Raw genomic sequence first — 72,089 nt, forward strand, 5'->3', positions numbered from 1 at the left:
TAGGAAGGGTCTCAGGTTTGGTATAAGCATTGAGATATCACATCTCATGCTATAGGAAGGGTCTCAGGATTGGAATGGGAAGGATTTGGATATCACATCTCATGCTATAGGAAGGGTCTCAGGTTTGGTATAAGCACTGCGATATCACATCTCATGCTATAGGAAGGGTCTCAGGATTGGAATGGGAAGAAGTTGGATATCACATCTCATGCTATAGGAAGGGTCTCAGGTTTGGTATAAGCATTGAGATATCACATCTCATGCTATAGGAAGGGTCTCAGGGTTGGAATGGGAAGGAGTTGTATATGACATCTCATGCCATAGGAAGGGTCTCAGGTTTGGTATAAGCATTGAGATATCACATCACATGCTATAGGAAGGGTCTCACGATTGGAATGGGAAGGACTTGGATATCACATCTCATGCTATAGGCAGGGTCTCAGGTTTGGAAAGGGAAGGAGATGGATATCACATTTCATGTTAGAGGTAGGATCTCAGGTTTGGTTTTAGAGGCATTGAGATATCACATCTCATGCTATCAGAAGGGTCTCAGGATTGGAATGGGAAGGAGTTGGATATCACATTTCATGCTAAAGGGAGGGTCTCAGGTTTGGAAGGGGAAGGATTTGGAAATCACATCTCATATTATAGGAAGGATCTCAGGTTTGGTATTAGAAGCATTGAGATATCACATCTCATGCTATCGGAAGGATCTCAGGTTTGGTATAAGAGGCATTGAGATATCACATCTCATGCTATCATAAGGGTCTCAGGATTGGAATGGGAAGGAGTTGGATATCACATCTCATGTTATAGGAAGGATCTCAGGTTTGGTATTAGAAGCATTGAGACATCACATCTCATGCTATAGGAAGGGTCTCAGGATTGGAATGGGAAGGAGTTGGATATCACATCTCATGCTATAGGAAGGGTCTCAGGTTTGGTATAAGCATTGAGATATCACATCTCATGCTATAGGAAGGGTCTCAGGATTGGAAAGGGAAGGATTTGCATATCACATCTTATGCTATAGGAAGGGTCTCAGGTTTGGTATAAGCATGGAGATATCACTTCTCATGCTATAGGAAGGGTCTCAGGATTGGAATGGGAAGGAGTTGGATATCACATCTCATGCTATAGGAAGGGTCTCAGATTTGGTATAAGCATTGAGATATCACATCTCATGCTATAGGAAGGGTCTCAGGATTGGAATGGGAAGGAGTTGTATATGACATCTCAGGCCATAGGAAGGGTCTCAGATTTGGTATAAGCATTGAGATATCACATCTCATGATATCGGAAGGGTCTCAGGATTGGAATGGGAAGGAGTTGGATATCACATTTCATGATAAAGGAAGGGTCTAAGGTTTGGAAGGGGAAGGATTTGGATATCACATCTCATGTTATAGGACGGGTCTCAGGTTTGGTATTAGAAGCATTGAGATATCAAGTCTCATGGTATAAGAAGGGTCTCAGGATTGGAATGGGAAGGAGTTTGATATCACATCTTATGCCATAGTATGGGTCTCAGGTTTGGTAGAAGCATTGGGATATCACATCTCATGCTATCGGAAGGGTATCAGTATTGGATTTTGAAGGAGTTGGATATCCCATCTCATGCTATAGGAAGGGTCTCAGGTTGGAATGGGAAGGAGTTGGATATCACATTTCATGTTATAGGAAGGGTCTCAGGATTGGAATGGGAAGGACTTGGATATCATATCTCTTGCTATAGGAAGGCTCTCAGGTTTGGAAGGGGAAGGAGTTGGATATCACATTTCATGTTAGAGGAAGGATCTCAGGTTTGGTATTAGAGGCCTTGAGATATCACATCTCATGCTATAGGAAGGGTCTCAGGATTGGAATGGGAAGGAGTTGGATATCACATCTCAAGCTATAGGAAGGGTCTCAGGTTTGGTATAAGCATTGAGATATCACATCTCATGCTATAGGAAGGGTCTCCTGATTGGAATGGGAAGAAGTTGGATATCACATCTCATGCTATAGGAAGGGTCTCGGGTTTGGTATAAGCATTGAGATATCACATCTCATGCTATAGGAAGGGTCTCAGGATTGGAATGGGAAGGAGTTGTATATGCCATCTCATGCCATAGGAAGGGTCTCAGGTTTGGTATAAGCATTGAGATATCACATCACATGCTATAGGAAGGGACTCAGGATTGGAATGGGAAGGACTTGGATATCACATATCATGCTATAGGCAGGGTCTCAGGTTTGGAAAGGGAAGGAGATGGATATCACATTTCATGTTAGAGGTAGGATCTCAGGTTTGGTATTAGAGGCATTGAGAAATCACATCTCATGCTATCAGAAGGGTCTCAGGATTGGAATGGGAAGGAGTTGGATATCACATCTCATGCTAAAGGGAGGGTCTCAGGTTTGGAAGGGGAAGGATTTGGAAATCACATCTCATATTATAGGAAGGATCTCAGGTTTGGTATTAGAAGCATTGAGATATCACATCTCATGCTATCGGAAGGATCTCAGGTTTGGTATAAGAGGCATTGAGATATCACATCTCATGCTATCATAAGGGTCTCAGGATTGGAATGGGAAGGAGTTGGATATCACATCTCATGTTATAGGAAGGATCTCAGGTTTGGTATTGGAAGCATTGAGACATCACATCTCATGCTATAGGAATGGTCTCAGGATTGGAATGGGTAGGAGTTGGATATTACATTCTTGCTATAGGAAGGGTCTCATGTTTGGAATGGGAAGGAGTTGGATATCACATATGCTATAGGAAGTGTCTCAGGTTTGGAACGGGAAGGAGTTGGATATCACATCTCATGTTATAGGAAGGGTCTCAGGTTTGGTATAAGCATTGAGATATCACATCTCTGCTATCAGGAGTGGCTCAGGATTGGAATGGGAAGGAGTTGGATATCCCATCTCATGTTAAAGGACGGGTCTCTGGTTTGGTATTAGAATCATTGAGATATCACATCGCATGCTGTAGGAAGGGTCTAAGGATTGGAATGGGATGGACTTGGATATCACATCTCATGCTATAGGTAGGCTCTCAGGTTTGGTATAAGCATTGAGATATCACATCTCATGCTATAGGAAGGGTCTCAGGATTGGAATGGGAAGGATTTGGATATCACATCTCATGATATAGGAAGGGTCTCAGGTTTGGTATAAGCATGGAGATATCACTTCTCATGCTATAGGAAGGGTCTCAGGATTGGAATGGGAAGGTGTTGGATATCACATCTCATGCTATAGGAAGGGTCTCAGATTTGGTATAAGCATTGAGATATCACATCTCATGCTCTAGGAAGGGTCTCAGGATTGCAATGGGAAGGAGTTGTATATGACATCTCAGGCCTTAGGAAGGGTCTCAGGTTTGGTATAAGCATTGAGATATCACATCTCTGCTATCGGAAGGGTCTCAGGATTGGAATGGGAAGGAGTTGGATATCCCATCTCATGTTATAGGAAGGGTCTCAGGTTTGGTATTAGAAGCATTGAGATATCACATCTCATGCTATAGGAAGGGTCTCAGGATTGGAATGGGAAGGACTTGGATGTCACATCTCATGCTATAGGGAGGGTCTCAAGTTTGATATTAGAAGCATTGAGATAACAAATCTCATGATATCGGAAGGGTCTCAGGATTGGAATGGGAAGGAGTTGGATATCACATCTCATTAAAAAGGAAGGGTCTAAGGTTTGGAAGGGGATGGATTTGGATATCACATCTCATGTTATAGGACGGGTCTCAGGTTTGGTATTAGAAGCATTGAGATATCAAGTGTCATGGTATAAGAAGGGTCTCAGAATTGGAATGGGAAGGAGTTGGATATCACATCTCAAGCTATAGGAAGCGTCTCAGGATTGGAATGGGAAGGAGTTTGATATCACATCTCATGCCATAGTATGGGTCTCAGGTTTGGTAGAAGCATTGGGATATCACATCTCATGCTATCGGAAGGGTATCAGTATTGGATTTGGAAGGAGTTGGATATCCCATCTCATGCTATAGGAAGGGTCTCAGGTTAGAATGGGAAGGAGTTGGATATCACATTTCATGTTATAGGAAGGGTCTCAGGATTGGAATGGGAAGGACTTGGATATCATATCCCATGCTATAGGAAGGCTCTCAGGTTTGGAAGGGGAAGGAGTTGGATATCACATTTCATGTTAGAGGAAGGATCTCAGGTTTGGTATTAGAGGCCTTGAGATATCACATCTCATGCTATAGGAAGGGTCTCAGGATTGGAATGGGAAGGAGTTGGATATCACATCTCAAGCTATAGGAAGGGTCTCAGGTTTGGTATAAGCATTGAGATATCACATCTCATGCTATAGCAAGGGTCTCAGGATTGGAATGGGAAGAAGTTGGATATCACATCTCATGCTATAGGAAGGGTCTCAGGTTTGGTATAAGCATTGAGATATCACATCTCATGCTATAGGAAGGGTCTCAGGGTTGGAATGGGAAGGAGTTGTATATGACATCTCATGCCATAGGAAGGGTCTCAGGTTTGGTATAAGCATTGAGATATCACATCACATGCTATAGGAAGGGTCTCAGGATTGGAATGGGAAGGACTTGGATATCACATCTCATGCTATAGGCAGGGTCTCAGGTTTGGAAAGGGAAGGAGATGGATATCACATTTCATGTTAGAGGTAGGATCTCAGGTTTGGTATTAGAGGCATTGAGATATCACATCTCATGCTATCGGAAGGGTCTTAGGTGTGGTATAAGCATTGAGATATCACATCTCTGCTATCGGAAGGGTCTCAGGATTGGAATGGGAAGGATTTGGATATCACAATTCATGTTATAGGGAGGGTCTCAGTTTTCATATTAGAAGCATTGAGATATCACATATGCTATTGGAAGGGTCTCAGTATTGGAATGGGAAGGAGTTGGATATCACATCTCATGTTATAGGGAGGGTCTCAGTTTTGATATTAGAAGCATTGAGATATCACATATGCTATTGGAAGGGTCTCAGTATTGGAATTGGAAGGAGTTGGATATCACATATGCTAAAGGAAAGGTCTCAGGTTTGGAATGGGAAGGAGTTGGATATCACGTCTCATGTTATAGGAAGGGTCTCAGGTTTGGAATGGGAAGGAGTTGAATATCACATCTCATGCTAAAGGAAGGGTCATCAGGTTCGGTATAAGCATTGAGATATCACATCTCTGCTATCGGAAGGGTCTCAGGATAGGAATGGGAAGGACGTAGATTTCACATCTCATACTATAGGGAGGGTCTCAGTTTTGATATTAGAAGCATTGAGCTATCACATCTCATGCTATCGGAAGGGTCTCAGGATTGGAATGGGATGGAGTTGGATATCACATCTCAAGCTATCTCAGGATTGTAATGGGAAGGAGTTTGATATCACATATCAAGCTATTGGAAGGGTCTCAGGTTTGGAAGGGGAAGGATTTGGATCTCACATCTCAAGCTATCTCAGGATTGGAATGGGAAGGAGTTTGATATTTCATCTCAAGCTATAGGAAGGGTCTCAGGTTTGGAAAGGGAAGGATTTGGATTTCACATCTCATGTTATAGGATGGTTCTCATGTTTGGTTTTAGAAGCATTGAGATATCACATCTCATGCTATGGGAAGGGTCTCAGGTTTGGAATGGGAAGGAGTTGGTTATCACATCTCATGCTAAAGGAAAGGTCTCAGGTCTGGAAGGGGAAGGATTTGGATCTCACATCTCATGTTTTAGGACGGGTCTCAGGTTTGGTATTAGAAGCATTGAACTATCACATCTCATGGTATAGGAAGGGTCCCAGGATTGGAATGGGAAGGAGTTGGATATCACATTGAATGGGAAGGAGTTTGATATCACATCTCAAGCTATAGGAAGGGCCTCATGTTTGGAATGGGAATGATTTGGATTTCACATCTCATGTTATAGGATGGTTCTCATGTTTGGTTTTAGAAGCATTGAAATATCACATCTCATGCTATCTGAAGGGTCTCAGGTTTGGAATGGGAAGGAGTTTGATATCACATCTCATGTTAGAGGTAGGATCTCAGGTTTGGTATTAGAGGCCTTGAGATATCACATCTCATGCTATAGGAAGGGTCTCAGGATTGGAATGGGAAGGAGTTGGATATCACATCTCAAGCTATAGGAAGGGTCTCAGGTTTGGTATAAGCATTGAGATATCACATCTCATGCTATAGGAAGGGTCTCAGGATTGGAATGGGAAGAAGTTGGATATCACATCTCATGCTATAGGAAGGGTCTCAGGTTTGGTATAAGCATTGAGATATCACATCTCATGCTATAGGAAGGGTCTCAGGGTTGGAATGGGAAGGAGTTGTATATGACATCTCATGCCATAGGAAGGGTCTCAGGTTTGGTATAAGCATTGAGATATCACATCACATGCTATAGGAAGGGTCTCAGGATTGGAATGGGAAGGAGTTGGATATCAAATCTCATGCTAAAGGGATGGTCTAAGGTTTGGAAGGGGAGGGATTTGGACATCATATCTCATGTTATTGGAAGGATCTCAGGTTTGGTATTAGAAGAATTGAGAAATCACATCTCATGCTATCGGAAGGGTCTTAGGTGTGGTATAAGCATTGAGATATCACATCTCTGCTATCGGAAGGGTCTCAGGATTGGAATGGGAAGGATTTGGATATCACAATTCATGTTATAGGGAGGGTCTCAGTTTTCATATTAGAAGCATTGAGATATCACATATGCTATTGGAAGGGTCTCAGTATTGGAATGGGAAGGAGTTGGATATCACATCTCATGTTATAGGGAGGGTCTCAGTTTTGATATTAGAAGCATTGAGATATCACATATGCTATTGGAAGGGTCTCAGTATTGGAATTGGAAGGAGTTGGATATCACATATGGTAAAGGAAAGGTCTCAGGTTTGGAATGGGAAGGAGTTGGATATCACGTCTCATGTTATAGGAAGGGTCTCAGGTTTGGAATGGGAAGGAGTTGAATATCACATCTCATGCTAAAGGAAGGGTCATCAGGTTCGGTATAAGCATTGAGATATCACATCTCTGCTATCGGAAGGGTCTCAGGATAGGAATGGGAAGGACGTAGATTTCACATCTCATACTATAGGGAGGGTCTCAGTTATGATATTAGAAGCATTGAGCTATCACATCTCATGCTATCGGAAGGGTCTCAGGATTGGAATGGGATGGAGTTGGATATCACATCTCAAGCTATCTCAGGATTGTAATGGGAAGGAGTTTGATATCACATATCAAGCTATAGGAAGGGTCTCAGGTTTGGAAGGGGAAGGATTTGGATCTCACATCTCAAGCTATCTCAGGATTGGAATGGGAAGGAGTTTGATATTTCATCTCAAGCTATAGGAAGGGTCTCAGGTTTGGAAAGGGAAGGATTTGGATTTCACATCTCATGTTATAGGATGGTTCTCATGTTTGGTTTTAGAAGCATTGAGATATCACATCTCATGCTATGGGAAGGGTCTCAGGTTTGGAATGGGAAGGAGTTGGTTATCACATCTCATGCTAAAGGAAAGGTCTCAGGTCTGGAAGGGGAAGGATTTGGATCTCACATCTCATGTTTTAGGACGGGTCTCAGGTTTGGTATTAGAAGCATTGAACTATCACATCTCATGGTATAGGAAGGGTCACAGGATTGGAATGGGAAGGAGTTGGATATCACATTGAATGGGAAGGAGTTTGATATCACATCTCAAGCTATAGGAAGGGCCTCATGTTTGGAATGGGAATGATTTGGATTTCACATCTCATGTTATAGGATGGTTCTCATGTTTGGTTTTAGAAGCATTGAAATATCACATCTCATGCTATCTGAAGGGTCTCAGGTTTGGAATGGGAAGGAGTTTGATATCACATCTCATGTTAGAGGTAGGATCTCAGGTTTGGTATTAGAGGCATTGAGATATGACATCTCATGCCATCAGAAGGGTCTCAGGATTGGAATGGGAAGGAGTTGGATATCACATCTCATGCTAAAGGGAGGGTCTAAGGTTTGGAAGGGGAAGGATTTGGACATCACATCTCATGTTATTGGAAGGATCTGAGGTTTGGTATTAGAAGCATTGAGATATCACATCTCATGCTATCGGAAGGGTCTCAGGTTTGGTATAAGCATTGAGATATCACATCTCTGCTATCGGAAGGGTCTCAGGATTGGAATGGGAAGGATTTGGATATCACATCTCATGTTATAGGAAGGGTCTCAGGTTTGGTATTAGAAGCATTGAGATATCACATCTCATGCTATATTAAGGGTCTCAGGAATGGAATGGGAAGGACTTGGATATCACATCTCATGATAAAGGAAGGGTCTAAGGTTTGGAAGGGGAAGGATTTGGATATCACATCTCATGTTATTGGACCGGTCTCAGGTTTGGTATTAGAAGCATTGAGATATCAAGTCTCATGGTATAGGACGGGAGTTTGATATCACATCTCATGCCATGGTATGGGTCTCAGGTTTTGTAGAAGCATTGGGATATCACATCTCATGCTATTGGAAGGGTATCAGGATTGGATTTGGAAGGAGTTGGATATCACATCTCATGTTATAGGAAGGATCTCAGGTTTTGTATTAGAAGCATTGAGATATCACATCTCATGCTATAGGAAGGGTCTCAGGATTGGAATGTGAAGCATTTGGATATCACATCTCATGCTAAAGGAAGGGTCTCAGGTTTGGTACAAGCATTGAGATATCACATCTCTGCTATCGGAAGGGTCTAAGGATTGGATTGGGAAGGAATTGGATATCCCTTCTCATGCTATAGGAAGGGTCTCAGGTTGGAATGGGTAGGAGTTGGATATCACATCTCATGTTATAGGAAGGGTCTCAAGATTGAAATGGGAAGGATTTGGATATCACATCTCTTGCTATAGGAAGGGTCTCAGGTTTTCTATTAGAAACATTGAGATATGACATCTCATGTTATAGGAAGGGTTTCAGTATTCAACTCCTTCCCATTCCAAACCTGAGACCCTTCCTATAACATGAGACGTGATATCCAACTCCTTCCCATTCCAAACCTGAGACCTTTCCTTTACCATATGTGATATCCAACTCCTTCCAATTCCAATACTGAGACCCTTCCAATAGCATATGTGATATCTCAATGCTTCTAATATCAAAACTGAGACCCTCCCTATAACATGAATTGTGATATCCAAATCCTTCCCATTCCAATCCTGAGACCCTTCCGATAGCAGAGATGTGATATCTCAATGCTTATACCACACCTAAGACCCTTCCGATAGCATGAGATGTGATATCTCAATGCTTCTAATACCAAACCTGAGATCCTTCCAATAACATGAGATATGATGTCCAAATCCCTCCCCTTCCAAACCTTAGACCATCCCTTTAGCATGAGATTTGATATCCAACTCCTTCCCATTCCAATCCTGAGACCCTTCCTATAGCATGTGATGTGATATCTCAATGCTTATACCAAACCTGAGACCCTTCCTATAGCATGAGATGTGATATCCAACTTCTTCCCATTCCAATCCTGAGACCCTTCCTATAGCATGAGATGTGATATCTCAATGCTTATACCAAACCTGAGACCCTTCCTATAGCTTGAGATGTGATATCCAACTCCTTCCCATTCCAATCCTGAGACCCTTCCTATAGCATGAGATGTGATATCTCAAGGCCTCTAATACCAAACCTGAGATCCTACCTCTAACATGAGATGTGATATCAAACTCCTTCCCATTCCAAACCTGAGACCCTTCCCATAGCATGAGATGTGATATCTCAATGCTTCTAAAACCAAACATGAGAACCATCCTATAACATGAGATGTGAAATCCAAATCCTTCCCTTTCCAAACCTGAGACCCTTCCTATAGCTTGAGATGAAATATCAAACTCCTTCCCATTCCAATCCTGAGATAGCTTGAGATGTGAGATCCAAATCCTTCCCCTTCCAAACCTGAGACCCTTCCTATAGCTTGATATGTGATATCAAACTCCTTCCCATTACAATCCTGAGATAGCTTGAGATGTGATATCCAACTCCATCCCATTCCAATCCTGAGACCCTTCCGATAGCATGAGATGTGATAGCTCAATGCTTCTAATATCAAAACTGAGACCCTCCCTATAGTATGAGATGTGAAATCTACGTCCTTCCCATTCCTATCCTGAGACCCTTCCGATAGCAGAGATGTGATATCTCAATGCTTATACCGAACCTGATGACCCTTCCTTTAGCATGAGATGTGATATTCAACTCCTTCCCATTCCAAACCTGAGACCCTTCAGATAGCATGAGATGTGATATTTCAATGCTTCTAAAACCAAACATGAGAACCATCCTATAACATGAGATGTGAAATCCAAATCATTCCCATTCCAAACATGAGGCCCTTCCTATAGCTTGAGATGTGATATCAAACTCCTTCCCATTCAATGTGATATCCAACTCCTTCCCATTCCAATCCTGGGACCCTTCCTATACCATGAGATGTGATAGTTCAATGCTTCTAATACCAAACCTGAGACCCGTCCTAAAACATGAGATGTGAGATCCAAATCCTTCCCCTTCCAGACCTGAGACCTTTCCTTTAGCATGAGATGTGATAACCAACTCCTTCCCATTCCAAACCTGAGACCCTTCCCATAGCATGAGATGTGATATCTCAATGCTTCTAAAACCAAACATGAGAACCATCCTATAACATGAGATGTGAAATCCAAATCCTTCCCTTTCCAAACCTGAGACCCTTCCTATAGCTTGAGATGAAATATCAAACTCCTTCCCATTCCAATCCTGAGATAGCTTGAGATGTGAGATCCAAATCCTTCCCCTTCCAAACCTGAGACCCTTCCTATAGCTTGATATGTGATATCAAACTCCTTCCCATTACAATCCTGAGATAGCTTGAGATGTGATATCCAACTCCATCCCATTCCAATCCTGAGACCCTTCCGATAGCATGAGATGTGATAGCTCAATGCTTCTAATATCAAAACTGAGACCCTCCCTATAGTATGAGATGTGAAATCTACGTCCTTCCCATTCCTATCCTGAGACCCTTCCGATAGCAGAAATGTGATATCTCAATGCTTATACCGAACCTGATGACCCTTCCTTTAGCATGAGATGTGATATTCAACTCCTTCCCATTCCAAACCTGAGACCCTTCCTATAACATGAGACGTGATATCCAACTCCTTCCCATTCCAAACCTGAGACCTTTCCTTTAGCATATGTGATATCCAACTCCTTCCAATTCCAATACTGAGACCCTTCCAATAGCATATGTGATATCTCAATGCTTCTAATATCAAAACTGAGACCCTCCCTATAACATGAGATGTGATATCCAACTCCTTCCCATTCCAATACTGAGACCCTTCCAATAGCATATGTGATATCTCAATGCTTCTAATATGAAAACTGAGACCCTCCCTATAACATGAATTGTGATATCCAAATCCTTCCCATTCCAATCCTGAGACCCTTCCGATAGCAGAGATGTGATATCTCAATGCTTATACCAAACCTAAGACCCTTCCGATAGCATGAGATGTGATATCTCAATGCTTCTAATACCAAACCTGAGATCCTTCCAATAACATGAGATATGATGTCCAAATCCCTCCCCTTCCAAACCTTAGACCATCCCTTTAGCATGAGATTTGATATCCAACTCCTTCCCATTCCAATCCTGAGACCCTTCTGATAGCATGAGATGTGATATCTCAATGCCTCTAATACCAAACCTGAGATCCTACCTCTAACATGAAATGTGATATCCATCTCCTTCCCTTTCCAAACCTGAGACCCTGCCTATAGCATGAGATGTGATATCCAAGTCCTTCCCATTCCAATCCTGAGACCCTTCCTATAGCATGTGATGTGATATCTCAATGCTTATACCAAACCTGAGACCCTTCCTATGGCATGAGATGTCATATACAACTCATTCCCATTCCAACCCTGAGACCCTTCCTATAGCATGAGATGTGATATCTCAATGCTTATACCAAACCTGAGACCCTTCCTATAGCATGAGATGTGATATCTCAATGCTTATACCAAACCTGAGACCCTTCCTATAGCTTGAGATGTGATATCCAACTCCTTCCCATTCCAATCCTGAGACCCTTCCTATAGCATGAGATGTGATATCTCAAGGCCTCTAATACCAAACCTGAGATCCTTCCTCTAACATGAAATGTGATATCCAACTCCTTCCCCTTCCAAACCTGAGAGCCTTCCTATAGCATGAGATATGATATCCAAGTCCTTCCCATTCCAATCCTGAGACCCTTCCTATAACATGAAATGTGATATCCAACTCCTTCCCATTCTAACCTGAGACCCTTCCTATAGCATGAGATGGGATATCCAACTCCTTCCAAATCCAATACTGATACCCTTCCGATAGCATGAGATGTGATATCCCAATGCTTCTACCAAACCTGAGACCCATACTATGGCATGAGATGTGATATCAAACTCCTTCCCATTCCAATCCTGAGACGCTTCCTATAGCTTGAGATGTGATATCCAACTCCTTCCCATTCCAATTCTGAGACCCTTCTTATACCATGACACTTGATATCTCAATGCTTCTAATACCAAACCTGAGACCCGTCCTATAACATGAGATGTGATATCCAAATCCATCCCCTTCCAAACCTTAGACCCTTCCTTTATAATGAGATGTGATATCCAACTCCTTCCCATTCCAATCCTGAGACCCTTCCGATATCATGAGATTTGTTATCTCAATGCTTCTAATATCAAACTTGAGACCCTCCCTATAGCATGAGATGTGACATCCAAGTCCTTCCCATTCCAATCCTGAGACCCTTCCTATAGCATGAGATGTGATATCTCAATGCTTCTAATACCAAACCTGAGACCCTTCCTATAACATGAGATGGGATATCCAACTCCTTCCCATTCCAATCCTGAGACCCTTCCGATAGCAGAGATGTGATATCTCAATGCTTATACCAAACCTGAGACCCTTCCTAAGGCCTGAGATGTCATATACAACTCCTTCCCATTGCAATCCTGAGACCCTTCCTAGAGCATGAGATGTGATATCTCAATGCTTATACCAAATCTGAGACCCTTCCTATAGCATGAGATGTGATATCCAACACCTTCCCATTCCAATCCTGAGACCCTTCCTATAGCATGAGAAGTGATATCTCCATGCTTATACCAAACCTGAGACCCTTCCTATATCATGAGATGTGATATCCAAATCCTTCCCATTCCAATCCTGAGACCCTTCCTATAGCATGAGATGTGATATCTCAATGCTTATACCAAACCTGAGAGCCTACCTATAGCATGAGATGTGATATCCAAGTCCATCCCATTCCAATCCTTAGACCCTTCCTACAGCATGCGATGTGATATCTCAATGATTCTAATACCAAACCAGAGACCCGTCCTTTAACATGAGATGGGATATCCAACTCCTTCCCATTCCCATCCTGAGCCACTCCTGATAGCAGAGATGTGATATCTCAATGCTTATACCAAACCTGAGACCCTTCCTATAACATGAGATGTGATATCCAACTCCTTCCCGTTCCAAACCTGAGACACTTCCTATAGCATATGTGATATCGAACTCCTTCCCATTCCAAACATGTGACCCTTCCTATAGCAAGAATGTAATATCCAACTCCTACCCATTCCAATCCTGAGACCATTCCTATAGCATGAGATGTGATGTCTCAATGCTTCCAATACCAAACCTGAGATCCTTCCTATAACATGAGATGTGATATCCAACTCCTTCCCATTCCAATCCTGAGACCCTTATGATAGCATGAGATGTGATATCTCAATGCCTCTTATACCAAACCTGAGATCCTTCCGATAGCATGAGATGTGATATCTCAATGCTTCTAATACCAAACCTGAGATCCTTCCTATAATATGAGATGTGATTTCCAAATCCTTCCCCTTCCAAACCTGAGACCCTCCCTTTAGCATGAGATGTGATATCCAACTCCTTCCCATTCCAATCCTGAGACCCTTCTGATAGCATGAGATGTGATTTCTCAATGCCTCTAATACCAAACCTGAGATCCTACCTCTAACATGAAATGTGATATCCATCTCCTTCCCTTTCCAAACCTGAGACCCTGCCTATAGCATGATATGTGATATCCAAGTCCTTCCCATTCCAATCCTGAGACCCTTCCTATAGCATGTGATGTGATATCTCAATGCTTATACCAAACCTGAGACCCTTCCTATGGCATGAGATGGCATATACAACTCCTTCCCATTCCAATCCTGAGACCCTTCCTATAGCATGAGATGTGATATCTCAATGCTTATACCAAACCTGAGACCCTTCCTATAGCATGAGATGTGATATCCAACTTCTTCCCATTCCAATCAGGAGACCCTTCCTATAGCATGAGATGTGATATCTCAATGCTTATACCAAACCTGAGACCCTTCCTATAGCTTGAGATGTGATATCCAACTCCTTCCCATTCCAATCCTGAGACCCTTCCTATAGCATGAGATGTGATATCTCAAGGCCTCTAATACCAAACCTGAGATCCTTCCTCTAACATGAAATGTGATATCCAACTCCTTCCCCTTCCAAACCTGAGAGCCTTCCTATAGCAAGAGATATGATATCCAAGTCCTTCCCATTCCAATCCTGAGACCCTTCCTATAACATGAAATGTGATATCCAACTCCTTCCCATTCCAACCTGAGACCCTTCCTATAGCATGAGATGGGATATCCAACTCCTTCCAAATCCAATACTGATACCCTTCCGATAGCATGAGATGTGATATCCCAATGCTTCTACCAAACCTGAGACCCATACTATGGCATAAGATGTGATATCAAACTCCTTCCCATTCCAATCCTGAGACCCTTCTTATACCATGAGACTTGATATCTCAATGCTTCTAATACCAAACCTGAGACCCGTCCTATAACATGAGATGTGATATCCAAATCCTTACCCTTCCAAACCTTAGACCCTTCCTTTATCATGAAATGTGATATCCAACTCCTTCCCATTCCAATCCTGAGACCCTTCCGATATCATGAGATGTGATATCTCAATGCTTATACCAAATCTGAGACCCTTCCTATGGCCTGAGATGTCATATACAACTCCTTCCCATTCCAATCCTGAGACCCTTCCTATAGCATGAGATGTGATATCTCAATGCTTATACCAAATCTGAGACCCTTCCTATAGCATGAGATGTGATATCCAACTCCTTCCCATTCCAATCCTGAGACCCTTCCTATAGCATGAGAAGTGATATCTCCATGCTTATACCAAACCTGAGACCCTTCCTATAGCATAAGATGTGATATCCAAATCCTTCCCTTTCCAATCCTGAGACCCTTCCTATAGCATGAGATGTGATATCTCAATGCTTATACCAAACCTGAGACCCTTCCTATAGCATGAGATGTGATATCCAACTCCTTCCCATTCCAATCCTGAGACCCTTCCTATAGCATGAGATGTGATGTCTCAATGCTTCTAATACCAAACCTGAGATCCTTCCTATAACATGAGATGTGATATCCAACTCCTTCCCATTCCAATCCTGAGACCCTTATGATAGCATGAGATGTGATATCTCAATGCCTCTTATACCAAACCTGAGATCCTTCCGATAGCATGAGATGTGATATCTCAATGCTTCTAATACCAAACCTGAGATCCTTCCTATAATATGAGATGTGATTTCCAAATCCTTCCCCTTCCAAACCTGAGACCCTCCCTTTAGCATGAAATGTGATATCCAACTCCTTCCCATTCCAATCCTGAGACCCTTCTGATAGCATGAGATGTGATATCTCAATGCCTCTAAAACCAAACCTGAGATCCTACCTCTAACATGAAATGTGATATCCATCTCCTTCCCTTTCCAAACCTGAGACCCTGCCTATAGCATGAGATGTGATATCCAAGTCCTTCCCATTCCAATCGTGAGACCCTTCCTATAGCATGTGATGTGATATCTCAATGCTTATACCAAACCTGAGACCCTTCCTATGGCATGAGATGTCATATACAACTCCTTCCCATTCCAACCCTGAGACCCTTCCTATAGCATGAGATGTGATATCTCAATGCTTATACCAAACCTGAGACCCTTCCTATAGCATGAGATGTGATATCCAACTTCTTCCCATTCCAATCCTGAGACCCTTCCTATAGCATGAGATGTGATATCGCAGTGCTTATACCAAACCTGAGACCCTTCCTATAGCATGAGATGTGATATCCAAATCCTTCCCATTCCAATCCTGAGACCCTTCCTATAGCATGAGATGTGATATCTCAATGCTTATACCAAACCTGAGACCCTTCCTATAGCATGAGATGTGATATCCAACTCCTTCCCATTCCAATCCTGAGACCCTTCCTATAGCATGAGATGTGATGTCTCAATGCTTCTAATACCAAACCTGAGATCCTTCCTATAACATGAGATGTGATATCCAACTCCTTCCCATTCCAATCCTGAGACCCTTATGATAGCATGAGATGTGATATCTCAATGCCTCTTATACCAAACCTGAGATCCTTCCGATAGCATGAGATGTGATATCCCAATGCTTCTAATACCAAACCTGAGATCCTTCCTATATGAGATGTGATTTCCAAATCCTTCCCCTTTCAAACCTGAGACCCTCCCTTTAGCATGAAATGTGATATCCAACTCCTTCCCATTCCAATCCTGAGACCCTTCTTATAGCATGAGATGTGATATCTCATTGCCTCTAATACCAAACCTGAGATCCTACCTCTAACATGAAATGTGATATCCATCTCCTTCCCTTTCCAAACCTGAGACCCTGCCTATAGCATGAGATGTGATATCCAAGTCCTTCCCATTCCAATCCTGGGACCCTTCCTATAGCATGTGATGTGATATCCAAGTCCTTCCCATTCCAATACTGAGACCCTTCCTATAGCATGTGATGTGATATCTCAATGCTTATACCAAACCTGAGACCCTTCCTATGGCATGAGATGTCATATACAACTCCTTCCCATTCCAACCCTGAGACCCTTCCTATAGCATGAGATGTGATATCTCAATGCTTATACCAAACCTGAGACCCTTCCTATAGCTTGAGATGTGATATCCAACTTCTTCCCATTCCAATCCTGAGACCCGTCATATAGCATGAGATGTGATATCCCAATGCTACTACCAAACCTGAGACCCATACTATGGCATGAGATGTGATATCAAACTCCTTCCCATTCCAATCCTGAGACGCTTCCTATAGCTTGAGATGTGATATCCAACTCCTTCCCATTCCAATTCTGAGACCCTTTTTATACCATGAGACTTGATATCTCAATGCTTCTAATACCAAACCTGAGACCCGTCCTATAACATGAGATGTGATATCCAAATCCTTCCCCTTCCAAACCTTAGACCCTTCCTTTATAATGAGATGTGATATCCAACTCCTTCCCATTCCAATCCTGAGACCCTTCCGATATCATGAGATTTGTTATCTCAATGCTTCTAATATCAAACTTGAGACCCTCCCTATAGCATGAGATGTGACATCCAAGTCCTTCCCATTCCAATCCTGAGACCCTTCCTATAGCATGAGATGTGATATCTCAATGCTTCTAATACCAAACCTGAGACCCTTCCTATAACATGAGATGGGATATCCAACTCCTTCCCATTCCAATCCTGAGACCCTTCCGATAGCAGAGATGTGATATCTCAATGCTTATACCAAACCTGAGACCCTTCCTAAGGCTTGAGATGTCATATACAACTCCTTCCCATTCCAATCCTGAGACCCTTCCTATAGCATGAGATGTGATATCTCAATGCTTATACCAAATCTGAGACCCTTCCTATAGCATGAGATGTGATATCCAAATCCTTCCCATTCCAATCCTGAGACCCTTCCTATAGCATGAGATGTGATATCTCAATGCTTATACCAAACCTGAGAGCCTACCTATAGCATGAGATGTGATATCCAAGTCCATCCCATTCCAATCCTTAGACCCTTCCTACAGCATGCGATGTGATATCTCAATGATTCTAATACCAAACCAGAGACCCGTCCTTTAACATGAGATGGGATATCCAACTCCTTCCCATTCCAATCCTGAGCCACTCCTGATAGCAGAGATGTGATATCTCAATGCTTATACCAAACCTGAGACCCTTCCTATAACATGAGATGTGATATCCAACTCCTTCCCGTTCCAAACCTGAGACACTTCCTATAGCATATGTGATATCCAACTCCTTCCCATTCCAAACATGAGACCCTTACTATAGCAAGAATGTAATATCCAACTCCTACCCATTCCAATCCTGAGACCATTCCTATAGCATGAGATGTGATATATCAATGCTTCTAATACCAAACCTGAGATCCTTCCTATGACATGAGATGTGATATCCAAATCCTTCCCATTCCAATCCTGAGACCCTTCCTATAGCAAGAGATGTGATATCCAAATCCTTCCCATTCCAATCCTGAGACCCTTCCTATAACATGAGATGTGATATTCAACTCCTTCCCATTCCAACCTGAGACACTTCCTATAGCATGGGAAGGGATATCCAACTCCTTCCCAATCCAATCCTGAGAACCTTCCGATAGCAGAGATGTGATATCTCAATGCTTATACCAAACCTGAGACCCTTCCTATGGCATGAGATGGAATATCCAACTCCTTGCCATTCAAATCCTGAGACCCTTCCTATAGCATGAGATGTGATATCTCAATGCTTCTACCAAACCTGAGACCCTTCCTTTAGCATGAGATGTGATATCCAAATCCTTCACATTCCAATCCTGAGACCCTTCCTATAGCATGAGATGTGATATCTCAATGCTTCTAATACCAAACCTGAGATCCTTCCTATAACATGAGATGTGATATCCAATTCCTTCCCATTCCAAACCTGAGACCCTTCCTATTGGATGAGATGTGATATCCAACTCCTTCCCATTCCAACCCTGAGACCCTTCCTATACCATGAGATGTGATATCTCAATGCTTCTAATACCAAACCTGGGAACCGTCCTATAACATGAGATGTGATATCTCAATGTTTCTAATAAAAAACCTGAGACCCTTCCTATAACATGAGATGTGATATCCAATTCCTTCCCATTCCAAACCTGAGACCCTTCCTATTGGATGAGATGTGATATCCAAATCCTTCCCCTTCCAAACCTGAGACCCTTCCTTTAGCATGAGATGTGATATCCAAATACTTCCCATTCCAATCCTAAAACCCTTCCTATAGCATGAGATGTGATATCCAACTCCTTCCCATTCCAATCCTGAGACCCTTATGATAGCGTGAGATGTGATATCTCAATGCCTCTTATACCAAACCTGAGACCCTTCCTATACCATGAGATGTGATATGTCTCACTGCTTCTAATACCAAACCTGGGAACCGTCCTATAACATGAGATGTGATATCTCAATGTTTCTAATAAAAAACCTGAGACCCTTCCTATAACATGAGATGTGATATCCAATTCCTTCCCATTCCAAACCTGAGACCCTTCCTATTGGATGAGATGTGATATCCAACTCCTTCCCATTCCAATCCTGAGACCCTTCCTATAGCATGAGATGTGATGTCTCAATGCTTCTAATACCAAACCTGAGATCCTTCCTATAACATGAGATGTGATATCCAACTCCTTCCCATTCCAATCCTGAGACCCTTATGATAGCATGAGATGTGATATCTCAATGCCTCTTATACCAAACCTGAGATCCTTCCGATAGCATGAGATGTGATATCTCAATGCTTCTAATACCAAACCTGAGATCCTTCCTATAATATGAGATGTGATTTCCAAATCCTTCCCCTTCCAAACCTGAGACCCTCCCTTTAGCATGAAATGTGATATCCAACTCCTTCCCATTCCAATCCTGAGACCCTTCTGATAGCATGAGATGTGATATCTCAATGCCTCTAAAACCAAACCTGAGATCCTACCTCTAACATGAAATGTGATATCCATCTCCTTCCCTTTCCAAACCTGAGACCCTGCCTATAGCATGAGATGTGATATCCAAGTCCTTCCCATTCCAATCGTGAGACCCTTCCTATAGCATGTGATGTGATATCTCAATGCTTATACCAAACCTGAGACCCTTCCTATGGCATGAGATGTCATATACAACTCCTTCCCATTCCAACCCTGAGACCCTTCCTATAGCATGAGATGTGATATCTCAATGCTTATACCAAACCTGAGACCCTTCCTATAGCATGAGATGTGATATCCAACTTCTTCCCATTCCAATCCTGAGACCCTTCCTATAGCATGAGATGTGATATCGCAGTGCTTATACCAAACCTGAGACCCTTCCTATAGCATGAGATGTGATATCCAAATCCTTCCCATTCCAATCCTGAGACCCTTCCTATAGCATGAGATGTGATATCTCAATGCTTATACCAAACCTGAGACCCTTCCTATAGCATGAGATGTGATATCCAACTCCTTCCCATTCCAATCCTGAGACCCTTCCTATAGCATGAGATGTGATGTCTCAATGCTTCTAATACCAAACCTGCGATCCTTCCTATAACATGAGATGTGATATCCAACTCCTTCCCATTCCAATCCTGAGACCCTTATGATAGCATGAGATGTGATATCTCAATGCCTCTTATACCAAACCTGAGATCCTTCCGATAGCATGAGATGTGATATCCCAATGCTTCTAATACCAAACCTGAGATCCTTCCTATAATATGAGATGTGATTTCCAAATCCTTCCCCTTTCAAACCTGAGACCCTCCCTTTAGCATGAAATGTGATATCCAACTCCTTCCCATTCCAATCCTGAGACCCTTCTAATAGCATGAGATGTGATATCTCATTGCCTCTAATACCAAACCTGAGATCCTACCTCTAACATGAAATGTGATATCCATCTCCTTCCCTTTCCAAACCTGAGACCCTGCCTATAGCATGAGATGTGATATCCAAGTCCTTCCCATTCCAATCCTGGGACCCTTCCTATAGCATGTGATGTGATATCCAAGTCCTTCCCATTCCAATACTGAGACCCTTCCTATAGCATGTGATGTGATATCTCAATGCTTATACCAAACCTGAGACCCTTCCTATGGCATGAGATGTCATATGCAACTCCTTCCCATTCCAACCCTGAGACCCTTCCTATAGCATGAGATGTGATATCTCAATGCTTATACCAAACCTGAGACCCTTCCTATAGCTTGAGATGTGATATCCAACTTCTTCCCATTCCAATCCTGAGACCCTTCATATAGCATGAGATGTGATATCCCAATGCTACTACCAAACCTGAGACCCATACTATGGCATGAGATGTGATATCAAACTCCTTCCCATTCCAATCCTGAGACGCTTCCTATAGCTTGAGATGTGATATCCAACTCCTTCCCATTCCAATTCTGAGACCCTTCTTATACCATGAGACTTGATATCTCAATGCTTCTAATACCAAACCTGAGACCCGTCCTATAACATGAGATGTGATATCCAAATCCTTCCCCTTCCAAACCTTAGACCCTTCCTTTATAATGAGATGTGATATCCAACTCCTTCCCATTCCAATCCTGAGACCCTTCCTATAGCATGAGATGTGATATCTCAATGCTTCTAATACCAAACCTGAGACCCTTCCTATAACATGAGATGGGATATCCAACTCCTTCCCATTCCAATCCTGAGACCCTTCCGATAGCAGAGATGTGATATCTCAATGCTTATACCAAACCTGAGACCCTTCCTAAGGCTTGAGATGTCATATACAACTCCTTCCCATTCCAATCCTGAGACCCTTCCTATAGCATGAGATGTGATATCTCAATGCTTATACCAAATCTGAGACCCTTCCTATAGCATGAGATGTGATATCCAAATCCTTCCCATTCCAATCCTGAGACCCTTCCTATAGCATGAGATGTGATATCTCAATGCTTATACCAAACCTGAGAGCCTACCTATAGCATGAGATGTGATATCCAAGTCCATCCCATTCCAATCCTTAGACCCTTCCTACAGCATGCGATGTGATATCTCAATGATTCTAATACCAAACCAGAGACCCGTCCTTTAACATGAGATGGGATATCCAACTCCTTCCCATTCCAATCCTGAGCCACTCCTGATAGCAGAGATGTGATATCTCAATGCTTATACCAAACCTGAGACCCTTCCTATAACATGAGATGTGATATCCAACTCCTTCCCGTTCCAAACCTGAGACACTTCCTATAGCATATGTGATATCCAACTCCTTCCCATTCCAAACATGAGACCCTTACTATAGCAAGAATGTAATATCCAACTCCTACCCATTCCAATCCTGAGTCCATTCCTATAGCATGAGATGTGATATATCAATGCTTCTAATACCAAACCTGAGATCCTTCCTATGACATGAGATGTGATATCCAAATCCTTCCCATTCCAATCCTGAGACCCTTCCTATAGCAAGAGATGTGATATCCAAATCCTTCCCATTCCAATCCTGAGACCCTTCCTATAACATGAGATGTGATATCCAACTCCTTCCCAATCCAATCCTGAGAACCTTCCGATAGCAGAGATGTGATATCTCAATGCTTACACCAAACCTGAGACCCTTCCTATGGCATGAGATGTGATATCCAACTCCTTGCCATTCAAATCCTGAGACCCTTCCTATAGCATGAGATGTGATATCTCAATGCTTCTACCAAACCTGAGACCCTTCCTTTAGCATGAGATGTGATATCCAAATCCTTCACATTCCAATCCTGAGACCCTTCCTATAGCATGAGATGTGATATCTCAATGCTTCTAATACCAAACCTGAGATCCTTCCTATAACATGAGATGTGATATCCAATTCCTTCCCATTCCAAACCTGAGACCCTTCCTATTGGATGAGATGTGATATCCAACTCCTTCCCATTCCAACCCTGAGACCCTTCCTATACCATGAGATGTGATATCTCAATGCTTCTAATACCAAACCTGGGAACCGTCCTATAACATGAGATGTGATATCCAATTCCTTCCCATTCCAAACCTGAGACCCTTCCTATTGGATGAGATGTGATATCCAACTCCTTCCCATTCCAACCCTGAGACCCTTCCTATACCATGAGATGTGATATCTCAATGCTTCTAATACCAAACCTGGGAACCGTCCTATAACATGAGATGTGATATCTCAATGTTTCTAATAAAAAACCTGAGACCCTTCCTATAACATGAGATGTGATATCCAATTCCTTCCCATTCCAAACCTGAGACCCTTCCTATTGGATGAGATGTGATATCCAAATCCTTCCCCTTCCAAACCTGAGACCCTTCCTTTAGCATGAGATGTGATATCCAAATACTTCCCATTCCAATCCTAAAACCCTTCCTATAGCATGAGATGTGATATCTCAATGTTTCTAATAAAAAACCTGAGACACTTCCTATAGCAAGAGATGTGATATCCAAATCCTTCCCATTCCAATCCTGAGACCCTTCCTGTATATAACATGAGATGTGATATCCAACTCCTTCCCATTCCAACCTGAGACCCTTCCTATAGCATGAGATGTGATATCCAACTCCTTACCATTCAAATCCTGAGACCCTCCCTATAACAAGAGATGTCATATCCAACTCCTTCCCATTCCAAACCTGAGACCCTTCCTATAACATGAGATCTGATATCCAACTCCTTCCCATTCCAAACCTGAGACCCTTCCGATAGCATGAGATGTGATATCTCAATGCTTCAAAAACCAAACATGAGAACCATCCTATAACATGAGATGTGAAATCCAAATCCTTCCCTTCCCAAACCTGAGACTCTTCCTATAGCATGAGATGTGATATCTCAATGCTTCTACCAAACCTGAAACCCTTCCTATAGCATGAGATGTGATATCCAACTCCTTCCCATTCCAATCCTGAGACACATCCTATAGCATGAGATGTGATATCACAATGCTTCTAATACCAAACCTGAGACCCGTCCTATAACATGAGATGTGATATCCAAATCCTTCCCCTTCCAAACCTGAGACCCTTCCTTTAGCATGAGATGTGATATATAGCTCCTCCCATTCCAATCCTGAGACCCTTCCGATAGCAGAGTAGTGATATTTCAATGTTTATACCAAACCTGAGACCCTTCCCATAGCATGAGATGTGATATCCAACTCCTTCCCATTCCAATCCTGAGACCCTTCCTATAGCATGAGATGTGATATCTCAATGCTTCTAATACCAAACCTGAGATCCTTCCTATAACATGAGATGTGATATCCAAGTCCTTCCCATTCCATTCCTGAGACCCTTCCTATAGCATGAGATGTGATATCTCAATGCTTCTAATACCAAACCTGAGACCCTTCCTATAACATGAGATGTGATATCCAAGTCCTTCCCATTCCAATCCTGAGACCCTTCCTATAGCATGAGATGTGATATCTCAATGCTTCTAATACCAAACCTGGGAACCGTCCTATAACATGAGATGTGATATCTCAATGTTTCTAATAAAAAACCTGAGACCCTTCCTATAACATGAGATGTGATATCCAATTCCTTCCCATTCCAAACCTGAGACCCTTCCTATTGGATGAGATGTGATATCCAAATCCTTCCCCTTCCAAACCTGAGACCCTTCCTTTAGCATGAGATGTGATATCCAAATACTTCCCATTCCAATCCTAAAACCCTTCCTATAGCATGAGATGTGATATCCAACTCCTTCCCATTCCAATCCTGAGACCCTTATGATAGCGTGAGATGTGATATCTCAATGCCTCTTATACCAAACCTGAGACCCTTCCTATACCATGAGATGTGATATGTCTCACTGCTTCTAATACCAAACCTGGGAACCGTCCTATAACATGAGATGTGATATCTCAATGTTTCTAATAAAAAACCTGAGACCCTTCCTATAACATGAGATGTGATATCCAATTCCTTCCCATTCCAAACCTGAGACCCTTCCTATTGGATGAGATGTGATATCCAACTCCTTCCCATTCCAATCCTGAGACCCTTCCTATAGCATGAGATGTGATGTCTCAATGCTTCTAATACCAAACCTGAGATCCTTCCTATAACATGAGATGTGATATCCAACTCCTTCCCATTCCAATCCTGAGACCCTTATGATAGCATGAGATGTGATATCTCAATGCCTCTTATACCAAACCTGAGATCCTTCCGATAGCATGAGATGTGATATCTCAATGCTTCTAATACCAAACCTGAGATCCTTCCTATAATATGAGATGTGATTTCCAAATCCTTCCCCTTCCAAACCTGAGACCCTCCCTTTAGCATGAAATGTGATATCCAACTCCTTCCCATTCCAATCCTGAGACCCTTCTGATAGCATGAGATGTGATATCTCAATGCCTCTAAAACCAAACCTGAGATCCTACCTCTAACATGAAATGTGATATCCATCTCCTTCCCTTTCCAAACCTGAGACCCTGCCTATAGCATGAGATGTGATATCCAAGTCCTTCCCATTCCAATCGTGAGACCCTTCCTATAGCATGTGATGTGATATCTCAATGCTTATACCAAACCTGAGACCCTTCCTATGGCATGAGATGTCATATACAACTCCTTCCCATTCCAACCCTGAGACCCTTCCTATAGCATGAGATGTGATATCTCAATGCTTATACCAAACCTGAGACCCTTCCTATAGCATGAGATGTGATATCCAACTTCTTCCCATTCCAATCCTGAGACCCTTCCTATAGCATGAGATGTGATATCGCAGTGCTTATACCAAACCTGAGACCCTTCCTATAGCATGAGATGTGATATCCAAATCCTTCCCATTCCAATCCTGAGACCCTTCCTATAGCATGAGATGTGATATCTCAATGCTTATACCAAACCTGAGACCCTTCCTATAGCATGAGATGTGATATCCAACTCCTTCCCATTCCAATCCTGAGACCCTTCCTATAGCATGAGATGTGATGTCTCAATGCTTCTAATACCAAACCTGCGATCCTTCCTATAACATGAGATGTGATATCCAACTCCTTCCCATTCCAATCCTGAGACCCTTATGATAGCATGAGATGTGATATCTCAATGCCTCTTATACCAAACCTGAGATCCTTCCGATAGCATGAGATGTGATATCCCAATGCTTCTAATACCAAACCTGAGATCCTTCCTATAATATGAGATGTGATTTCCAAATCCTTCCCCTTTCAAACCTGAGACCCTCCCTTTAGCATGAAATGTGATATCCAACTCCTTCCCATTCCAATCCTGAGACCCTTCTAATAGCATGAGATGTGATATCTCATTGCCTCTAATACCAAACCTGAGATCCTACCTCTAACATGAAATGTGATATCCATCTCCTTCCCTTTCCAAACCTGAGACCCTGCCTATAGCATGAGATGTGATATCCAAGTCCTTCCCATTCCAATCCTGGGACCCTTCCTATAGCATGTGATGTGATATCCAAGTCCTTCCCATTCCAATACTGAGACCCTTCCTATAGCATGTGATGTGATATCTCAATGCTTATACCAAACCTGAGACCCTTCCTATGGCATGAGATGTCATATACAACTCCTTCCCATTCCAACCCTGAGACCCTTCCTATAGCATGAGATGTGATATCTCAATGCTTATACCAAACCTGAGACCCTTCCTATAGCTTGAGATGTGATATCCAACTTCTTCCCATTCCAATCCTGAGACCCTTCATATAGCATGAGATGTGATATCCCAATGCTACTACCAAACCTGAGACCCATACTATGGCATGAGATGTGATATCAAACTCCTTCCCATTCCAATCCTGAGACGCTTCCTATAGCTTGAGATGTGATATCCAACTCCTTCCCATTCCAATTCTGAGACCCTTCTTATACCATGAGACTTGATATCTCAATGCTTCTAATACCAAACCTGAGACCCGTCCTATAACATGAGATGTGATATCCAAATCCTTCCCCTTCCAAACCTTAGACCCTTCCTTTATAATGAGATGTGATATCCAACTCCTTCCCATTCCAATCCTGAGACCCTTCCTATAGCATGAGATGTGATATCTCAATGCTTCTAATACCAAACCTGAGACCCTTCCTATAACATGAGATGGGATATCCAACTCCTTCCCATTCCAATCCTGAGACCCTTCCGATAGCAGAGATGTGATATCTCAATGCTTATACCAAACCTGAGACCCTTCCTAAGGCTTGAGATGTCATATACAACTCCTTCCCATTCCAATCCTGAGACCCTTCCTATAGCATGAGATGTGATATCTCAATGCTTATACCAAATCTGAGACCCTTCCTATAGCATGAGATGTGATATCCAAATCCTTCCCATTCCAATCCTGAGACCCTTCCTATAGCATGAGATGTGATATCTCAATGCTTATACCAAACCTGAGAGCCTACCTATAGCATGAGATGTGATATCCAAGTCCATCCCATTCCAATCCTTAGACCCTTCCTACAGCATGCGATGTGATATCTCAATGATTCTAATACCAAACCAGAGACCCGTCCTTTAACATGAGATGGGATATCCAACTCCTTCCCATTCCAATCCTGAGCCACTCCTGATAGCAGAGATGTGATATCTCAATGCTTATACCAAACCTGAGACCCTTCCTATAACATGAGATGTGATATCCAACTCCTTCCCGTTCCAAACCTGAGACACTTCCTATAGCATATGTGATATCCAACTCCTTCCCATTCCAAACATGAGACCCTTACTATAGCAAGAATGTAATATCCAACTCCTACCCATTCCAATCCTGAGTCCATTCCTATAGCATGAGATGTGATATATCAATGCTTCTAATACCAAACCTGAGATCCTTCCTATGACATGAGATGTGATATCCAAATCCTTCCCATTCCAATCCTGAGACCCTTCCTATAGCAAGAGATGTGATATCCAAATCCTTCCCATTCCAATCCTGAGACCCTTCCTATAACATGAGATGTGATATCCAACTCCTTCCCAATCCAATCCTGAGAACCTTCCGATAGCAGAGATGTGATATCTCAATGCTTATACCAAACCTGAGACCCTTCCTATGGCATGAGATGTGATATCCAACTCCTTGCCATTCAAATCCTGAGACCCTTCCTATAGCATGAGATGTGATATCTCAATGCTTCTACCAAACCTGAGACCCTTCCTTTAGCATGAGATGTGATATCCAAATCCTTCACATTCCAATCCTGAGACCCTTCCTATAGCATGAGATGTGATATCTCAATGCTTCTAATACCAAACCTGAGATCCTTCCTATAACATGAGATGTGATATCCAATTCCTTCCCATTCCAAACCTGAGACCCTTCCTATTGGATGAGATGTGATATCCAACTCCTTCCCATTCCAACCCTGAGACCCTTCCTATACCATGAGATGTGATATCTCAATGCTTCTAATACCAAACCTGGGAACCGTCCTATAACATGAGATGTGATATCCAATTCCTTCCCATTCCAAACCTGAGACCCTTCCTATTGGATGAGATGTGATATCCAACTCCTTCCCATTCCAACCCTGAGACCCTTCCTATACCATGAGATGTGATATCTCAATGCTTCTAATACCAAACCTGGGAACCGTCCTATAACATGAGATGTGATATCTCAATGTTTCTAATAAAAAACCTGAGACCCTTCCTATAACATGAGATGTGATATCCAATTCCTTCCCATTCCAAACCTGAGACCCTTCCTATTGGATGAGATGTGATATCCAAATCCTTCCCCTTCCAAACCTGAGACCCTTCCTTTAGCATGAGATGTGATATCCAAATACTTCCCATTCCAATCCTAAAACCCTTCCTATAGCATGAGATGTGATATCTCAATGTTTCTAATAAAAAACCTGAGACACTTCCTATAGCAAGAGATGTGATATCCAAATCCTTCCCATTCCAATCCTGAGACCCTTCCTGTATATAACATGAGATGTGATATCCAACTCCTTCCCATTCCAACCTGAGACCCTTCCTATAGCATGAGATGTGATATCCAACTCCTTACCATTCAAATCCTGAGACCCTCCCTATAACAAGAGATGTCATATCCAACTCCTTCCCATTCCAAACCTGAGACCCTTCCTATAACATGAGATCTGATATCCAACTCCTTCCCATTCCAAACCTGAGACCCTTCCGATAGCATGAGATGTGATATCTCAATGCTTCAAAAACCAAACATGAGAACCATCCTATAACATGAGATGTGAAATCCAAATCCTTCCCTTCCCAAACCTGAGACTCTTCCTATAGCATGAGATGTGATATCTCAATGCTTCTACCAAACCTGAAACCCTTCCTATAGCATGAGATGTGATATCCAACTCCTTCCCATTCCAATCCTGAGACACATCCTATAGCATGAGATGTGATATCACAATGCTTCTAATACCAAACCTGAGACCCGTCCTATAACATGAGATGTGATATCCAAATCCTTCCCCTTCCAAACCTGAGACCCTTCCTTTAGCATGAGATGTGATATATAGCTCCTCCCATTCCAATCCTGAGACCCTTCCGATAGCAGAGTAGTGATATTTCAATGTTTATACCAAACCTGAGACCCTTCCCATAGCATGAGATGTGATATCCAACTCCTTCCCATTCCAATCCTGAGACCCTTCCTATAGCATGAGATGTGATATCTCAATGCTTCTAATACCAAACCTGAGATCCTTCCTATAACATGAGATGTGATATCCAAGTCCTTCCCATTCCATTCCTGAGACCCTTCCTATAGCATGAGATGTGATATCTCAATGCTTCTAATACCAAACCTGAGACCCTTCCTATAACATGAGATGTGATATCCAAGTCCTTCCCATTCCAATCCTGAGACCCTTCCTATAGCATGAGATGTGATATCTCAATGCTTCTAATACCAAACCTGAGACCCTTCCTATAACATGAATTATGATATCCAAATCCTTCCCATTCCAATCCTGAGACCCTTCCGATAGCAGAGATGTGATATCTCAATGCTTATACCAAACCTAAGACCCTTCCGATAGCATGAGATGTGATATCTCAATGCTTCTAATACCAAACCTGAGATCCTTCCAATAACATGAGATGTGATATCCAACTCCTTCCCATTCCAATCCCGAGACCCTTCCTATAGCATGAGATGTGATATCTCAATGCTTCTAATACCAAACCTAAGGTCCTTCCTATAACATGAGATGTGATATCCAAATCCTTCCCATTCCAAACCTGAGACCCTCCCTTTAGCATGAGATGTGATATCCAACTCCTTCCCCTTCCAAACCTGAGACCCTTCCTTTAGCATGAGATGTTATATCCAGCTCCTCCCATTCCAATCCTGAGACCCTTCCGATAGCAGAGATGTGATATTTCAATGCTTATACCAAACCTGAGACCCTTCCCATAGCATGAGATGTGATATCCAGCTCCTCCCATTCCAATCCTGAGACCCTTCCGATAGCAGAGATGTGATATTTCAATGCTTATACCAAACCTGAGACCCTTCCCATAGCATGAGATGTGATATCCAACTCCTTCCCATTCCAATCCTGAGACCCTTCCTATAGCATGAGATGTGATATCTCAATGCTTCTAATACCAAACCTGAGATCCTTCCTATAACATGAGATGTGATATCCAACTCCTTCCCATTCCAATCCCGAGACCCTTCCTATAGCATGAGATGTGATATCTCAATGCTTCTAGTACCAAACCTAAGGTCCTTCCTATAACATGAGATGTGATATCCAAATCCTTCCCATTCCAAACCTGAGACCCTCCCTTTAGCATGAGATGTGATATCCAACTCCTTCCCATTCCAATCCTGAGACCCTTCCTACAGCATGAGATGTGATATCCAAGTCCTTCCCATTCCAATCCTGAGACCCTTCCTATAACATGAGATGTGATATCCAACTCCTTCTATTCCAACCTGAGACCCTTCCTATAGCATGAGATGGGATATCCAACTCCTTCCAAATCCAATCCTGATACCCTTCCGATAGCATGAGATGTGATATCCAAATGCTTCTACAAAACCTGAGACCCATACCATGGCATGAGATGTGATATCAAACTCCCGTCCTATACCATGAGACTTGATATCTCAATGCTTCTAATACCAAACCTGAGACCGGTCCAATAACATGAGATGTGATATCCAAATCCTTCCCCTTCCAAACCTTAGACCCTTCCTTTATCATGAGATGTGATATCCAAGTCCTTCCCATTCCATTCCTGAGACCCTTCCTATAGCATGAGATGTGATATCTCAATGCTTCTAATACCAAACCTGAGACCCTTCCTATAACATGAGATGTGATATCCAAGTCCTTCCCATTCCAATCCTGAGACCCTTCCTATAGCATGAGATGTGATATCTCAATGCTTCGAATACCAAACCTGAGACCCTTCCTATAACATGAATTGTGATATCCAAATCCTTCCCATTCCAATCCTGAGACCCTTCCGATAGCAGAGATGTGATGTCTCAATGCTTATACCAAACCTAAGACCCTTCCGATAGCATGAGATGTGATATCTCAATGCTTCTAATACCAAACCTGAGATCCTTCCAATAACATGAGATATGATGCCCAAATCCCTCCCCTTCCAAACCTTAGACCATCCCTTTAGCATGAGATTTGATATCCAACTCCTTCCCATTCCAATCCTGAGACCCTTCTGATGGCATGAGATGTGATATCTCAATGCCTCTAAAACCAAACCTGAGATCCTACCTCTAACATGAAATGTGATATCCAACTCCTTCCCCTTCCAACCCTGAGAGCCTTCCTATAGAATGAGATGTGATATCCAAGTCCTTCCCATTCCAATCCTGAGACCCTTCCTATAACATGAGATGTGATATCCAACTCCTTCCCATTCCAATCATGAGACCCTTCCTATAGCTTGAGATGTGATATCCAACTCCTTCTCATTCCAATTCTGAGACCCGTCCTATACCATGAGACTTGATATCTCAATGCTTCTAATACCAAACCTGAGATCCTTCCGATAGCATGAGATGTGATATCTCAATGCTTCTAATACCAAACCTGAGATCCTTCCTATAACATGAGATGTGATATCCAAATCCTTCCCCTTCCAAACCTGAGACCCTCCCTTTAGCATGAGATGTGATATCCAACTCCTTCCCATTCCATTCCTGAGACCCTTCTGGTAGCATGAGATGTGATATCTCAATGCCTCTAATACCAAACCTGAGATCCTACCTCTAACATGAAATGTGATATCCAACTCTTTCCCCTTCCAAACCTGAGAGCCTTCCTATAGCATGAGATGTGATATCCAAGTCCTTCCCATTCCAATCCTGAGACCCTTCCTATAGCTTAAGATGTGATATCCAACTCCTTCCCATTCCAATTCTGAGACCCTTCCTATACTATGAGACTTGATATCTCAATGCTTCTAATACCAAACCTGAGACCCGTAATATAACATGAGATGTGATATCCAAATCCTTCCCCTTCCAAACCTTAGACCCTTCCTTTATCATGAGATGTGATATCCAACTCCTTCCCATTCCAATCCTGAGACCCTTCCGATATCATGAGATGTGATATCTCAAAGCTTCTAATATCAAACTTGAGACCCTCCCTATAGCATGAGATGTGATATCCAAGTCCTTCCCATTCCAATCCTGAGACCCTTCCTATAGCATGAGATGTGATATCTCAATGCTTCTAATACCAAACCTGAGACCCTTCTTATAACATGAGATGGGAATATCCAACTCCTTCCCATTCCAATCCTGAGACCCTTCCGATAGCAGAGATGTGATATCTCAATGCTTATACCAAACCTGAGATCCTTCTTATAACATGAGATGTGATATCCAACTCCTTCCCATTCCAATCCTGAGACACTTCCTATAGCATGAGATGTGATATCTCACTGCTTATACCAAACCTGAGACCCTTCCCATAGCATGAGATGTGATATCCAACTCCTTCCCATTCCAATCCTCAGACCCTTCCTATAGCATGAGATGTGATATCTCAATGCTTCTAATATCAAACTTGAGACCCTACCTATAGCATGAGATGTGATATCCAAGTCCTTCCCATTCCAATCCTGAGACACTTCCTATAGCATGAGATGTGATATCTCAATGCTTCTAATACCAAACCTGAGACTCTTCCTATAACATGAGATGGGATATCCAACTCCTTCCCATTCCAATCCTGAGACCCTTTTGATAGCAGAGATGTGATATCTCAATGTTTATACCAAACCTGAGACCCTTCCTACGGCATGAGATGTCATATTCAACTCCTTCCCATTCCAATCCTGAGACCCTTCCTATAGCATGAGATGTGATATCCAACTCCTTCCCATTCCAATCCATAGACCCTTCCTATAGCCTGAGATGTGATGTCTTAATGCTTCTAATACCAAACCTGAGATCCTTCCTATAACATGAGATGTGATATCCAACTCCTTCCATTCCAATCCTGGACCCTTCCTATAGCATGAGATGTGATATCTCAATGCTTATACCAAACCTGAGACCCTTCCTATAGCATGAGATGTGATATCCAACTCCTTCCCATTCCAATCCTGAGACCCTTCCTATAGCCTGAGATGTGATATCTGAATGCTTCTAATACCAAACCTGAGATCCTTCCTCTAACATGAAATGTGATATCCAACTCCTTCACTTTCCAAACCTGAGAGCCTATCTATAGCATGAGATGTGATATCCAAGTCCTTCCCATTCCAATCCTTAGACCCTTCCTACAGCATGCAATATGATATCTCAATGATTCTAATAAAAAACCTGAGACCCGTCCTATAACATGAGATGGGATATCCAACTCCTTCCCATTCCAATCCTGAGACACTTCCGATAGCAGAGATGTAATATCTCAATGTTTATACCAAACCTTAGACCCTTCCTATAACATGAGATGTGATATCCAACTCCTTCCCGTTCCAAACCTGAGACCCTTCCTTTAGCATGAGATGTGATATCCAGCTCCTTCCCATTCCAATCCTGAGACACTTCCGATAGCATGAGATGTGATATCTCAATGCTTCTAATATCAAAACTGAGACCCTCCCTATAGCATGATATGTGATATCTAAGTCCTTCCCATTCCAATCCTGAGACCCTTCCTATAGCATGAGATGTGATATCTCAATGCTTCTACCAAACCTGAGACCCTTCCTTTAGCATGAGATGTGATATCCAACTCCTTCCCATTCCAATCCTGAGACCCTTCCTATAGCATGAGAGGTGATATCTCAATACTTCTAATACCAAACCTGAGATCCTTCCGATAACATGAGATGTGATATCTCAATACTTCTAATACCAAACCTGAGATCCATCCTATAACATGAGATGTGATATCCAAATCCTTCCCCTTCCAAACCTGAGACCCTCCCTTTAGCATGAGATGTGATATCCAAATCCTTCCCATTCCAATCCTGAGACCCTTCTGATAGCATAAGATATGATATCTCAATGCTTCTATACCAAACCTGAGATCCTTCCGATAGCATGAGATGTGATATCTCAATACTTCTAATACCAAACCTGAGATCCTTCCTATAACATGAGATGTGATATCCAAATCCTTATCTTCCAAACCTGAGACCCTCCCTTTAGCATGAGATGTGATATCCAACTCCTTCCCATTCCAATCCTGAGACTCTTCTGATAGCATAAGATATGATATCTCAATGCTTCTATACCAAACCTGAGATCCTTCTGATAGCATGAGATGTGATATCTCAATACTTCTAATACCAAACCTGAGATCCTACCTCTAACATGAAATGTGATATCCAACTCTTTCCCCTTGCAAACCTGAGAGCCTTCCTATAGCATGAGATGTGATATCCAAGTCCTTCCCATTCCAATCCTGAGACCCTTCCTATAACATGAGATGGGATATCCAACTCCTTCCCATTCCAATCCTGAGACCCTTCCGATAGCAGAGATGTGATATCTCAATGCTTATACCAAACCTGAGACCCTTCCTAAGGCTTGAGATGTCATATACAACTCCTTCCCATTCCAATCCTGAGACCCTTCCTATAGCATGAGATGTGATATCTCAATGCTTATACCAAATCTGAGACCCTTCCTATAGCATGAGATGTGATATCCAAATCCTTCCCATTCCAATCCTGAGACCCTTCCTATAGCATGAGATGTGATATCTCAATGCTTATACCAAACCTGAGAGCCTACCTATAGCATGAGATGTGATATCCAAGTCCATCCCATTCCAATCCTTAGACCCTTCCTACAGCATGCGATGTGATATCTCAATGATTCTAATACCAAACCAGAGACCCGTCCTTTAACATGAGATGGGATATCCAACTCCTTCCCATTCCAATCCTGAGCCACTCCTGATAGCAGAGATGTGATATCTCAATGCTTATACCAAACCTGAGACCCTTCCTATAACATGAGATGTGATATCCAACTCCTTCCCGTTCCAAACCTGAGACACTTCCTATAGCATATGTGATATCCAACTCCTTCCCATTCCAAACATGAGACCCTTACTATAGCAAGAATGTAATATCCAACTCCTACCCATTCCAATCCTGAGTCCATTCCTATAGCATGAGATGTGATATATCAATGCTTCTAATACCAAACCTGAGATCCTTCCTATGACATGAGATGTGATATCCAAATCCTTCCCATTCCAATCCTGAGACCCTTCCTATAGCAAGAGATGTGATATCCAAATCCTTCCCATTCCAATCCTGAGACCCTTCCTATAACATGAGATGTGATATCCAACTCCTTCCCAATCCAATCCTGAGAACCTTCCGATAGCAGAGATGTGATATCTCAATGCTTATACCAAACCTGAGACCCTTCCTATGGCATGAGATGTGATATCCAACTCCTTGCCATTCAAATCCTGAGACCCTTCCTATAGCATGAGATGTGATATCTCAATGCTTCTACCAAACCTGAGACCCTTCATTTAGCATGAGATGTGATATCCAAATCCTTCACATTCCAATCCTGAGACCCTTCCTATAGCATGAGATGTGATATCTCAATGCTTCTAATACCAAACCTGAGATCCTTCCTATAACATGAGATGTGATATCCAATTCCTTCCCATTCCAAACCTGAGACCCTTCCTATTGGATGAGATGTGATATCCAACTCCTTCCCATTCCAACCCTGAGACCCTTCCTATACCATGAGATGTGATATCTCAATGCTTCTAATACCAAACCTGGGAACCGTCCTATAACATGAGATGTGATATCCAATTCCTTCCCATTCCAAACCTGAGACCCTTCCTATTGGATGAGATGTGATATCCAACTCCTTCCCATTCCAACCCTGAGACCCTTCCTATACCATGAGATGTGATATCTCAATGCTTCTAATACCAAACCTGGGAACCGTCCTATAACATGAGATGTGATATCTCAATGTTTCTAATAAAAAACCTGAGACCCTTCCTATAACATGAGATGTGATATCCAATTCCTTCCCATTCCAAACCTGAGACCCTTCCTATTGGATGAGATGTGATATCCAAATCCTTCCCCTTCCAAACCTGAGACCCTTCCTTTAGCATGAGATGTGATATCCAAATACTTCCCATTCCAATCCTAAAACCCTTCCTATAGCATGAGATGTGATATCTCAATGTTTCTAATAAAAAACCTGAGACACTTCCTATAGCAAGAGATGTGATATCCAAATCCTTCCCATTCCAATCCTGAGACCCTTCCTGTATATAACATGAGATGTGATATCCAACTCCTTCCCATTCCAACCTGAGACCCTTCCTATAGCATGAGATGTGATATCCAACTCCTTACCATTCAAATCCTGAGACCCTCCCTATAACAAGAGATGTCATATCCAACTCCTTCCCATTCCAAACCTGAGACCCTTCCTATAACATGAGATCTGATATCCAACTCCTTCCCATTCCAAACCTGAGACCCTTCCGATAGCATGAGATGTGATATCTCAATGCTTCAAAAACAAAACATGAGAACCATCCTATAACATGAGATGTGAAATCCAAATCCTTCCCTTCCCAAACCTGAGACTCTTCCTATAGCATGAGATGTGATATCTCAATGCTTCTACCAAACCTGAAACCCTTCCTATAGCATGAGATGTGATATCCAACTCCTTCCCATTCCAATCCTGAGACACATCCTATAGCATGAGATGTGATATCACAATGCTTCTAATACCAAACCTGAGACCCGTCCTATAACATGAGATGTGATATCCAAATCCTTCCCCTTCCAAACCTGAGACCCTTCCTTTAGCATGAGATGTGATATATAGCTCCTCCCATTCCAATCCTGAGACCCTTCCGATAGCAGAGTAGTGATATTTCAATGTTTATACCAAACCTGAGACCCTTCCCATAGCATGAGATGTGATATCCAACTCCTTCCCATTCCAATCCTGAGACCCTTCCTATAGCATGAGATGTGATATCTCAATGCTTCTAATACCAAACCTGAGATCCTTCCTATAACATGAGATGTGATATCCAAGTCCTTCCCATTCCATTCCTGAGACCCTTCCTATAGCATGAGATGTGATATCTCAATGCTTCTAATACCAAACCTGAGACCCTTCCTATAACATGAGATGTGATATCCAAGTCCTTCCCATTCCAATCCTGAGACCCTTCCTATAGCATGAGATGTGATATCTCAATGCTTCTAATACCAAACCTGAGACCCTTCCTATAACATGAATTATGATATCCAAATCCTTCCCATTCCAATCCTGAGACCCTTCCGATAGCAGAGATGTGATATCTCAATGCTTATACCAAACCTAAGACCCTTCCGATAGCATGAGATGTGATATCTCAATGCTTCTAATACCAAACCTGAGATCCTTCCAATAACATGAGATGTGATATCCAACTCCTTCCCATTCCAATCCCGAGACCCTTCCTATAGCATGAGATGTGATATCTCAATGCTTCTAATACCAAACCTAAGGTCCTTCCTATAACATGAGATGTGATATCCAAATCCTTCCCATTCCAAACCTGAGACCCTCCCTTTAGCATGAGATGTGATATCCAACTCCTTCCCCTTCCAAACCTGAGACCCTTCCTTTAGCATGAGATGTTATATCCAGCTCCTCCCATTCCAATCCTGAGACCCTTCCGATAGCAGAGATGTGATATTTCAATGCTTATACCAAACCTGAGACCCTTCCCATAGCATGAGATGTGATATCCAGCTCCTCCCATTCCAATCCTGAGACCCTTCCGATAGCAGAGATGTGATATTTCAATGCTTATACCAAACCTGAGACCCTTCCCATAGCATGAGATGTGATATCCAACTCCTTCCCATTCCAATCCTGAGACCCTTCCTATAGCATGAGATGTGATATCTCAATGCTTCTAATATCAAACCTGAGATCCTTCCTATAACATGAGATGTGATATCCAACTCCTTCCCATTCCAATCCCGAGACCCTTCCTATAGCATGAGATGTGATATCTCAATGCTTCTAGTACCAAACCTAAGGTCCTTCCTATAACATGAGATGTGATATCCAAATCCTTCCCATTCCAAACCTGAGACCCTCCCTTTAGCATGAGATGTGATATCCAACTCCTTCCCATTCCAATCCTGATACCCTTCTGATAGCATGAGATGTGATATCTCAATGCCTCTAATACCAAACCTGAGATCCTACCTCTAACATGAAATGTGATATCCAACTCCTTCCTTTTCCAAACCTGAGACCCTTCCTACAGCATGAGATGTGATATCCAAGTCCTTCCCATTCCAATCCTGAGACCCTTCCTATAACATGAGATGTGATATCCAACTCCTTCTATTCCAACCTGAGACCCTTCCTATAGCATGAGATGGGATATCCAACTCCTTCCAAATCCAATCCTGATACCCTTCCGATAGCATGAGATGTGATATCCAAATGCTTCTACAAAACCTGAGACCCATACCATGGCATGAGATGTGATATCAAACTCCCGTCCTATACCATGAGACTTGATATCTCAATGCTTCTAATACCAAACCTGAGACCGGTCCAATAACATGAGATGTGATATCCAAATCCTTCCCCTTCCAAACCTTAGACCCTTCCTTTATCATGAGATGTGATATCCAAGTCCTTCCCATTCCATTCCTGAGACCCTTCCTATAGCATGAGATGTGATATCTCAATGCTTCTAATACCAAACCTGAGACCCTTCCTATAACATGAGATGTGATATCCAAGTCCTTCCCATTCCAATCCTGAGACCCTTCCTATAGCATGAGATGTGATATCTCAATGCTTCGAATACCAAACCTGAGACCCTTCCTATAACATGAATTGTGATATCCAAATCCTTCCCATTCCAATCCTGAGACCCTTCCGATAGCAGAGATGTGATGTCTCAATGCTTATACCAAACCTAAGACCCTTCCGATAGCATGAGATGTGATATCTCAATGCTTCTAATACCAAACCTGAGATCCTTCCAATAACATGAGATATGATGCCCAAATCCCTCCCCTTCCAAACCTTAGACCATCCCTTTAGCATGAGATTTGATATCCAACTCCTTCCCATTCCAATCCTGAGACCCTTCTGATGGCATGAGATGTGATATCTCAATGCCTCTAAAACCAAACCTGAGATCCTACCTCTAACATGAAATGTGATATCCAACTCCTTCCCCTTCCAACCCTGAGAGCCTTCCTATAGAATGAGATGTGATATCCAAGTCCTTCCCATTCCAATCCTGAGACCCTTCCTATAACATGAGATGTGATATCCAACTCCTTCCCATTCCAATCATGAGACCCTTCCTATAGCTTGAGATGTGATATCCAACTCCTTCTCATTCCAATTCTGAGACCCGTCCTATACCATGAGACTTGATATCTCAATGCTTCTAATACCAAACCTGAGATCCTTCCGATAGCATGAGATGTGATATCTCAATGCTTCTAATACCAAACCTGAGATCCTTCCTATAACATGAGATGTGATATCCAAATCCTTCCCCTTCCAAACCTGAGACCCTCCCTTTAGCATGAGATGTGATATCCAACTCCTTCCCATTCCATTCCTGAGACCCTTCTGGTAGCATGAGATGTGATATCTCAATGCCTCTAATACCAAACCTGAGATCCTACCTCTAACATGAAATGTGATATCCAACTCTTTCCCCTTCCAAACCTGAGAGCCTTCCTATAGCATGAGATGTGATATCCAAGTCCTTCCCATTCCAATCCTGAGACCCTTCCTATAGCTTAAGATGTGATATCCAACTCCTTCCCATTCCAATTCTGAGACCCTTCCTATACTATGAGACTTGATATCTCAATGCTTCTAATACCAAACCTGAGACCCGTAATATAACATGAGATGTGATATCCAAATCCTTCCCCTTCCAAACCTTAGACCCTTCCTTTATCATGAGATGTGATATCCAACTCCTTCCCATTCCAATCCTGAGACCCTTCCGATATCATGAGATGTGATATCTCAAAGCTTCTAATATCAAACTTGAGACCCTCCCTATAGCATGAGATGTGATATCCAAGTCCTTCCCATTCCAATCCTGAGACCCTTCCTATAGCATGAGATGTGATATCTCAATGCTTCTAATACCAAACCTGAGACCCTTCTTATAACATGAGATGGGAATATCCAACTCCTTCCCATTCCAATCCTGAGACCCTTCCGATAGCAGAGATGTGATATCTCAATGCTTATACCAAACCTGAGATCCTTCTTATAACATGAGATGTGATATTCAACTCCTTCCCATTCCAATCCTGAGACACTTCCTATAGCATGAGATGTGATATCTCACTGCTTATACCAAACCTGAGACCCTTCCCATAGCATGAGATGTGATATCCAACTCCTTCCCATTCCAATCCTCAGACCCTTCCTATAGCATGAGATGTGATATCTCAATGCTTCTAATATCAAACTTGAGACCCTACCTATAGCATGAGATGTGATATCCAAGTCCTTCCCATTCCAATCCTGAGACACTTCCTATAGCATGAGATGTGATATCTCAATGCTTCTAATACCAAACCTGAGACTCTTCCTATAACATGAGATGGGATATCCAACTCCTTCCCATTCCAATCCTGAGACCCTTTTGATAGCAGAGATGTGATATCTCAATGTTTATACCAAACCTGAGACCCTTCCTACGGCATGAGATGTCATATTCAACTCCTTCCCATTCCAATCCTGAGACCCTTCCTATAGCATGAGATGTGATATCCAACTCCTTCCCATTCCAATCCTGAGACCCTTCCTATAGCCTGAGATGTGATGTCTTAATGCTTCTAATACCAAACCTGAGATCCTTCCTATAACATGAGATGTGATATCCAACTCCTTCCATTCCAATCCTGGACCCTTCCTATAGCATGAGATGTGATATCTCAATGCTTATACCAAACCTGAGACCCTTCCTATAGCATGAGATGTGATATCCAACTCCTTCCCATTCCAATCCTGAGACCCTTCCTATAGCCTGAGATGTGATATCTGAATGCTTCTAATACCAAACCTGAGATCCTTCCTCTAACATGAAATGTGATATCCAACTCCTTCACTTTCCAAACCTGAGAGCCTATCTATAGCATGAGATGTGATATCCAAGTCCTTCCCGTTCCAAACCTGAGACCCTTCCTTTAGCATGAGATGTGATATCCAGCTCCTTCCCATTCCAATCCTGAGACACTTCCGATAGCATGAGATGTGATATCTCAATGCTTCTAATATCAAAACTGAGACCCTCCCTATAGCATGATATGTGATATCTAAGTCCTTCCCATTCCAATCCTGAGACCCTTCCTATAGCATGAGATGTGATATCTCAATGCTTCTACCAAACCTGAGACCCTTCCTTTAGCATGAGATGTGATATCCAACTCCTTCCCATTCCAATCCTGAGACCCTTCCTATAGCATGAGAGGTGATATCTCAATACTTCTAATACCAAACCTGAGATCCTTCCGATAACATGAGATGTGATATCTCAATACTTCTAATACCAAACCTGAGATCCATCCTATAACATGAGATGTGATATCCAAATCCTTCCCCTTCCAAACCTGAGACCCTCCCTTTAGCATGAGATGTGATATCCAAATCCTTCCCATTCCAATCCTGAGACCCTTCTGATAGCATAAGATATGATATCTCAATGCTTCTATACCAAACCTGAGATCCTTCCGATAGCATGAGATGTGATATCTCAATACTTCTAATACCAAACCTGAGATCCTTCCTATAACATGAGATGTGATATCCAAATCCTTATCTTCCAAACCTGAGACCCTCCCTTTAGCATGAGATGTGATATCCAACTCCTTCCCATTCCAATCCTGAGACTCTTCTGATAGCATAAGATATGATATCTCAATGCTTCTATACCAAACCTGAGATCCTTCTGATAGCATGAGATGTGATATCTCAATACTTCTAATACCAAACCTGAGATCTTACCTCTAACATGAAATGTGATATCCAACTCTTTCCCCTTGCAAACCTGAGAGCCTTCCTATAGCATGAGATGTGATATCCAAGTCCTTCCCATTCCAATCCTGAGACCCTTCCTATAACATGAGATGTGATATCCAACTCCTTCCCATTCCAACCTGAGACCCTTCCTATAGCATGAGATGGGATATCCAACTCCTTCCAAATCCAATCCCGATACCCTTCCGATAGCATGAGATCTGACATCCCAATGCTTCTACCAAACCTGAGACCCATACTATGGCATGAGATGTGATATCAAACTCCTTCCCATTCTAATCCTGAGACCCTTCCTATAGCTTGAGATGTGATATCCAACTCCTTCCCATTCCAATTCTGAGACCCTTCCTATACCATGAGACTTGATATCTCAATGCTTCTAATACCAAACCTGAGACCCGTCCTATAACATGAGATGTGATATCCAAATCCTTCCCCTTCCAAACCTTAGACCCTTCCGATAGCAGAGATGTGATATCTCAATGCTTATACCAAACCTGAGATCCTTCCTATAACATGAGATGTGATATCCAACTCCTTCCCATTCCAATCCTGAGACACTTCCTGTAGCATGAGATGTGATATCTCACTGCTTATACCAAACCTGAGACCCTTCCTATAGCATGAGATGTGATATCCAACTCCTTCCCATTCCAATGCTGAGACCCTTCCTATAGCATGAGATGTGATATCTCAATGCTTCTAATATCAAACTTGAGACCCTCCCTATAGCATTAGATGTGATACCCAAGTCCTTCCCATTCCAATCCTGAGACACTTCCTATAGCATGAGATGTGATATCTCAATGCTTCTAATACCAAACCTGAGACTCTTCCTATAACATGAGATGGGATATCCAACTCCTTTCCATTCCAATCCTGAGACCCTTTCGATAGCAGAGATGTGATATCTCAATGTTTATACCAAACCTGAGACCCTTCCTACGGCATGAGATGTCATATTCAACTCCTTCCCATTCCAATCCTGAGACCCTTCCTATAGCATGAGATGTGATATCCAACTCCTTCCCATTCCAATCCTGAGACCCTTCCTATAGCATGAGATGTGATGTCTCAATGCTTCTAATACCAAACCTGAGATCCTTCCTATAACATGAGATGTGATATCCAACTCCTTCCATTCCAATCCTGGACCCTTCCTATAGCATGAGATGTGATATATCAATGCTTATACCAAACCTGAGACCCTTCCTATAGCATGAGATGTGATATCCAACTCCTTCCCATTCCAATCCTGAGACCCTTCCTATAGCCTGAGATGTGATATCTCAATGCCTCTAATACCAAACCTGAGATCCTTCCTCTAACATGAAATGTGATATCCAACTCCTTCACTTTCCAAACCTGAGAGCCTATCTATAGCATGAGATGTGATATCCAAGTCCTTCCCATTCCAATCCTTAGACCCTTCCTACAGCATGCAATATGATATCTCAATGATTCTAATAAAAAACCTGAGACCCGTCCTATAACATGAGATGGGATATCCAACTCCTTCCCATTCCAATTCTGAGACACTTCCGATAGCAGAGATGTGATATCTCAATGTTTATACCAAACCTGAGACCCTTCCTATAACATGAGATGTGATATCCAACTCCTTCCCGTTCCAAACCTGAGACCCTTCCTTTAGCATGAGATGTGATATCCAGCTCCTTCCCATTCCAATCCTGAGACACTTCCGATAGCATGAGATGTGATATCGCAATGCTTCTAATATCAAAACTGAGACCCTCCCTATAGCATGATATGTGATATCTAAGTCCTTCCCATTCCAATCCTGAGACCCTTCCTATAGCATGAGATGTGATATCTCAATGCTTCTACCAAACCTGAGACCCTTCCTTTAGCATGAGATGTGATATCCAACTCCTTCCCATTCCAATCCTGAGACCCTTCCTATAGCATGAGAGGTGATATCTCAATACTTCTAATACCAAACCTGAGATCCTTCCGATAACATGAGATGTGATATCTCAATACTTCTAATACCAAACCTGAGATCCATCCTATAACATGAGATGTGATATCCAAATCCTTCCCCTTCCAAACCTGAGACCCTCCCTTTAGCATGAGATGTGATATCCAACTCCTTCCCATTCCAATCCTGAGACCCTTCTGATAGCATAAGATATGATATCTCAATGCTTCTATACCAAACCTGAGATCCTTCCGATAGCATGAGATGTGATATCTCAATACTTCTAATACCAAACCTGAGATCCTTCCTATAACCTGAGATGTGATATCCAAATCCTTATCTTCCAAACCTGAGACCCTCCCTTTAGCATGAGATGTGATATCCAACTCCTTCCCATTCCAATCCTGAGACTCTTCTGATAGCATAAGATATGATATCTCAATGCTTCTATACCAAACCTGAGATCCTTCTGATAGCATGAGATGTGATATCTCAATACTTCTAATACCAAACCTGAGATCCTACCTCTAACATGAAATGTGATATCCAACTCTTTCCCCTTGCAAACCTGAGAGCCTTCCTATAGCATGAGATGTGATATCCAATTCCTTCCCATTCCAATCCTGAGACCCTTCCTATAACATGAGATGTGATATCCAACTCCTTCCCATTCCAACCTGAGACCCTTCCTATAGCATGAGATGGGATATCCAACTCCTTCCAAATCCAATCCCGAAACCCTTCCGATAGCATGAGATCTGATATCCCAATGCTTCTACCAAACCTGAGACCCATACTATGGCATGAGATGTGATATCAAACTCCTTCCCATTCTAATCCTGAGACCCTTCCTATAGCTTGAGATGTGATATCCAACTCCTTCCCATTCCAATTCTGAGACCCTTCCTATACCATGAGACTTGATATCTCAATGCTTCTAATACCAAACCTGAGACCCGTCCTATAACATGAGATGTGATATCCAAATCCTTCCCCTTCCAAACCTTAGACCCTTCCTTTATCATGAGATGTGATAGCCAACTCCTTCCCATTCCAATCTTGAGACCCTTCCGATATCATGAAATGTGATATCTCAATGCTTCTAATATCAAACTTGAGACCCTCCCTATAACATGAGATGGGAATATCCAACTCCTTCCCATTCCAATCCTGAGACCCTTCCGATAGCAGAGATGTGATATCTCAATGCTTATACCAAACCTGAGATCCTTCCTATAACATGAGATGTGATATCCAACTCCTTCCCATTCCAATCCTGAGACACTTCCTATAGCATGAGATGTGATATCTCACTGCATATACCAAACCTGAGACCCTTCCTATAGCATGAGATGTGATATCCAACTCCTTCCCATTCCAATCCTGAGACCCTTCCTATAGCATGAGAGGTGATATCTCAATACTTCTAATACCAAACCTGAGATCCTTCCGATAACATGAGATGTGATATCTCAATACTTCTAATACCAAACCTGAGATCCATCCTATAACATGAGATGTGATATCCAAATCCTTCCCCTTCCAAACCTGAGACCCTCCCTTTAGCATGAGATGTGATATCCAAATCCTTCCCATTCCAATCCTGAGACCCTTCTGATAGCATAAGATATGATATCTCAATGCTTCTATACCAAACCTGAGATCCTTCCGATAGCATGAGATGTGATATCTCAATACATCTAATACCAAACCTGAGATCCTTCCTATAACATGAGATGTGATATCCAAATCCTTATCTTCCAAACCTGAGACCCTCCCTTTAGCATGAGATGTGATATCCAACTCCTTCCCATTCCAATCCTGAGACTCTTCTGATAGCATAAGATATGATATCTCAATGCTTCTATACCAAACCTGAGATCCTTCTGATAGCATGAGATGTGATATCTCAACACTTCTAATACCAAACCTGAGATCCTACCTCTAACATGAAATGTGATATCCAACTCTTTCCCCTTGCAAACCTGAGAGCCTTCCTATAGCATGAGATGTGATATCCAAGTCCTTCCCATTCCAATCCTGAGACCCTTCCTATAACATGAGATGTGATATCCAACTCCTTCCCATTCCAACCTGAGACCCTTCCTATAGCATGAGATGGGATATCCAACTCCTTCCAAATCCAATCCCGATACCCTTCCGATAGCATGAGATCTGACATCCCAATGCTTCTACCAAACCTGAGACCCATACTATGGCATGAGATGTGATATCAAACTCCTTCCCATTCTAATCCTGAGACCCTTCCTATAGCTTGAGATGTGATATCCAACTCCTTCCCATTCCAATTCTGAGACCCTTCCTATACCATGAGACTTGATATCTCAATGCTTCTAATACCAAACCTGAGACCCGTCCTATAACATGAGATGTGATATCCAAATCCTTCCCCTTCCAAACCTTAGACCCTTCCGATAGCAGAGGTGTGATATCTCAATGCTTATACCAAACCTGAGATCCTTCCTATAACATGAGATGTGATATCCAACTCCTTCCCATTCCAATCCTGAGACACTTCCTATAGCATGAGATGTGATATCTCACTGCTTATACCAAACCTGAGACCCTTCCTATAGCATGAGATGTGATATCCAACTCCTTCCCATTCCAATCCTGAGACCCTTCCTATAGCATGAGATGTGATATCTCAATGCTTCTAATATCAAACTTGAGACCCTCCCTATAGCATGAGATGTGATACCCAAGTCCTTCCCATTCCAATCCTGAGACACTTCCTATAGCATGAGATGTGATATCTCAATGCTTCTAATACCAAACCTGAGACTCTTCCTATAACATGAGATGGGATATCCAACTCCTTTCCATTCCAATCCTGAGACCCTTTCGATAGCAGAGATGTGATATCTCAATGTTTATACCAAACCTGAGACCCTTCCTACGGCATGAGATGTCATATTCAACTCCTTCCCATTCCAATCCTGAGACCCTTCCTATAGCATGAGATGTGATATCCAACTCCTTCCCATTCCAATCCTGAGACCCTTCCTATAGCATGAGATGTGATGTCTCAATGCTTCTAATACCAAACCTGAGATCCTTCCTATAACATGAGATGTGATATCCAACTCCTTCCATTCCAATCCTGGACCCTTCCTATAGCATGAGATGTGATATATCAATGCTTATACCAAACCTGAGACCCTTCCTATAGCATGAGATGTGAAATCCAACTCCTTCCCATTCCAATCCTGAGACCCTTCCTATAGCCTGAGATGTGATATCTCAATGCCTCTAATACCAAACCTGAGATCCTTCCTCTAACATGAAATGTGATATCCAACTCCTTCACTTTCCAAACCTGAGAGCCTATCTATAGCATGAGATGTGATATCCAAGTCCTTCCCATTCCAATCCTTAGACCCTTCCTACAGCATGCAATATGATATCTCAATGATTCTAATAAAAAACCTGAGACCTGTCCTATAACATGAGATGGGATATCCAACTCCTTCCCATTCCAATTCTGAGACACTTCCGATAGCAGAGATGTGATATCTCAATGTTTATACCAAACCTGAGACCCTTCCTATAACATGAGATGTGATATCCAACTCCTTCCCGTTCCAAACCTGAGACCCTTCCTTTAGCATGAGATGTGATATCCAGCTCCTTCCCATTCCAATCCTGAGACACTTCCGATAGCATGAGATGTGATATCGCAATGCTTCTAATATCAAAACTGAGACCCTCCCTATAGCATGATATGTGATATCTAAGTCCTTCCCATTCCAATCCTGAGACCCTTCCTATAGCATGAGATGTGATATCTCAATGCTTCTACCAAACCTGAGACCCTTCCTTTAGCATGAGATGTGATATCCAACTCCTTCCCATTCCAATCCTGAGACCCTTCCTATAGCATGAGAGGTGATATCTCAATACTTCTAATACCAAACCTGAGATCCTTCCGATAACATGAGATGTGATATCTCAATACTTCTAATACCAAACCTGAGATCCATCCTATAACATGAGATGTGATATCCAAATCCTTCCCCTTCCAAACCTGAGACCCTCCCTTTAGCATGAGATGTGATATCCAACTCCTTCCCATTCCAATCCTGAGACCCTTCTGATAGCATAAGATATGATATCTCAATGCTTCTATACCAAACCTGAGATCCTTCCGATAGCATGAGATGTGATATCTCAATACTTCTAATACCAAACCTGAGATCCTTCCTATAACATGAGATGTGATATCCAAATCCTTATCTTCCAAACCTGAGACCCTCCCTTTAGCATGAGATGTGATATCCAACTCCTTCCCATTCCAATCCTGATACTCTTCTGATAGCATAAGATATGATATCTCAATGCTTCTATACCAAACCTGAGATCCTTCTGATAGCATGAGATGTGATATCTCAATACTTCTAATACCAAACCTGAGATCCTACCTCTAACATGAAATGTGATATCCAACTCTTTCCCCTTGCAAACCTGAGAGCCTTCCTATAGCATGAGATGTGATATCCAAGTCCTTCCCATTCCAATCCTGAGACCCTTCCTATAACATGAGATGTGATATCCAACTCCTTCCCATTCCAACCTGAGACCCTTCCTATAGCATGAGATGGGATATCCAACTCCTTCCAAATCCAATCCCGAAACCCTTCCGATAGCATGAGATCTGATATCCCAATGCTTCTACCAAACCTGAGACCCATACTATGGAATGAGATGTGATATCAAACTCCTTCCCATTCTAATCCTGAGACCCTTCCTATAGCTTGAGATGTGATATCCAACTCCTTCCCATTCCAATTCTGAGACCCTTCCTATACCATGAGAATTGATATCTCAATGCTTCTAATACCAAACCTGAGACCCGTCCTATAACATGAGATGTGATATCCAAATCCTTCCCCTTCCAAACCTTAGACCCTTCCTTTATCATGAGATGTGATAGCCAACTCCTTCCCATTCCAATCTTGAGACCCTTCCGATATCATGAAATGTGATATCTCAATGCTTCTAATATCAAACTTGAGACCCTCCCTATAACATGAGATGGGAATATCCAACTCCTTCCCATTCCAATCCTGAGACCCTTCCGATAGCAGAGATGTGATATCTCAATGCTTATACCAAACCTGAGATCCTTCCTATAACATGAGATGTGATATCCAACTCCTTCCCATTCCAATCCTGAGACACTTCCTATAGCATGAGATGTGATATCTCACTGCTTATACCAAACCTGAGACCCTTCCTATAGCATGAGATGTGATATCCAACTCCTTCCCATTCCAATCCTGAGACCCTTCCTATAGCATGAGATGTGATATCTCAATGCTTCTAATATCAAACTTGAGACCCTCCCTATAGCATGAGATGTGATACCCAAGTCCTTCCCATTCCAATCCTGAGACACTTCCTATAGCATGAGATGTGATATCCAACTGCTTCCCATTCCAATCCTGAGACCCTTCCTATAGCATGAGATGTGATATCTCTATGCTTCTAATACCAAACCTGAGATCCTTCCTCTAACATGAAATGTGATATCCAACTCCTTCCCTTTCCAAACCTAAGAGCCTATCTATAGCATGAGATGTGATATCCAAGTCCTTCACATTCCAACCCTTAGACCCTTCCTACAGCATGCAATATGATATCTCAATGATTCTAATAACAAACCTGAGACCCGTCCTATAACATGAGATGGGATATTCAACTCCTTCCCATTCCAATCCTGAGACTCTTCCGATAGCAGAGATGTGATATCTCAATGCTTATACCAAACCTGAGACCCTTCCTATAACATGAGATGTGATATCCAAATCCTTCCCGTTCCAAACCTGAGACCCTTCCTTTAGCATGAGATGTGATATCCAGCTCCTTCCCATTCCAATCCTGAGACACTTCCGATAGCATGAGATGTGATATCTCAATGCTTCTAATATCAAAACTGAGACCCTCCCTATAGCATGATATGTGATATCTAAGTCCTTCCCATTCCAATCCTGAGACCCTCCCTATAGCATGAGATGTGATATCCAACTCCTTCCCATTCCAATCCTGAGACCCTTCCTATAGCATGAGATATGATATCTCAATACTCCTAATACCAAACGTGAGATCCTTCCGATAACATGAGATGTGATATCCAAATCCTTCCCCTTCCAAACCTGAGACCCTCCCTTTAGCATGAGATGTGATATCCAACTCCTTCCTATTCCAATCCTGAGACTCTTCTGATAGCATGAGATGTGATATCTCAATGCTTCTAATACCAAACCTGAGATCCTTCCGATAGCATGAGATGTGATATCTCAATGCTTCTAATACCAAACCTGAGATCCTTCCTATAACATGAGATGTGATATCCAAATCCTTCCCCTTCCAAACCTGAGACCCTCCCTTTAGCATGAGATGTGATATCCAACTCCTTCCCATTCCATTCCTGAGACCCTTCTGATAGCATGAGATGTGATATCTCAATGCCTCTAATACCAAACCTGAGATCCTACCTCTAACATGAAATGTGATATCCAACTCCTTCCCCTTCCAAACCTGAGAGCCTTCCTATAGCATGAGATGTGATATCCAAGTCCTTCCCATTCCAATCCTGAGACCCTTCCTATAGCTTGAGATGTGATATCCAACTCCTTCCCATTCCAATTCTGAGACCCTTCCTATACTATGAGACTTGATATCTCAATGCTTCTAATACCAAACCTGAGACCCGTAATATAACATGAGATGTGATATCCAAATCCTTCCCCTTCCAAACCTTAGACCCTTCCTTTATCATGAGATGTGATATCCAACTCCTTCCCATTCCAATCCTGAGACCCTTCCGATATCATGAGATGTGATATCTCAAAGCTTCTATTATCAAACTTGAGACCCTCCCTATAGCATGAGATGTGATATCCAAGTCCTTCCCATTCCAATCCTGAGACCCTTCCTATAGCATGAGATGTGATATCTCAATGCTTCTAATACCAAACCTGAGACCCTTCTTATAACATGAGATGGGAATATCCAACTCCTTCCCATTCCAATCCTGAGACCCTTCCGATAGCAGAGATGTGATATCTCAATGCTTATACCAAACCTGAGATCCTTCCTATAACATGAGATGTGATATCCAACTCCTTCCCATTCCAATCCTGAGACACTTCCTATAGCATGAGATGTGATATCTCACTGCTTATACCAAACCTGAGACCCTTCCCATAGCATGAGATGTGATATCCAACTCCTTCCCATTCCAATCCTCAGACCCTTCCTATAGCATGAGATGTGATATCCAAGTCCTTCCCATTCCAATCCTGAGACACTTCCTATAGCATGAGATGTGATATCTCAATGCTTCTAATACCAAACCTGAGACTCTTCCTATAACATGAGATGGGATATCCAACTCCTTCCCATTCCAATCCTGAGACCCTTTTGATAGCAGAGATGTGATATCTCAATGTTTATACCAAACCTGAGACCCTTCCTACGGCATGAGATGTCATATTCAACTCCTTCCCATTCCAATGCTGAGACCCTTCCTATAGCATGAGATGTGATATCCAACTCCTTCCCATTCCAATCCTGAGACCCTTCCTATAGCATGAGATGTGATGTCTCAATGCTTCTAATACCAAACCTGAGATCCTTCCTATAACATGAGATGTGATATCCAACTCCTTCCATTCCAATCCTGGACCCTTCCTATAGCATGAGATGTGATATCTCAATGCTTATACCAAACCTGAGACCCTTCCTATAGCATGAGATGTGATATCCAACTCCTTCCCATTCCAATCCTGAGACCCTTCCTATAGCCTGAGATGTGATATCTGAATGCCTCTAATACCAAACCTGAGATCCTTCCTCTAACATGAAATGTGATATCCAACTCCTTCACTTTCCAAACCTGAGAGCCTATCTATAGCATGAGATGTGATATCCAAGTCCTTCCCATTCCAATCCTTAGACCCTTCCTACAGCATGCAATATGATATCTCAATGATTCTAATTAAAAACCTGAGACCCGTCCTATAACATGAGATGGGATATCCAACTCCTTCCCATTCCAATCCTGAGACACTTCCGATAGCAGAGATGTGATATCTCAATCTTTATGCCAAACCTGAGACCCTTCCTATAACATGAGATGTGATATCCAACTCCTTCCCGTTCCAAACCTGAGACCCTTCCTTTAGCATGAGATGTGATATCCAGCTCCTTCCCATTCCAATCCTGAGACACTTCCGATAGCATGAGATGTGATATCTCAATGCTTCTAATATCAAAACTGAGACCCTCCCTATAGCATGATATGTGATATCTAAGTCCTTCCCATTCCAATCCTGAGACCCTTCCTATAGCATGAGATGTGATATCTCAATGCTTCTACCAAACCTGAGACCCTTCCTTTAGCATGAGATGTGATATCCAACTCCTTCCCATTCCAATCCTGAGTCCCTTCCTATAGCATGAGAGGTGATATCTCAATACTTCTAATACCAAACCTGAGATCCTTCCGATAACATGAGATGTGATATCTCAATACTTCTAATACCAAACCTGAGATCCATCCTATAACATGAGATGTGATATCCAAATCCTTCCCCTTCCAAACCTGAGACCCTCCCTTTAGCATGAGATGTGATATCCAAATCCTTCCCATTCCAATCCTGAGACCCTTCTGATAGCATAAGATATGATATCTCAATGCTTCTATACCAAACCTGAGATCCTTTCCGATAGCATGAGATGTGATATCTCAATACTTCTAATACCAAACCTGAGATCCTTCCTATAACATGAGATGTGATATCCAAATCCTTATCTTCCAAACCTGAGACCCTCCCTTTAGCATGAGATGTGATATCCAACTCCTTCCCATTCCAATCCTGAGACTCTTCTGATAGCATAAGATATGATATCTCAATGCTTCTATACCAAACCTGAGATCCTTCTGATAGCATGAGATGTGATATCTCAATACTTCTAATACCAAACCTGAGATCCTACCTCTAACATGAAATGTGATATCCAACTCTTTCCCCTTGCAAACCTGAGAGCCTTCCTATAGCATGAGATGTGATATCCAAGTCCTTCCCATTCCAATCCTGAGACCCTTCCTATAACATGAGATGTGATATCCAACTCCTTCCCATTCCAACCTGAGACCCTTCCTATAGCATGAGATGGGATATCAAACTCCTTCCAAATCCAATCCCGAAACCCTTCCGATAGCATGAGATCTGATATCCCAATGCTTCTACCAAACCTGAGACCCATACTATGGAATGAGATGTGATATCAAACTCCTTCCCATTCTAATCCTGAGACCCTTCCTATAGCTTGAGATGTGATATCCAACTCCTTCCCATTCCAATTCTGAGACCCTTCCTATACCATGAGACTTGATATCTCAATGCTTCTAATACCAAACCTGAGACCCGTACTATAACATGAGATGTGATATCCAAATCCTTCCCCTTCCAAACCTTAGACCCTTCCTTTATCATGAGATGTGATAGCCAACTCCTTCCCATTCCAATCTTGAGACCCTTCCGATATCATGAAATGTGATATCTCAATGCTTCTAATATCAAACTTGAGACCCTCCCTATAACATGAGATGGGAATATCCAACTCCTTCCCATTCCAATCCTGAGACCCTTCCGATAGCAGAGATGTGATATCTCAATGCTTATACCAAACCTGAGATCCTTCCTATAACATGAGATGTGATATCCAACTCCTTCCCATTCCAATCCTGAGACACTTCCTATAGCATGAGATGTGATATCTCACTGCTTATACCAAACCTGAGACCCTTCCTATAGCATGAGATGTGATATCCAACTCCTTCCCATTCCAATCCTGAGACCCTTCCTATAGCATGAGATGTGATATCTCAATGCTTCTAATATCAAACTTGAGACCCTCCCTATAGCATGAGATGTGATACCCAAGTCCTTCCCATTCCAATCCTGAGACACTTCCTATAGCATGAGATGTGATATCCAACTGCTTCCCATTCCAATCCTGAGACCCTTCCTATAGCATGAGATGTGATATCTCTATGCTTCTAATACCAAACCTGAGATCCTTCCTCTAACATGAAATGTGATATCCAACTCCTTCCCTTTCCAAACCTAAGAGCCTATCTATAGCATGAGATGTGATATCCAAGTCCTTCACATTCCAACCCTTAGACCCTTCCTACAGCATGCAATATGATATCTCAATGATTCTAATAACAAACCTGAGACCCGTCCTATAACATGAGATGGGATATTCAACTCCTTCCCATTCCAATCCTGAGACTCTTCCGATAGCAGAGATGTGATATCTCAATGCTTATACCAAACCTGAGACCCTTCCTATAACATGAGATGTGATATCCAAATCCTTCCCGTTCCAAACCTGAGACCCTTCCTTTAGCATGAGATGTGATATCCAGCTCCTTCCCATTCCAATCCTGAGACACTTCCGATAGGATGAGATGTGATATCTCAATGCTTCTAATATCAAAACTGAGACCCTCCCTATAGCATGATATGTGATATCTAAGTCCTTCCCATTCCAATCCTGAGACCCTCCCTATAGCATGAGATGTGATATCCAACTCCTTCCCATTCCAATCCTGAGACCCTTCCTATAGCATGAGATATGATATCTCAATACTCCTAATACCAAACGTGAGATCCTTCCGATAACATGAGATGTGATATCCAAATCCTTCCCCTTCCAAACCTGTGACCCTCCCTTTAGCATGAGATGTGATATCCAACTCCTTCCTATTCCAATCCTGAGACTCTTCTGATAGCATGAGATGTGATATCTCAATGCTTCTAATACCAAACCTGAGATCCTTCCGATAGCATGAGATGTGATATCTCAATGCTTCTAATACCAAACCTGAGATCCTTCCTATAACATGAGATGTGATATCCAAATCCTTCCCCTTCCAAACCTGAGACCCTCCCTTTAGCATGAGATGTGATATCCAACTCCTTCCCATTCCATTCCTGAGACCCTTCTGATAGCATGAGATGTGATATCTCAATGCCTCTAATACCAAACCTGAGATCCTACCTCTAACATGAAATGTGATATCCAACTCCTTCCCCTTCCAAACCTGAGAGCCTTCCTATAGCATGAGATGTGATATCCAAGTCCTTCCCATTCCAATCCTGAGACCCTTCCTATAGCTTGAGATGTGATATCCAACTCCTTCCCATTCCAATTCTGAGACCCTTCCTATACTATGAGACTTGATATCTCAATGCTTCTAATACCAAACCTGAGACCCGTAATATAACATGAGATGTGATATCCAAATCCTTCCCCTTCCAAACCTTAGACCCTTCCTTTATCATGAGATGTGATATCCAACTCCTTCCCATTCCAATCCTGAGACCCTTCCGATATCATGAGATGTGATATCTCAAAGCTTCTATTATCAAACTTGAGACCCTCCCTATAGCATGAGATGTGATATCCAAGTCCTTCCCATTCCAATCCTGAGACCCTTCCTATAGCATGAGATGTGATATCTCAATGCTTCTAATACCAAACCTGAGACCCTTCTTATAACATGAGATGGGAATATCCAACTCCTTCCCATTCCAATCCTGAGACCCTTCCGATAGCAGAGATGTGATATCTCAATGCTTATACCAAACCTGAGATCCTTCCTATAACATGAGATGTGATATCCAACTCCTTCCCATTCCAATCCTGAGACACTTCCTATAGCATGAGATGTGATATCTCACTGCTTATACCAAACCTGAGACACTTCCCATAGCATGAGATGTGATATCCAACTCCTTCCCATTCCAATCCTCAGACCCTTCCTATAGCATGAGATGTGATATCCAAGTCCTTCCCATTCCAATCCTGAGACACTTCCTATAGCATGAGATGTGATATCTCAATGCTTCTAATACCAAACCTGAGACTCTTCCTATAACATGAAATGGGATATCCAACTCCTTCCCATTCCAATCCTGAGACCCTTTTGATAGCAGAGATGTGATATCTCAATGTTTATACCAAACCTGAGACCCTTCCTACGGCATGAGATGTCATATTCAACTCCTTCCCATTCCAATGCTGAGACCCTTCCTATAGCATGAGATGTGATATCCAACTCCTTCCCATTCCAATCCTGAGACCCTTCCTATAGCATGAGATGTGATGTCTCAATGCTTCTAATACCAAACCTGAGATCCTTCCTATAACATGAGATGTGATATCCAACTCCTTCCATTCCAATCCTGGACCCTTCCTATAGCATGAGATGTGATATCTCAATGCTTATACCAAACCTGAGACCCTTCCTATAGCATGAGATGTGATATCCAACTCCTTCCCATTCCAATCCTGAGACCCTTCCTATAGCCTGAGATGTGATATCTGAATGCCTCTAATACCAAACCTGAGATCCTTCCTCTAACATGAAATGTGATATCCAACTCCTTCACTTTCCAAACCTGAGAGCCTATCTATAGCATGAGATGTGATATCCAAGTCCTTCCCATTCCAATCCTTAGACCCTTCCTACAGCATGCAATATGATATCTCAATGATTCTAATTAAAAACCTGAGACCCGTCCTATAACATGAGATGGGATATCCAACTCCTTCCCATTCCAATCCTGAGACACTTCCGATAGCAGAGATGTGATATCTCAATCTTTATGCCAAACCTGAGACCCTTCCTATAACATGAGATGTGATATCCAACTCCTTCCCGTTCCAAACCTGAGACCCTTCCTTTAGCATGAGATGTGATATCCAGCTCCTTCCCATTCCAATCCTGAGACACTTCCGATAGCATGAGATGTGATATCTCAATGCTTCTAATATCAAAACTGAGACCCTCCCTATAGCATGATATGTGATATCTAAGTCCTTCCCATTCCAATCCTGAGACCCTTCCTATAGCATGAGATGTGATATCTCAATGCTTCTACCAAACCTGAGACCCTTCCTTTAGCATGAGATGTGATATCCAACTCCTTCCCATTCCAATCCTGAGTCCCTTCCTATAGCATGAGAGGTGATATCTCAATACTTCTAATACCAAACCTGAGATCCTTCCGATAACATGAGATGTGATATCTCAATACTTCTAATACCAAACCTGAGATCCATCCTATAACATGAGATGTGATATCCAAATCCTTCCCCTTCCAAACCTGAGACCCTCCCTTTAGCATGAGATGTGATATCCAAATCCTTCCCATTCCAATCCTGAGACCCTTCTGATAGCATAAGATATGATATCTCAATGCTTCTATACCAAACCTGAGATCCTTCCGATAGCATGAGATGTGATATCTCAATACTTCTAATACCAAACCTGAGATCCTTCCTATAACATGAGATGTGATATCCAAATCCTTATCTTCCAAACCTGAGACCCTCCCTTTAGCATGAGATGTGATATCCAACTCCTTCCCATTCCAATCCTGAGACTCTTCTGATAGCATAAGATATGATATCTCAATGCTTCTATACCAAACCTGAGATCCTTCTGATAGCATGAGATGTGATATCTCAATACTTCTAATACCAAACCTGAGATCCTACCTCTAACATGAAATGTGATATCCAACTCTTTCCCCTTGCAAACCTGAGAGCCTTCCTATAGCATGAGATGTGATATCCAAGTCCTTCCCATTCCAATCCTGAGACCCTTCCTATAACATGAGATGTGATATCCAACTCCTTCCCATTCCAACCTGAGACCCTTCCTATAGCATGAGATGGGATATCCAACTCCTTCCAAATCCAATCCCGAAACCCTTCCGATAGCATGAGATCTGATATCCCAATGCTTCTACCAAACCTGAGACCCATACTATGGAATGAGATGTGATATCAAACTCCTTCCCATTCTAATCCTGAGACCCTTCCTATAGCTTGAGATGTGATATCCAACTCCTTCCCATTCCAATTCTGAGACCCTTCCTATACCATGAGACTTGATATCTCAATGCTTCTAATACCAAACCTGAGACCCGTCCTATAACATGAGATGTGATATCCAAATCCTTCCCCTTCCAAACCTTAGACCCTTCCTTTATCATGAGATGTGATAGCCAACTCCTTCCCATTCCAATCTTGAGACCCTTCCGATATCATGAAATGTGATATCTCAATGCTTCTTGTTAGGAAAGATTTCGTTATTGTAGGGAACTTTCCTTCCATGTGGCAACCCCTAAACTTTTTGCTATTGTTTTCAACCTGTTTTCTTGACTTTGCCAGAGAAGTGCAGCCTTCTGCCGTACTCCTCTGGGCTTTCGCTCCTTTCTTACGGGGAAACTGACATGCCCTTAAGACAGTCAGTACCGGGGAACGCTGTTTCCCGTAGTTTCTTTTATCGTGTCGCCATTTTAGTGCAACACGACACAAGAGGGCACTGTAAGCTAAGTTACAGCTCTCTTGGGTCTCTAGCCTTCTACAGACCCTAGACACTCTTATAGGATGGTTTTTGGATCGGTGCAAGTCATTCAGGGACTGGGCTGGTGGCAGCGATCATTTGGTTTATTTTGAGCTCCTTTTGCCGTTCTGAGCACGTTTTTGCCGCGAACACAAAAGGGTGGCCCGGCTACACAAAATGGCCGGACCACGAGGCTCCTTTGTCTAGTCCACTGTCCGTCTTGCTCCCTTTACCTTCCCCCGGGTCAGGCGACCCGGGGCCTTCCTTATTTGGGCATGTAGTTTCCCGCGAAACACGGTTGCTTTCGCGGGCTTCTACATGTCGTTTGAGTGCCCCCAGGATGTGGGATGGGCTGTCTGGTCCCAATACACATCCTGGGTGCCAGAGAGTCTAGGGTGGTGTGAATGCCTGGGACCACCGTGGTCCGTGATTGGTCCACGTATGGTATGTGTGTTGATGAGCGGATCTCCCATTGGCTCCCCTCCGTTTTGGCGCGAAGGGAACCGTGGATAAGAGGGAGCTGGAAACACCACTACCATGTCGATCTCCTGAGTTCTTACGAACCCAGGGATACAGGAGCCAAGTATCCTGCGAACACGAGGCTGGACCGAGGAATCGCTGGTGACCCCCTGAAGAACTTCTGCTCCTCATTGCTGTCGTCCGGTGAAGCCCTTTCCACCTAAGATCGAACAAGAAGGCCTGTACTGGCGCTTCGACCTATTGGAATAGCAGGACCAGCTATTCCCGGCACCTTCATCAACTCCTGCTGTAAGCCTTCGGAAGTGTCTCTGGGCCATCCAGTTGACTGACCAGCTTACTAAGGAGGCCTGCTCTGTAATCGCCGACAGGTTGGGTGGTATTCTGAGTCCGGGGCATGCTCACACGCTTCGTTTGCTTAGCAGTCCTAAGCTAGAGGTGAGCAGTGCTCGTTTGGCTTGAATACACCCGGCCGTTCCGTTGCCCTGCTGTGGCGACAAAACTGTGCTTGTTTCTTCGATCGGGACGTCTTTTTACTCTGCACGACGACGAGACGTTCCCTGCTCTTCAGAACCTGCCAGAAGCTGTATCTATCGAGGAGAAGCTCGGGCCTGCTTGCTTCGGGGACCGGTGAGTAGATTAGCTAGGATCTGGTCGCCCTCCTGCAGTGCCCCTTGCTTTTCCCCGCTGTAAATACAGCACCCCTTGTCCGTACTCGCGCCCTGCTTCCGCCTCACAGTGGAGGCTGCGCTAGAGTCGCGGACCGTGTTCTCCTTCATTAGAGCTCCCTACAGAGCTGTTCAACGTCCTCCGAAGAGCTTCACCTTCTGCCCATTGGCACCGGCGTGTGCAGGTACTTTTGAGCGCTAGGCTCCACTCTTCGTAGGGATTGGACTACCATCTAGTTAGGGGCCTCAGAAGGCGGACATATCACACGCATTGGTTCGCACTGCCTGTTTTCCTTCCCCTGCAGGTGGATAACATATTTCGTGCTGCTAATGCTGTGAAACTGTGTATTCTGTATATATATTGGGTGGATAGTGTATGTGTTGGTTTAATATCGTTGTATATTGCTGCTTTTACTGTAGTTATTAGTTTCAAGGCCTTATAATAAATGTGTATCTATTTTTGATATAAACAACTGTTTGGAGTAGTTTGTAAGCGCTCTTGCTTTGTGTGCTCATTGCGGGCTTTCAGTCACCCTCACCCCTCTTGAGACCTAGTCTTGACCGCCGCGATCGCTACCTTGATTGGTCTGGCTTGTCCAGAGGTTACCCTGTTCCAAGTAATTAGGTTGGCCTTCTGAACCTCTGCGCCACCAGGACAGAGTTCAGAAATCCGTCTTAACAAATTGGTGTACAGCGGTGGGATACGACTGAAGGTATCCAGTGTTGCGCACGAGCTAAGGCGTTTTCAGGTTATTCCAACCAGGACACGCAGTAAAGTATTGAATATAACGTTAAAAAGGCCATAGTCCTATCAACAGTATGGAAACGAATACTTTGTTAACCTTAAATGCTTCGAAATCTGAAACATTGAAGAAGATGTGTGCGGAGAGAGGGGTTTCCTCTCAAGGCACTAAATTGGAAATGATCCAGAGAATCGTGGCGTGGCAAGAAGCGCAGCTTGACGCTATAACTTCCGAGGACAGTGCAGAAGGTGGTGGGGCTGCTCTCACTGGCAGAACCGACGGTTCTGCCGCTGCACTGATCCATCACGACCACGAGGACAGGGAGGATGTAATGTCTAATGTTTCCTCTGCCAGTATTGATGGGGAGGCTATGCTTGAATTCAAGAAGCAAGAGCTGCGGTTTAGGCAGCAGGAGCTTGAATTCAGCATAGCCAAACTGAAAATCGACCAGGCAGAAAAACAAAAAGACAGGGATCACCAGTTGGAACTGGCCAAGCTTCAGTTCGCAAATGGGTCCAAGGGTCCTGGACATGGTTCTGGGGCTTCCTCTCATCCACGGTTTCCAAAAGATCTGCTCAGTGTGTATGAGGAACGAAATGACATTATGGACTGGTTGAATGCGTTTGAGTATGCATGCGAGGTTCAAGAGGTTGATAATGCGGATAAGATTGCATGGTTACTCAGCAGACTGCCCCATTCTGGTTGCCGTGCCATTATGGAAATGTCGAAGGCTGAGCGCGCTGATTTTGCAATGTTGAAGCAGACTCTCATTTTAAAGTTTGGGAAGACTCCGACCCAATATTTGAAAAGGTTTAGAGAGTATAAGAAAAAGGAAGGTGGTACTTGGGTGTCGTATGTAGCTGAGTCCCTGAAAAACTTGACTGGCTGGGTTGAAGGTTATAAGGTTTCTACCTTCGAAGGCATGATCAATCTGGTCATGCTGGAACACATTTTTGCTTCTTCTTCCCCGGAGCTTAAGCAGCATTTGGCCGATTCGAAGGAGATAGATCCTAAGAAGCTGGCCATTGCAGCAGATTTATGGGTGTCACATCGAGTGTCCCATAAGGACAAAACTCATCCTGGTAAGCAGGAGGAAGGGAAAAAGTCCAAAGATGTGGAGGGTGGGGAATCTGCTAAATCTTCTTCCCATAAGGGCCACAAAAAGAAAAATAAGGGTAAGCCATCCGAGAACTCACAGGGTAGTGGAGGTTCGCCTCCGAAACAGAACTCTGGTTATAATAAGCCTCCCTACGTAAACAGACCCAATGGGGCTTGTTTTTCTTGTGGAGCAACTGACCATGTGAAGGGGGATCCCCGTTGTAAGGTTAGACCTTTGGGGGTCCACTCCGCTAATCTGGCCTTCTCCTCCTACGAGGAAGAAGAGATTACAGGAGCATCCTTCTCCTCAGACTCATTTCCCAGCGGAATAGAGGCTGAGGTAGTTTTAGTGTCCCTGGGTTCCTGGGAGCCTAAAGTCGCAGAGGCGTATGCTAGGATTCCGGATAATACCAAGCACTACTTTAAAGACAGTGTGCTGATCAATGGAGTGGATACTCCAGCTCTTAGGGATAGTGGGTGCAGTCGAACTGTAGTGGATTCTACCTTGGTAGACTCAGAGGAAGTTGCCAGAGCTACTCTGATGCCCACTAAGTTGGCTGACGGCCCCCTCCGTATGTTTCCCGTGATCCCTGTTAATCTAACTTTAAGTGGTACAGCAGTTAGGATTCCAGTGAGCATTCAGAGAAACGTCCCGGGAAAGGTCTTGTTGGGCAATGATCTCAGAGCTCTAGGGCTCGTAGGAGACACTGCCGAAAGACCCTACACACGGTCTCAAGCACGGGCAGCATTGGCCAAGTCCAATACGCCGCCCCAGCCGAAGGGGAAACCCAAGGCGAAAGGAGTCAACAAGTCCCGACGGGGGAAAGAGAATATTCCCCCGAACTCGCCTACCACTGCGGTGGAGGGAGTTGGTCAATCGCCCGAGCCTGACGAGGAGGTGGCGATGCCTGAAGTGTTCGACCCCAACGACCATCCTGAACTAAAAGACTTGTTAGTTGAAGGAGGTCCTGATAGGGACGACTTCAGTAAGGGCCAACGTGAGTGCCCATCTCTGGAAGGCCTAAGGAGACAGGCCTGCTCCCAGCTTGAGGGTGAACCTCATGGGTTGCAAAGGATTTACCAGGAAGGTGGACTCCTTTATAGTGAGCCCACAGAGTCTACAGAAGGAGACCATAGGAGGTTGGTGGTTTCCCTTGCTGTTAGGCCCTTCCTCCTGCAGTTGGCGCATGTCGTTCCCCTTGCTGGTCACCTTGGTATGAGGAGGACCAAGCAAAGGTTATCCATGCACTTCTACTGGCCCAAGATGGGGGAGCAAGTAGAAAGTCACTGCAGGAGTTGTGCCGCCTGCCAGTTGTCTGGTAAGGTTGGTGCGACAATCCAAGCTCCGTTGGTACCGCTCCCAGTTGTGGGGGTACCATTTGAAAGGGTAGGGATCGACATGGTTGGTCCCCTTGACCCGCAAACATCCTCAGGCAATAGGTTTATCCTGGTGCTGGTCGACCATGCCACCAGGTATCCTGAGGCCGTCCCATTTACAACTGTAACTGCCAAGCCAGTTGCAGAAGCTTTACTCGGCATGTTTACTAGGGTTGGCTTCCCTAAAGAAGTTGTGCCGGATGATGGCAGCAACTTTATGTCGAAGTATAGGCAGGCTATGTGGAAAGAATGTGGGGTCACCTACAGGTTCTCTTCTGCATACCGCCCCCAGACCGATGGTCTGGGGGGGCGTCTTAACAGGACGTTAAAAAGCATGATTGGGGCTCTGGAGGAGCCTCAGAGAAGAAAATGGGATCTTCTTGTTTCATGCTTGCTGTTTGCCTACCGAGAGGTACCACAGGAGGGTGTTGGCTTCAGCCCCTTCGAACTTCTGTTCGGTCATCCCGTACGGGGACCCTTAGACATTGTCAAGGAGGGATGGGAGATGCCCACTCCCCCTGTTACTACCAATGTAGTTGATTATGTGCTAGGGCTCAGAAAACGGATGGTACTTCTGATGGGCTTGGCTAGTGCTAAATTGAAGGCAGGGCAAGCGCTGGTGAAACATTGGTACGACCAGAAAGCTTCCCTCATCAACTTTACACATGGCCAGCAAGTCCTGATCGTGAATCCCATAAGGCCTCGAGCTTTACAGGACAAATGGTCAGGCCCTTACCCAGTGGTGGAGCCCCTGGGTGAGGTTAGCTATTCAGTGGACCTTGGAAGGCCTGGACAGGCTCTAAAAGTGTTTCACGTGAATAGGCTGAAGGCTTTCGTCCCAAGCGGCGAAATCGCAGCACTGCTATTGGCTTCAGACGTTGAGGAAGAGGAGTCTGAACCTCTCCCTGACCTGTTCCAAAGCAGTCCTTCAGAAAGCTCTTTTGAGGGTGTCCGAGTGGCCCCTCACCAAAATGGACAAGGCTCAGTGGTTTGCCTTGGACATGAAGTAGGTGGAGGGAGGAGACAGCCTCTATCCAGTAAGGTACCAGCGGTACAAGACTGGCCTACCCCCACTACGCAAACCCAAGTGAGAGCCTTCTTAGGACTCACGGGTTATTACCGCAATTTTGTGGCAGACTATGGCACCATAGCTGCTCCTCTGACTGCCCTCACAACTCCGAAGAAACCCAAGAAGGAAACTTGGACTGACGAGTGTGAGAAGGCCTTCAATGGCTTGAAAGACTCCTTGTGCCAGGCCCCTGTGCTCAGGGCCCCTGATTATCAAAGACCTTTTATCGTGCAGACGGATGCCTCTGACACTGGGATAGGAGCTGTACTATCACAAGTAGATGAGAAGGGTAAGGAACACCCTATCGGTTTTATTAGTCGCCAGCTTAAGGACAGAGAGCTCAGATGGTCCACGGTAGAGAAAGAATGTTTCTCTGTTGTGTGGGCCCTAAGGAAGCTGCGGCCCTACCTCTATGGGACCCACTTCACTGTGCAGACTGACCATAAGCCGTTAAAGTGGCTAATGAACATGAAGGGGGAGAATCCAAAGTTGCTTAGGTGGTCCATAAGTCTACAAGGCTTCGACTTCACTATTGAGCATAGGCCAGGTGTCCAACATAGCAATGCTGATGGGTTGTCCAGAATGTTTTACCGACCTGAACAAGAGACTCATCCAGGGGTGGATTAGTTCCCCCTGTCCATAGTCTGGGAGGGGCGAGTGTTAGGAAAGATTTCGTTATTGTAGGGAACTTTCCTTCCATGTGGCAACCCCTAAACTTTTTGCTATTGTTTTCAACCTGTTTTCTTGACTTTGCCAGAGAAGTGCAGCCTTCTGCCGTACTCCTCTGGGCTTTCGCTCCTTTCTTACGGGGAAACTGACATGCCCTTAAGACAGTCAGTACCGGGGAACGCTGTTTCCCGTAGTTTCTTTTATCGTGTCGCCATTTTAGTGCAACACGACACAAGAGGGCACTGTAAGCTAAGTTACAGCTCTCTTGGGTCTCTAGCCTTCTACAGACCCTAGACACTCTTATAGGATGGTTTTTGGATCGGTGCAAGTCATTCAGGGACTGGGCTGGTGGCAGCGATCATTTGGTTTATTTTGAGCTCCTTTTGCCGTTCTGAGCACGTTTTTGCCGCGAACACAAAAGGGTGGCCCGGCTACACAAAATGGCCGGACCACGAGGCTCCTTTGTCTAGTCCACTGTCCGTCTTGCTCCCTTTACCTTCCCCCGGGTCAGGCGACCCGGGGCCTTCCTTATTTGGGCATGTAGTTTCCCGCGAAACACGGTTGCTTTCGCGGGCTTCTACATGTCGTTTGAGTGCCCCCAGGATGTGGGATGGGCTGTCTGGTCCCAATACACATCCTGGGTGCCAGAGAGTCTAGGGTGGTGTGAATGCCTGGGACCACCGTGGTCCGTGATTGGTCCACGTATGGTATGTGTGTTGATGAGCGGATCTCCCATTGGCTCCCCTCCGTTTTGGCGCGAAGGGAACCGTGGATAAGAGGGAGCTGGAAACACCACTACCATGTCGATCTCCTGAGTTCTTACGAACCCAGGGATACAGGAGCCAAGTATCCTGCGAACACGAGGCTGGACCGAGGAATCGCTGGTGACCCCCTGAAGAACTTCTGCTCCTCATTGCTGTCGTCCGGTGAAGCCCTTTCCACCTAAGATCGAACAAGAAGGCCTGTACTGGCGCTTCGACCTATTGGAATAGCAGGACCAGCTATTCCCGGCACCTTCATCAACTCCTGCTGTAAGCCTTCGGAAGTGTCTCTGGGCCATCCAGTTGACTGACCAGCTTACTAAGGAGGCCTGCTCTGTAATCGCCGACAGGTTGGGTGGTATTCTGAGTCCGGGGCATGCTCACACGCTTCGTTTGCTTAGCAGTCCTAAGCTAGAGGTGAGCAGTGCTCGTTTGGCTTGAATACACCCGGCCGTTCCGTTGCCCTGCTGTGGCGACAAAACTGTGCTTGTTTCTTCGATCGGGACGTCTTTTTACTCTGCACGACGACGAGACGTTCCCTGCTCTTCAGAACCTGCCAGAAGCTGTATCTATCGAGGAGAAGCTCGGGCCTGCTTGCTTCGGGGACCGGTGAGTAGATTAGCTAGGATCTGGTCGCCCTCCTGCAGTGCCCCTTGCTTTTCCCCGCTGTAAATACAGCACCCCTTGTCCGTACTCGCGCCCTGCTTCCGCCTCACAGTGGAGGCTGCGCTAGAGTCGCGGACCGTGTTCTCCTTCATTAGAGCTCCCTACAGAGCTGTTCAACGTCCTCCGAAGAGCTTCACCTTCTGCCCATTGGCACCGGCGTGTGCAGGTACTTTTGAGCGCTAGGCTCCACTCTTCGTAGGGATTGGACTACCATCTAGTTAGGGGCCTCAGAAGGCGGACATATCACACGCATTGGTTCGCACTGCCTGTTTTCCTTCCCCTGCAGGTGGATAACATATTTCGTGCTGCTAATGCTGTGAAACTGTGTATTCTGTATATATATTGGGTGGATAGTGTATGTGTTGGTTTAATATCGTTGTATATTGCTGCTTTTACTGTAGTTATTAGTTTCAAGGCCTTATAATAAATGTGTATCTATTTTTGATATAAACAACTGTTTGGAGTAGTTTGTAAGCGCTCTTGCTTTGTGTGCTCATTGCGGGCTTTCAGTCACCCTCACCCCTCTTGAGACCTAGTCTTGACCGCCGCGATCGCTACCTTGATTGGTCTGGCTTGTCCAGAGGTTACCCTGTTCCAAGTAATTAGGTTGGCCTTCTGAACCTCTGCGCCACCAGGACAGAGTTCAGAAATCCGTCTTAACACTTCTAATATCAAACTTGAGACCCTCCCTATAACATGAGATGGGAATATCCAACTCCTTCCCATTCCAATCCTGAGACCCTTCCGATAGCAGAGATGTGATATCTCAATGCTTATACCAAACCTGAGATCCTTCCTATAACATGAGATGTGATATCCAACTCCTTCCCATTCCAATCCTGAGACACTTCCTATAGCATGAGATGTGATATCTCACTGCTTATACCAAACCTGAGACCCTTCCTATAGCATGAGATGTGATATCCAACTCCTTCCCATTCCAATCCTGAGACCCTTCCTATAGCATGAGATGTGATATCTCAATGCTTCTAATATCAAACTTGAGACCCTCCCTATAGCATGAGATGTGATACCCAAGTCCTTCCCATTCCAATCCTGAGACACTTCCTATAGCATGAGATGTGATATCCAACTGCTTCCCATTCCAATCCTGAGACCCTTCCTATAGCATGAGATGTGATATCTCTATGCTTCTAATACCAAACCTGAGATCCTTCCTCTAACATGAAATGTGATATCCAACTCCTTCCCTTTCCAAACCTAAGAGCCTATCTATAGCATGAGATGTGATATCCAAGTCCTTCACATTCCAACCCTTAGAACCTTCCTACAGCATGCAATATGATATCTCAATGATTCTAATAACAAACCTGAGACCCGTCCTATAACATGAGATGGGATATTCAACTCCTTCCCATTCCAATCCTGAGACTCTTCCGATAGCAGAGATGTGATATCTCAATGCTTATACCAAACCTGAGACCCTTCCTATAACATGAGATGTGATATCCAAATCCTTCCCGTTCCAAACCTGAGACCCTTCCTTTAGCATGAGATGTGATATCCAGCTCCTTCCCATTCCAATCCTGAGACACTTCCGATAGCATGAGATGTGATATCTCAATGCTTCTAATATCAAAACTGAGACCCTCCCTATAGCATGATATGTGATATCTAAGTCCTTCCCATTCCAATCCTGAGACCCTCCCTATAGCATGAGATGTGATATCCAACTCCTTCCCATTCCAATCCTGAGACCCTTCCTATAGCATGAGATATGATATCTCAATACTCCTAATACCAAACGTGAGATCCTTCCGATAACATGAGATGTGATATCCAAATCCTTCCCCTTCCAAACCTGAGACCCTCCCTTTAGCATGAGATGTGATATCCAACTCCTTCCTATTCCAATCCTGAGACTCTTCTGATAGCATGAGATGTGATATCTCAATGCTTCTAATTCCAAACCTGAGATCCTTCCGATAGCATGAGATGTGATATCTCAATGCTTCTAATACCAAACCTGAGATCCTTCCTATAACATGAGATGTGATATCCAAATCCTTCCCCTTCCAAACCTGAGACCCTCCCTTTAGCATGAGATGTGATATCCAACTCCTTCCCATTCCATTCCTGAGACCCTTCTGATAGCATGAGATGTGATATCTCAATGCCTCTAATACCAAACCTGAGATCCTACCTCTAACATGAAATGTGATATCCAACTCCTTCCCCTTCCAAACCTGAGAGCCTTCCTATAGCATGAGATGTGATATCCAAGTCCTTCCCATTCCAATCCTGAGACCCTTCCTATAGCTTGAGATGTGATATCCAACTCCTTCCCATTCCAATTCTGAGACCCTTCCTATACTATGAGACTTGATATCTCAATGCTTCTAATACCAAACCTGAGACCCGTAATATAACATGAGATGTGATATCCAAATCCTTCCCCTTCCAAACCTTAGACCCTTCCTTTATCATGAGATGTGATATCCAACTCCTTCCCATTCCAATCCTGAGACCCTTCCGATATCATGAGATGTGATATCTCAAAGCTTCTATTATCAAACTTGAGACCCTCCCTATAGCATGAGATGTGATATCCAAGTCCTTCCCATTCCAATCCTGAGACCCTTCCTATAGCATGAGATGTGATATCTCAATGCTTCTAATACCAAACCTGAGACCCTTCTTATAACATGAGATGGGAATATCCAACTCCTTCCCATTCCAATCCTGAGACCCTTCCGATAGCAGAGATGTGATATCTCAATGCTTATACCAAACCTGAGATCCTTCCTATAACATGAGATGTGATATCCAACTCCTTCCCATTCCAATCCTGAGACACTTCTCATAGCATGAGATGTGATATCTCACTGCTTATACCAAACCTGAGACCCTTCCCATAGCATGAGATGTGATATCCAACTCCTTCCCATTCCAATCCTCAGACCCTTCCTATAGCATGAGATGTGATATCCAAGTCCTTCCCATTCCAATCCTGAGACACTTCCTATAGCATGAGATGTGATATCTCAATGCTTCTAATACCAAACCTGAGACTCTTCCTATAACATGAGATGGGATATCCAACTCCTTCCCATTCCAATCCTGAGACCCTTTTGATAGCAGAGATGTGATATCTCAATGTTTATACCAAACCTGAGACCCTTCCTACGGCATGAGATGTCATATTCAACTCCTTCCCATTCCAATGCTGAGACCCTTCCTATAGCATGAGATGTGATATCCAACTCCTTCCCATTCCAATCCTGAGACCCTTCCTATAGCATGAGATGTGATGTCTCAATGCTTCTAATACCAAACCTGAGATCCTTCCTATAACATGAGATGTGATATCCAACTCCTTCCATTCCAATCCTGGACCCTTCCTATAGCATGAGATGTGATATCTCAATGCTTATACCAAACCTGAGACCCTTCCTATAGCATGAGATGTGATATCCAACTCCTTCCCATTCCAATCCTGAGACCCTTCCTATAGCCTGAGATGTGATATCTGAATGCCTCTAATACCAAACCTGAGATCCTTCCTCTAACATGAAATGTGATATCCAACTCCTTCACTTTCCAAACCTGAGAGCCTATCTATAGCATGAGATGTGATATCCAAGTCCTTCCCATTCCAATCCTTAGACCCTTCCTACAGCATGCAATATGATATCTCAATGATTCTAATTAAAAACCTGAGACCCGTCCTATAACATGAGATGGGATATCCAACTCCTTCCCATTCCAATCCTGAGACACTTCCGATAGCAGAGATGTGATATCTCAATCTTTATGCCAAACCTGAGACCCTTCCTATAACATGAGATGTGATATCCAACTCCTTCCCGTTCCAAACCTGAGACCCTTCCTTTAGCATGAGATGTGATATCCAGCTCCTTCCCATTCCAATCCTGAGACACTTCCGATAGCATGAGATGTGATATCTCAATGCTTCTAATATCAAAACTGAGACCCTCCCTATAGCATGATATGTGATATCTAAGTCCTTCCCATTCCAATCCTGAGACCCTTCCTATAGCATGAGATGTGATATCTCAATGCTTCTACCAAACCTGAGACCCTTCCTTTAGCATGAGATGTGATATCCAACTCCTTCCCATTCCAATCCTGAGTCCCTTCCTATAGCATGAGAGGTGATATCTCAATACTTCTAATACCAAACCTGAGATCCTTCCGATAACATGAGATGTGATATCTCAATACTTCTAATACCAAACCTGAGATCCATCCTATAACATGAGATGTGATATCCAAATCCTTCCCCTTCCAAACCTGAGACCCTCCCTTTAGCATGAGATGTGATATCCAAATCCTTCCCATTCCAATCCTGAGACCCTTCTGATAGCATAAGATATGATATCTCAATGCTTCTATACCAAACCTGAGATCCTTCCGATAGCATGAGATGTGATATCTCAATACTTCTAATACCAAACCTGAGATCCTTCCTATAACATGAGATGTGATATCCAAATCCTTATCTTCCAAACCTGAGACCCTCCCTTTAGCATGAGATGTGATATCCAACTCCTTCCCATTCCAATCCTGAGACTCTTCTGATAGCATAAGATATGATATCTCAATGCTTCTATACCAAACCTGAGATCCTTCTGATAGCATGAGATGTGATATCTCAATACTTCTAATACCAAACCTGAGATCCTACCTCTAACATGAAATGTGATATCCAACTCTTTCCCCTTGCAAACCTGAGAGCCTTCCTATAGCATGAGATGTGATATCCAAGTCCTTCCCATTCCAATCCTGAGACCCTTCCTATAACATGAGATGTGATATCCAACTCCTTCCCATTCCAACCTGAGACCCTTCCTATAGCATGAGATGGGATATCAAACTCCTTCCAAATCCAATCCCGAAACCCTTCCGATAGCATGAGATCTGATATCCCAATGCTTCTACCAAACCTGAGACCCATACTATGGAATGAGATGTGATATCAAACTCCTTCCCATTCCAATTCTGAGACCCTTCCTATACCATGAGACTTGATATCTCAATGCTTCTAATACCAAACCTGAGACCCGTCCTATAACATGAGATGTGATATCCAAATCCTTCCCCTTCCAAAAATTAGACCCTTCCGATAGCAGAGATGTGATATCTCAATGCTTATACCAAACCTGAGATCCTTCCTATAACATGAGATGTGATATCCAACTCCTTCCCATTCCAATCCCGAGACCCTTCCTATAGCATGAGATGTGATATCTCAATGCTTCTAATACCAAACCTGAGACTCTTCCTATAACATGAGATGGGATATCCAACTCCTTTCCATTCCAATCCTGAGACCCTTTCGATAGCAGAGATGTGATATCTCAATGTTTATACCAAACCTGAGACCCTCCCTACGGCATGAGATGTCATATACAACTCCTTCCCATTCCAATCCTGAGACCCTTCCTATAGCATGAGATGTGATATCCACCTCCTTCCCATTCCAATCATGAGACCCTTCCTATAGCATGAGATGTGATGTCTCAATGCTTCTAATACCAAACCTGAGATCCTTCCTATAACATGAGATGTGAT

This window comes from Ambystoma mexicanum, chromosome 13 (genome assembly GCF_040938575.1).
Source record: "Ambystoma mexicanum isolate Mex_15411 chromosome 13, UKY_AmexF1_1, whole genome shotgun sequence".
Lineage (NCBI taxonomy): Eukaryota > Metazoa > Chordata > Amphibia > Caudata > Ambystomatidae > Ambystoma > Ambystoma mexicanum.